The sequence below is a fragment of the Gymnoscopelus microlampas genome, assembly GCF_963454915.1.
Source record: "Gymnoscopelus microlampas genome assembly, chromosome: 14".
Taxonomy (NCBI): Eukaryota; Metazoa; Chordata; class Actinopteri; order Myctophiformes; family Myctophidae; genus Gymnoscopelus; species Gymnoscopelus microlampas.
In genome coordinates, this window is record NC_139951.1 from 51,532,875 (window position 1) to 51,604,963 (window position 72,089).

The following is a 72,089-nucleotide window of genomic DNA, read 5'->3' on the forward strand; positions in this document are numbered from 1 at the left end:
TGCTTGCTGTGGGTATCCAGAAGAGTGTGATTCACAATGAAGTACTTCATTGTGATTGACAAACGTGCAATCCCTTGTAAGTCACCCAGGGGTTAACACTAACGCCTGCCCGACTCACCCCTCCTCTCCCCTCTTCTAACCTCCCCTCCTCTCCTCTCCCCTTCTCTCCTTCTCTCCATATCTACAAGCTCACTGTGAGTTTAATGTTTGAAAAATAGCAGATCTACAAGCTCACTGTAAACTTGTTGCCTTATTTTAAATAGCCGATCGACAAGCTCACTTGTCAGCTTGTAGATAACTTGTGAGCTTGTAGATCTGCTATTGTCGCTATATTTATATAGTGACAAATATATATTTGTGTCTAAAATACAGTATTTTTGCTTGAAATTTTCAGCTGTGGCGTGGCTGTACACTGGATCTGATATCTTGGCCAACACAGCTGTGGACTGAGGGGACCGTCCCAGACTGCACTACTGCAAGGTTTGTTTAACATAACATGACACATGTGCAAATCAAAACCTTTTAGATCTAACTATCTAATGTTAGCATATGGACATTTTCTTGTGGTCAGTCCATTGTCCGTTTTTAAGGAGGCATTGCCAATATATATACTCTGTAGCTTAACTCTTTGACTGCCATATGAACTGTAACGGTTTAGCTTTGTTGTTAATGTTTGGGGTGCCAGTTAGGTCAAACCTAACACGAATTTGGTCCAGCTTGGACAAAAACGCTTTTTTAAAAGCCAACCTTACACAGGATTTAAATGTACACTTAGTAAACCAAATGAACCTTAAACCCTATAACCAGGGATTGTTTCCCCACAAAAGAATACCTCAATAACTCAATAAACAATAGAATGAAACACACAGACACAAAATAACTCAGTTTGACTTTGTATTATAGAGACTCCAGCCCACACCCAAAATCCAGTCCACAGTTTGACCAATACCTCAGTTTAGCGTCAGTTCAGTAGACAGTCAATATTCACATTCCACTGTTCCTCCAAAACAGATTATTCACACATGCATTTTGTACCTTGGTTAACCAAAAGAAAATAAAAAGGCAAAAGAAAATACCCCACGGCCTTTACCGTGGTGGACAAACGAATGGGGCAACCAATGGTATACCGTGTGTGTGTGTGTGTGTGAGGGGGGGGCAGATCCAGGAATCCACTCCGCTTTTTCCCGTCAGCCCGACTGGCTGCTCCGCTGCTGTAAACAAACTGCACGGCACAGAAAACTCCCGAGGTTTGACGACTTGGGGCTTATGTCCTCCACAAAGATCCGGACGGTTTGCACAACGGACAACGCGGACTTTAACACGCGATCGCGGCGGTGGTTTTCAGGGACGTCTGCTCCGCTTCTCTCTCACACAGGACTGACACCGGGCCCCGCCATCTTGGCTAGTCCATTCATAAAAACGTGAGTAACGTGGGTGCGTCGGGGGCGTGACTGAACGTTACCGTCTGTACATGGTCGTGGGCGTGGATTAACGTAGTGGTGTGTGTATGGAGTGTGTGTGCGATAGCCGATCGCTACAGAACAGTGTAATAGTGTGCCACTGCTGCCAGCAAAAACAGTGATTTCTACTGTATCAGTTTGCATAGAAAAATACTGTACTTGTACTTCTATCCACTACAGCTCAGAGGCAAATATTGTACTTTTAATCCACTACAATTGTTAGAAAACTTTAGTTACTTTGTAGATTTTGGTTATTGTTTAAAAAAACATAGGGTACATTAACCACTTCAGCCCCATTTAAACTTTGGCTATTTGAAAATGGCAGATCTACAAGCTCACAATGCAACATGTTGTGAGCTTGTAGGCTTACAAGCTCACTTGTCAGCTTGTTGGACACTTGTCAGCTTGTAGATCTGCTATTGTCTATTGATATGCATGTACTTTCATAGCTTTGTGTCTAAAATATTGTATTTCTTTTTTTTTACAGCTCCTGCTGCGGACCCAGGTGACAGACACACCATCCCAGACCTACTGCAAGGTGTGTAACTATCTAATGTTGGCTTATTGACATTGTCTTGGGGTCAAATACTAGGTTGTGGGGGTCTGTGGTTTAATGCATAGGCTAAAAAATGGAAGCTCTTTGACACTACAATAGTTTGAGAACCACTGGTATTCAGGTGACAAGTATATGTTGCTTACATTTTCTATAGTTGTCAGCTAATAATAATAATAATAATAATACATTTTATTTATAACGCACTTTACATTCTCACGGATGTCAGAGTGCTACAGATTAAAAGCAGAGCATAAAAACAGCATAGGCAACAAAACAATTACAATAGACCCAACCAGGCTAAACTAAAGGGCCAACTTTTAGAAATTAAAACTCAATACGAAAAACAAACAAAGTCCATGAAAAATTAGAAAAATGCTTTTTTTAAAAGGTAGGTTTTTAGTCCATTTTTAAAAGCATCAGTGGACTGTGGCGCTCTCAGGTGGTCTGGGAGGGCATTCCACAGACATGGGGCTGTGTGGCAGAAGGCCCGGTCGCCCATGGTGCGGAGGTTGGTGTCAGGGACAACAAGAAGATTGGTGTTGTTGGAGCGGAGGCTTCGGGTGGCAGGTTTTGGGGTGAGGAGTTCTTTGAGGTAGGGGGGGGGGGGGGTAGCCTGGTAAACCCTCCCTCCGGAAATCTCATTTTCATTCGATGTCAGGAAGGAGTCTGGCATGAACGCCCATTCTGCAATATTGGGGAGTTTCCAGCGAAATCAGGACCTAACCGCGCCTATCAGCGTCGTCGCTCATCGTTCTGTGATTGACAGCTTACGTTGGCCAATCAGGTGGCGAGTTCGACTGAGCCCGAATGAAGCCGAGTGCAGCCTGAGTGACGCCGAAAAAAGACGAACGGCAGCCATTGTTGTTCTGCGAGTGCCTTCACTTCTTACTTTTGTTTTTAAAACGGTCTCAAACTTCTTTTTTGAGGCACGGAATTTACTATTAAGATATCGTTTGGATAGAATTTAGTTGTTTAACTTCATATGTGGTCAATTAATCATGACAGAGCCTATTTAAAAATATAAATTCAGAGAACCGGGAGGGGCAGGCTGTGACACGCATGTATCCGCATAAGGCAACCTTTTTTGGGCTGGGCCGTCTCAAAAGTCCCGCTGCGTCATATTAGTGACGGAGGTCGTAAAAATCCACTGCAATTGGCTGAAGGGGAAAAACGATCATTGGCTGAAGGGGTTGTCAGTCAACGGTATTACTCCCGCCCAACTCCAGCCCGCAGCCAATATTGCAGAATGGGCGATCATGCCAGACTCCTTCCTGACATCGAATGAAAATGAGATTTCCGGAGGGAGGGTTTACCAGGCTAGGGGGGGGGGGGGCGTTGCCGTAAATGCACTGATGGGTGAGAAGGGAAATCTTGTATTGGGTCCTGAAGGAGATGGGGAGCCAGTGAAGTGAGCGGAGGGTGGGTGTGATATGGTCATATTTTCGCACTCTCATCAGGACCCTAGCAGCGCTGTTTTGGATGTATTGGAGCCTTTGGAGGCTCTTGTTAGGGATCCCGATGAGTAGTGCATTGCAATAATCCAGGAGGAGATAAAGGCGTGGACGAGTCAGCTGACTGAAAGGTGATAATAGGGGGGTGATTAGAGGTGTGGTTATCCATATGTGGCCAATATTTCAGCACAATATGACAGTTTTCAAGATGGATCTTGGCACTGTTTCTTTGCTATTGTCCAGTTTATAGAAAGCTATATGCTGATAGCCATCATTGCTTTGTGTTTGTTTAGTAACAGGGAACAGCCTGTCTCTGCAGGTCCTTTTTAAACAGAAAATTAAGGGTGTGTTGGCAATTTCATCCAACCATAATCAACAACTTGATTGTATAGGATGTGTCCTGTATGAGTTCTCTCTCCTGATTGGATGAAATTGGTCTCTCAAAATCACAATTTAGTTTTAAAGGCAGTTACTGTATTCACCCAGAAGCAGTATAATAGCAGTCGCACCCCTACTTAAGTAAGACTGTGTTTGCATACTGGTACAGTGGTGTAGTTAACTGGTATAGTTGCTGTGTTTTCACGTCGTGGATGCAATGTATTATTTAGTATATTCGTTTCCATTTGAAAGTATGCTTTAATAAGTACCTGGCATACAAACATGCTCACTTCTGTGTGCCTACGTGTCTTTGGGTCATTCCAGGGCCAGTGTTTAAAGGAGGAGTTCACCCAAAAAATTACTTATTTTCTATCAATTGCACACCCTATGAAGCCTGATTATTTTTTGTTTTTGTCGCATTCCTAAGCCAATAATTTGATTCCCGTCTCCTACCAGCTAATGTATCCGGTAGGAGACACAAAGTAGATTATTTGTGTCTCCTACCGGAAATACACACGGTCATCAAATTATTGTCTTAGGAATGCCACAAAAACAAAAATAAATCCATGAAATCAAGGCATAAATCACAGTATTATTCATATTGTAGCATTGTTTTGCCTTATTCATATTATAGCATTGTTTTGTCTTATTCATATTGTAGCATTGTTTTGTCTTTTTTCATAACTATTGATTGTGAAGCATTTGTTTGAAAAGAACACTAACACTTGTTTCCCTGTTTTTCAGAAGCCGTCTAGCACTGACATTTTTTTTGCCTTTAACCTTTTTCTACTTTTCAGGAATGTTCTTTGTGAATAATTGTCATATTTCTAAGATAATTGCATTCCATTTATGTTGTGGCTCGTGAACCGGTAGTACCCAATTTCTATAACACAATATTGGCCATCCCTGAATTTAATAACAAACTCACACATGAAATAATCAATTCTAACAAATGCATAACAAACTATTTTGGATTGTATACTGCCTTTTCATAACCCACTACCTTATATTTACATGTGCATGTTGTAAATGTTTAACTCACCATTTGTTTTTAGGGCTGTAAGACTGTAACACTTATTAGGACTAAATTATTTTTTAATTCATTTTGACAAAAAAAAATGTTTTATTCAAACAGCCAATATACACTTATTAAAATAGGACTTAATTTCTTAATTAAACTAATAAATGTAATCCCAAAATAATTATGGAAAATGTTACACATTGATTCATTGATAAATACAAAATTAAATATCTACAAAATACACTTTGAGATAATTAACTTAATCAATATAGTTGCAGCCCTACAATTTGTACCTATTTTTCAGAATGTTACATGTTGTTTAATAATATATTAATATATTTACCAGGAGCTTGCTTGATCCCCTTTTTTAACAAATGGGTCGGTGCAAGATTTTTTTCCCCGTGCACTCCTACATTGGCTGAAATAGGAGGCGGGTTTTTTGCTTCACCCTGGAAAATATTGAATTTACTTAAAAGTTATAATATAATTTTGGATAATAACAGTAATAGTAGTAATAATAATCATTATAGCATCAACAATATATCTGTCAATAATAAACTGTTTACAGGCATTGTAATAGTTACCATAATATATAATTGTATAATTATCACTAATAACTATAATTAACCTATATATAGAATCATAAAATATAACCATACTATTATTACATATATAATCATAATAACAACAACTATAATAACAATAATTGATAGGACATTATACCAAATATATTGATGGTGTTACTTACAGTAAAGGTACCAATAATACAATTGTGTTAATAAATACTTTAAACTATATCTGCTCTGCTTTGTCTCTACTTATTATTCTTTTTACCATGTGGTTGAAAAGTGAATCTATATGTTTGGTAATGTATTTAGTCACATGTATTTAACATTTACAATGAATACAGATGTTTGTGTTTTTTTTGTTGTTGGAATTACTATTCATAATCAGAAGGGTTCTTCACTACTAAAGCTGAACAAAAAGTGAAACTTTGGAATGTAACATCTCTTAATACCTAAGCCCATACACATATGAACATAATACACAAAAGTTGTTTGTTTAACTGACAATAATTTTTGCCTTCTACAATCTGGTGTTTTAATTTATTTGACCAACTTATCCACTTAACGGTTTGATCCATGCAAGAGTCAAAGCTTGTAATTGAAATTGTTGTCAGACTATAATCTCTGCCTGCTGGACAAAATGGACTTCAATCCCTCTACTGTGTGTAAAACTGTGAAGCAATCTACATGGACATTAGAGCTTAACCAAAACTCCTGCCTGGTGATGACAAGCCTGTCACAATGTAGGCTAAACAATAGTTTTTCATTGTGGTATTGACGCCATTCAGTAACATTGATGTGCCTGATATGTTGGGGAGTATCTATTTTACAATATACAAAATGGTATGGCTTCAAACCAGCTACTAGCCAGGTCGACATGTATCGTAATGGTTCCACATGTATTATATGGTGAGACATTCCCAAGTACATTACAAGGTATTTAATATCTATTATCAGGCTGGGGAAAATTGGTGCTGAATCTTATACTCACAAAACATGACATCATAATATAAGGAAAACGTGAAATGTCTTCTGAGTATTTACAACTTGTTTGCAAATAGCAGATATGCAATTTACTCTATATACACAGGGTATTGTCTCCTCAATATCTCAGATCATAACAATAAGGTAAAAAAAAACAGGCAAGTTTGCTTTAACAATAATTTATTTTGAGATCTTCAACACCACTGGAGACTGGACTGTGAACTACTATGTGACGATGGATTCCTTGGACCCCCATGGCCGCAACCCAGAACTCTGCGTCGGCGCAACCACACTTTGCAATTGCCCTGAATTGTGAAAATTCTAGTTCAGTCTTATGCTAGATGTGCTCCTGTTTCTGCTCAACATTGTAACGGGGCCTTTTATTTGTATGGTATATATTTTACCACAAATGTTTAGCAAAATGTCCCAAATCATACCCCATCAACCAAGACAGTTAATAATGGAAAATTATATTATTGAGCATCGGAACACACGTTTAATTTAATGTTTAATATGTCCATAATGATTGATGAAGAGCATAGAGTTAAAAAAAAAGAAGGGTCAATAACTGTCATTATTCGACTGTTCTCTTGGGATAAAAAAAACTAAAACAAAACAATTAAACATCAACGGTATAATTTGAATTACCGGCTTGCTCCTCCGGACGCGAAACGTAACGTCTGGGGGGTGACAGATACATTTTTACACCCACCCTTTGTTATTGTGGTCCAAGTGAAGACGATGATTACTTTTAATTGAAAGCCATGTGTAATAATTAAAAGTAACTTCCCCTACACTGTCTATGAATTGACCTTCCTTCTCTCCGTGTCTTCCGGGTTGCAGTTGGAGGTTCTTCACCTGCTGTCTCCAGAACAGAAGGCTGAGCTGCTACTGAGGCCTGAGGTTGCAGGCCTGGACAACGGGACCCTCAGCCTGGTCTTCCACAGCTTGATGACCGGTGGTCCTGGGCCCACCCCCGGATACACATACACCTCACATAGCCCCTACTCACCACCATCACCACCACAGAATAGCTTCAGAGAGGTTGCATAGCTTTAAATATTATACATTTCTTTCATCCAATTAAACTTTTACCAGATTGTTGATGGTAATCTTCATAACCTTAAACAATATTATTTTGTTCTTTTTGAAACACTTGCAGGTGGTGAATGGGTTAATGGGAGCTTTCAGACCTGTTGGGAGCCTCGTCAGTGAGTTTGTGTCTCTCACACGTGAGGTACATACAGCGTAGATGTGACAGGGTCAAAGCAGGGGGGTGAAACCAAATTGTAACATTTTTTATTGATGATGAAAAACCTGTATTACGCACTTAAAAACATCATTCTCTTAACTATATTTCTGCACTGCATGTTTTATGGTTGACAATGTATTTCCCCCCGGTCCCCGAGCCACTTGACATTGGACTCCCCTATAGGCTGTGTGACATTGGCCTTGTGACAGCGGACGGCCAATGTCCCCAGGTCACGCTGGTGGCAGAGCGAATGAGGGCGGAGTAGGGTGTGGCCCACCTTATTCAAAAGTGAGCGCGAGCCACTTGGACAGCAGAGAGACAGGCATACAGGGCAGTGTGGAAGTGACAGCCAGAAGGGACGGTTGTGCACAGGAGGAGCAGACATACCACGGAGCAGAGGTGGGGAATACAGTGATCGCGGCACGTACCAAGCCACCAGCAGCGGACGGTGAGCAGACGGCGCAGTAGCAGCAGAGACGGGGAGGACAGACAGACGAACCAAGGAACGGAGGAGAGGTCCAGTGGCGATAACGTTGCGCGCTTCACACCCTCAAAGCCAGACGTACAGTCTGGCGGGCGAGTAAGTGTCCTTCTATGCAACGTTACCTTTATAAACCCACGGTCCTAAACCTCATATGTGAAATATACCTGAACAGATGAACTGGTTCTAGTTTCTATGATTGCAGGCAATACGCACGAAGACAAGAAGAGACAGTGATTCCTGGCCTAAACCCCCGCTCCAGTTAAACCCCATATAAGGACATTCCCACCTTTTGCATTGAACCGTGATGAGTATATGACATATAGCAATTGAATTGGCACTTGGCACTTTACTGCTTCAGTAATAGTTGGCACTTTAACGCTAAATTCATTATTTATTTGCTATAGTTTGCACAAGCCCTGTCTGTTTTTAGTGTTTGGTGATTGTCTGTATTCCTGTATTTTAGTTAGTTAGTGGGCGCATTAGGAGGTTGAGGTTTTAGAATTAGTGTTATATTTTGTTTATGCTTTTCAATATTTTATGGCTTATAGACGCCACTGTATTAGCTTAATAAAATAGATTACCTTTTTATACAAACCTGTTTCCGTCCAGCTTTCTCCAAGGGATATGTGTTGAAGTGTTGTTCTCATTTAAAAGTATTGTACTTACCTGGGTAAACTCGAACCTGTGAATAGCCTAAGAAAGAGTGTTACAGAGGACCCTACCTCTTAAATAAAAAGGTGGCGTAGTCTTGCAGTACCTAACAAACAGTATTATTCTCACAGTAATTACGCACCCCGCACTTTACCGTGCAACTGATATTTTATTGTTGTGAGTTTAATGTGTATTGTTATTTATTTATTATTGAGACAAAGTAAAGAGTGTCAGCATTCTAAAAAGAAGTGGCAAGTTACATGTGACAACCTGGCCACCGTCACATACATACATATACTATATGCATATATGAGAAGCCAATTACTTGTTTTTATATGACTAGTTTATTATGATTATGCATATTACATCTGCTAACCTGACCCTGACATTCCTATCTATCTGTTGCTCTCCAGAGAAATGTATCCGAGATCGGAAGCATGACTCTGACCCAGACCCTGCTGAACTGGACCCTAGCTGAGCTGGCTGGCATGTACACGCCACATAATACGTCCATAGACCTAAACTTTTAAGAAAAATCATTATGAATTATAAAGTATGCATATTTAAAAAATGTATTTCTTAAAATCTTCTGAAAATCTTTTGTATTCCTTTTCCTTTTCTTTAATTTCTGAAAATCTGTTGATTTAAAAAAAAAAGATTGTGGGACTTTGTTTATTTTTGAAAAAACAAAAAACAAGCAGGATATTTACTTTACCTTACTTTAATTCATAAAACCTGGTCTGTGACCCAAAAATGGGTCAAGAGTAAGACCCTACGTTTGGAAAACACTTATAGTCGAAATACACAAAATAGTCCCGGAATAATGATACATTTCTTTGCATTGCTGGGTCCAGAGTAAAAGACCTGAGTCATCATATGCGTCTCATGGATCCTGATCACAACCACAGCCCAGTGATGTACGAACACTTCATCCATTCCTTCTTGCTACATCACAACACGTCCGGTAAGTGAACCAAGTAGCCATAGCTAGAGACAAGCTCAGAGGACCATTTGTCTGCAGATGTACAGGAATTTCTGTTGCTTTCAGGGTACATTTTTGAGTAAAACATTACTCTATTCTAATACTATACTATTATAGCCTACACTGACTTGTGTATTTATCTTCAGATCCTCAGTGTGTCTCCTCATCCAGCCATAGTGCAGAATGGCTGGAGGAGAACTTTGGATTCTTCTCCATGTTCGCCCCCATCACAGACTTCTATGACCTCAACCGTGACTTCTCTGGAGTGAGTGTGGACAATCTGAACATTTTTACTTGACACTACAATTTCAGTAACTTAATAACCTTTCAACCTGGCGTATATTTTGGGCATGTCATCACAGGATTGCAAGATTTTCAAAAACGTAATAGCTGATTTGCGAGTGTGACATTATAATTCGATTACGTATAAAATAGGGCTTCAGTGGTTAAATCTCATATCCTGCCCTCTCCCATTATGTCCTGTCTGTCTGTCTCTTGTCTTAAACGTGTCCAGATGGAGGTTCTACACCTCCTGACTCCGAAGCAGACTGCAGAGATGCTGCTGGTGCCTACTCCTCCAGAGAAAGACGTCATCATCCATGCAGTGTTTGACCATCTGACACAGTCTCAAGGAGACTTTCCTGAGTTCCTGCACCACCTGGTTCTGCTCGCTAGAGAGGTAACCTCATCTGTAGAGCGTCTTATGACAGCTTAAAAAACGTACAGCAAAATATAATAGTAATTATAATAATAATTATTATTATTATAATGCATGGACTTTTATCCACCCTGTGATGTCTACCAAGTCATGTGAGTGTGTTGTGATGATGTTAAATGGCTTACATTTTAAAGGGGCTACACCATGAATGTAAAAAAATATATATTATATATAAATATTGCCCCCCAACAACCCTGTGGTCAACAATTGGTATTGGTATCTTGTGCGCCTGGCGTATTTCATCCAATTAGATGATAACTTCATGAAGACATTTGGAAAGTCTGTTTCCAATGTATTTTGCATTGTATTCTTGCGTGTGAGGCTGTTGTCCTTTTACCATAATATGTAATATTGTCTGACCACATTACCACCAAGATAAAAGTCTTGTAAATGTATTGCATGAATGAACAGGTATCGCAAATAAAGTGATTCCAGTTGCATTTCTGATCTGGTGTCCCGTCTAATATGTCTCTATCCACAACGTCAGGCCTATGTCAGTAAGTCGTTCATCCCAGAAGAGAAAGTCCAGGAGCTGGGGCCTGCGTCACGCAACGCCACTACTGATGACATCAGCATGTGGAGCATCACACAGATTGACACACTGTGTTATTTAATGGACTCTTCAGATGGGGAGTGGGATTCAGCTCTGGTAAGTATACAAATGATCTTTGATTGATTGATGGTGTTATTGACAAATATACATGGGGGCGGCAGTGGCTCAGCAGGTAGAGCGTCTGTCTGTTTTTCTGTCTGTCTGTCTGTCTGTCTGTCTGTCTGTCTGTCTGTCTGTCTGTCTGGCTGGCTGGCAGGCTGGCTGGCAGGCTGGCTGGCAGGCAGTGTAATCAGTGTAAAAGTGAGAAAACATAATGCGTTGTGATTATATTTACACGTTTTTGCATGTGTGTTCGTAAATGTGTGCAGTACATGTATATGGCACTAACACATTTTTTGTCGCCATCAAGGCCAAGGCCATCATTTCCAAGTATCTGACTAAGGCGGGCAACAGTCTTGGCAGTGCAGAGCTCAGTTGTGTCAAGGGACCCAACCTGTGTTCCCTGGATACCAGTGTCCTACAGACCATCTCAGAGGACACCCTCAGGTGAGGGGTGTTGGGGAGGGAGCCAGTAGTATCGTAAATCATGTTTACTTTAGTATTTCTTCACTACTTGCACACACTTGAACATCGACATTAATGCAAAAAACTATTATTATAAAAAATGAATTGGGAATATTTTGGGCTTTATTGACAGTGTATAGTAGAGCGAGACAGGAAACAGGGAGAGAGAGATGGGGAATGACATGCAGCAAAGGTTGTCGGGACTGGGATTCAAACTCGCGACACTCTGTCAGACTGTATTAGAGCCTATATATGGTATGCGCCTGGACCGCTAGGCCAACGGGCGCCCCACCCAAAACTATTTTTAACCTAATTAACCCTGGCATCCGTATTTTGGGCTGGCAAAAATAAGAATCAATTATTATTTTATAGAAATAAAAGTCCTAATAATAATAATTCACGCATTTTCACAAATAAAAAAGAAAGTAGTAAAATTAGCATACATTTCTACAAGCAACATCGTACAACAAATTATAAAAGAGTGATGTGTGTGATTCCATGACATATTAGCCAAAAGGTAAATAAGATATGTAAGGGACTGAATTTTAGAGACTGAATAAATTACATTTGTGGTTGAAAATGTGGTAGCACTCTTTTGAGATGTGTGCTGTGTGTCTCCTGGTGTTTCCAGTAATTCCAGTTTGCTGGTAGTGTCCAGCTGTACGCTGGAGAAGAAGAAAGTGCTCTTTAACATCGCAGAAAAAGCCTTCTCTGGACTCAGCCGCACTACAGCTATCAGCACTACCAGCTTCCAGAATACAGAGCCATTTTTGGGTAAGCAAGCATTCATTCACATGTACATGCGTACAAACACATACTGTATATTGCAGTGGTTCTCAAACATTTCCATGTCAAGGACCCCAAGTTCATACACAACTGTCTGTACTGTACTGTATACCAGTGATAATAGCCTAACTCAAACATCCTCACAATGTCTCAAATTTCTCACGCACGCACGCACGCACACACACACACACACACACACACACACACACACACACACACACACACACACACACACACACACACACACACACACACACACACACACACTAAACATGGATAAATTCAGTATTTTCTTTATGACCTGTAGGTGGTGCATCTCTTTCCTTTGTGAGAAGTGCCGCTGCCTCCAATGTCAACATGGACCTGGATACCTTCGTCAATCTGGACCCGAGTGTTGTACAGGTTAGTGGCGTGTGCGTGCGTACGTGCGTGCGTCCTTGTGGTTGTACATCTGGGAAAGGCAAGTGGTTAATGTATGTTTTTATAATATAATAATTTATATCTACAATAACTAGTAACTAAAGTTTTCAAATAATTGTAGTGGAGTAACAGTACAATATTTGCCTCTGAGATGTAAGTAAAAGTATAGACAATTGGAAATACTCCAGTAAAGTAAAAGTACCTTCTAATTGTACTTAAGTACAGTACTTTAGTAAATGTACTTAGTTACTTTACACCACTGGATATTTCATACCAGTGTATTGAAGGATATTTCTTTCTCTTCCACAGGGAAGTCATGTGGCTCTGCTGGGGAAATCTCCAACGGTCAGTTTGTGTACACCGGATCAAAGTTTGGAGGTTCTGCTACAGGTGTCTGTGATGAAGGGTAAGAACATTATAAATATATATAATAAGAACTAGGGTTGGGACTCGATTAAAAACATTTATCAAATGAATTAGAAGCTTTGTAATGAATTAATCACAATTAATCACATTTTAATCGCATATCAATATTTTATTTGAGAACAGGGAAAGGCAATTTTTTCATACGTCTTTTAAGTACATGTAAAAAAATAAAAGGCTTAAAAATACTAAAAAGAAGGAAAAACGTTGCGACGCTGAGGAGGAATAGCCAAAGTATAAAAGGTCATAATTATTGTGATGCTATATTAACACATTTTGCTGGGGACCCCCTGGAACCCCCTCAAGTACCCCTGGGGGTCCCCGGACCCCACTTTGAGAACCAACGGCTTATGGGCTATGATGGGATGCCACCGGCGATCTGCAGAGCCAAGAGCTGGCTGGTGCAGATTTCTCCGTCTTCTCCAGTGCTCTCAGCTACAAACGTACTGCTCTGTTAAAAAATGCCAGGACTTGCCTGGTGAGTTGAGAGTAACCAGTAACCACCGGACCCACACAAATTAAACTATTACTGATAATGACAGTCAAATCCACTGACATTGGGTCTCAGGGAGAACATTGTACAGATGATCTTCAAACCTTCACATTATAACAGTGATACAGGACAATATAGATAGCTTACAATCCAATTTCAATGCTGTGATACTAATAGTTCTGATGCCATTATTTTCATGAATGAACCGAAACCTTTAACCACTTCATTGACCAGAGTCCCCCAGGGGTCTATATTAGGCCGCCTATTTTTTTCCCTGTACACAAAATCGATCTATGAGCTTGTAGATCTGCTATTTTCACAGATTTCATGTGCTTAAGTTTATTCATATTTTTTCCCCCTTTTTTTCTGTCTTACCTTGACAGAGGATAACATCAGTTTTGGGTAACATGTGCTGTAAGATTGGTGCGGCTTATATTACGAATTCTCACTCATCCATCCTGGAGAAACTAAAGAACTGCCCAAATATCAACACAAATCGAGCGGCTGCCATGGAAACCCTCCTGTTGTCAGGGACAACGACATACGGGTAAGCAACGACAAGCACAGTTCAGTTATTAGCAGTGGTGGAAAAAGTATTCAAACTTTTTACTTACAATAAGTAAAAGTATCAATACAGCAATGTAGAAACACTCTGTTACAAGTAAAAGTCCGGTAATCATAATTGACTTGAGTAAAAGTACAAAAGTATTGGCATCAAAATATACTTAAAGTACCAAAAGTAGTTCAAGTACTCATTATGCAGAATGTTTTTCAAGTCTATAAAATGCATAAAAATATTTTGAAAATAGCAGATCTACAAGCTCACAATGCGTTGCATCGCGACGCATTGTGAACTTGTTGATCAGCTATTTTCAAATAGGCGAAATGTATATAGGGCTGAAGTGGTTTTGTAATAATAATCAAAATCTACAAAGTAACTTGTGGCTAAAGTTTTCAAATAATAATGATTTATTATTTATATTTGCCTCTGAGATGTAGTGGAGTAGAAGTAAAAGTACTGAAAATTGGAAATACTCCAGTAAAGTAAAAAATACCTCAGAATTGTACTTATGTACAGTACTTGAGTACATGCACTTAGTTAATTTACACCACTGATAATAAAATGCCCAAAATAGGGTCACCAGTCTGCCTGTGGGATTTAAAAATATTTAATAAGTGAAAAGTATCAACAAGAGCATACGACAAACAACTACATGGGATCCAATGGACAACAGGTTATTTTCCCCATTTGCTGAAAAGTAACCTCCAACAATTTGAACGTTGATGATGTTTTTTGTTTTTCAATGACAACTGAAATACCGTATTAAATGTTTTTGTGCACCCAGAGATCCTGCAACATGGAATAGAGACACTTTGAACAACCTGGGTATTCTGCCACTGTACTTATCATCGACCTTCTACGATAAGTTTGATAAAGTGAGTAAAAGATTGCCTTGGCTCTGTTAGGGATAGTTCACCCAAAAAATACTTTGATTCTATCGATTAGTCACCCCATGGAGACTTGAATTCATGGATTTTTGTTTTTGTCGCATTCCTAAGCCAATCATTTGATGACCAGCGGTTCCGGTAGGAGACACAAAGGAGACTCTTTGTGTCTCCTACCGGAACCGCTGCCGGTCATCAAATGCCACTCCTATGAATTCAAGTCTCCATGGGGTGACTAATCGATAGGAAAAAAATGTCATTTTCGGGGTGAACTATCCCTTTAACATCATTTCCACTTTTCTGTTGCTTTGTGCATTTGGTCATGTCTGTCTGTTTGTCCATCACTTTTATTGAGATTGGCGTTTTCATTTTGCCCGAGCAGAAAACTAAGCGACAGTTCCTGAAGGCATTCCTTAAAGTCCTTAGGCGGGATGGAGTGAAGAGGTGGAAGAAGAGGAGAATGAAGAAAGCCATCAGGCATTCCATTAGGAACAGCAGGACAAAACGATCCACCAGTAAGTCTCAGCTCCTATTTCTGCCTGCTGTCATCTCTCAGTGGAGTCATGGTTCCCAGACGTTTTGGCTCGAGACCAAAAAGATAAATGTGATGTCTCCCTGGGAACATAGCTTATTTACAAACGCACAACGTTGTGCACTTGGAGATACGCTATGTTCACTACTTCTTAAAAGTATTATACATTTATGGAATTTCTTAAATTGTTTTCTTTTATTTATGACATTCCTTTGAAAGATGTTAGATTTTTCTTTTAATGTATGATTTTTCTTTCTTTTCACAATCTTTTGAAATATATATTTTTTTATTCATGTAGGAAATGAAAAATATATATATTTACTCGCGCCCCATGAAAATGCGTCCGCTCCTGACCCACTGTTGGGGAAACCCTTAGGGCGTTTCCGTGGGGTCCCTGGTCCCTGGACCCCACTTTGCGAACCACTGTCTTGGTGCATTTGTTTCCTTTGGTGACCTAACATACTGTAACCACTTTAAACCTGCCGTCCCTGTTTTGGGCTTGTCATCATAGGGGAGACATTTGTAAAAGAATTTCAAGAAACGTTAAATAGCAAAAATAGCAGATCTGCAAGGTCACACGACCTGTATGAGCTTGTAGATCTGCTATTTTCGTAATTTTCTTTTTGTATAAAACTAGGGTTGTCCGATATTGGCTTTTTTACCGATAACCGATATACCGATATTGTCCAACTCTTAATTACCGATACCGATATCAACCGATACCGATATATGCGGGGATTATTGTGATTAGGGTAAGCTCAAATTTCATATCACACACACCATATACAGTAAGAACTCCTGTAACTTATTTATAAAGCAAAAAACCGATACCGATATTTTCCCGATATCAATTTTTATGCTAATATCGGCCGATAATATCGGGAGGCCGATAAAATCGGACATCCCTATATAAAACCACTCATCCCATTAAACGCAGGAATTGCTTGTCTGTGTAACCACTTAAACCATTCTTTTATACTTTGGATATTCAAAAATAGCAGATATACAAGCTATGAGCTATTTTTGAAAAATCGTGAACATTTTAGCAAATCTTTGAATATACATATTTTTAAAGCCAAATACATATAATTTTGGGGGTCCTTGACATGAAAAGGTTTGAGAACCACTGACATAGTAACATACGTTTTTCATAAAACTGTTAGGATTTAGAAGACGTTTTGTAGAATCGGAACCTCAGGCCTTAATGGGTTAAGCCAAAGGCCTTGGGCAGGTGGTTAACAACACCCACAATGTGTGTAACAAGCTGTCCTTCCCTGCCTCTTCTGCTCTGTCACAGCGACTGAATGCACGGTGGGACAAATCACACAGGTGACGATCGACGACGAGACCTTCCCCTTCGACTACGACGACGAGACACAGTTCAACTCTTGCCTCAGCGCGACGACTGTGAAACACAACCTGGCCGCCATCTTGGACAAAGTGGACCAAGAGGAGTACGCCAGCATTGTTCTCACCAAGCTGCAAGAGGTGGGTCACTGAATATGAAGCAACATCCCCCCAAATGGACCAGTAAAGGTCCATGTTTTAGATTGTCTGAGTTCAATTAACCACTTTCAACCTGGCGTGCCTATTTTGGTCATGTCATTACAGGCGAAACTTAAAGGTAGGGTAAGTGATTTACTTTTGTTAAAATAAGTGTGAAATAGCTCTATATTCTGATAGTAATCATTGCTATAGAGTGTTTGTTCAGTAAAATGAGTCTCTATGTCTCTCCAGCTCTTTATTAAACAGAAAATGCATTTTCAGTACTCTCTCCTGATTGGCTTAAATGTTGTCACCTACCTGAAAATGTACATAATTCTGTTTACTAAAGAGCTGGAGAGACCCCTGTGACCGAACAAACGCTCTGTAGCAATTATTACTATCAGAATATAGTATAACGTTTTAACAAAAAAAAAAAAAACATCACTTACCCTACCTTTAAAGATCTGCTAGATATTTTTGAAAATAGCACTTCAAAATATATAATAAGGCTTAAGTGGTCAACAATTGGTATTTTCTTGTGCGCCTGGTTTATTTCATCCAATTAAATGATAACTTCATGAAGACATTTGGAAAGTCTGTTTCCAATGTATTTTGCATTGTATTCTTGCATGTGAGGCTGTTGTCCTTTTACCATAATATTTAATATTGTCTGACCACATTACCACCAAGATAAAAGTCTTGTAAATGTATTGCATGAATGAACAGGTATCGCAAATAAAGTGATTCCAGTTGCATTTCTGATCTGGGGTCCCGTCTAATATGTCTCTATCCACTAATATGTCTCTATCCACAACGTCAGGCCTATGTCAGTGAGTCGTTCATCCCAGAAGAGAAAGTCCAGGAGCTGGGGCCTGCGTCACGCAACGCCACTACTGATGACATCAGCATGTGGAACATCACACAGATTGACACATTGTGTTCTTTAATGGACTCTTCAGATGGGGAGTGGGATTCAGCTCTGGTAAGTATACAAATGATCTTTGATTGATTGATGGTGTTATTGACAAATATACATGGGGGCGGCAGTGGCTCAGCAGGTAGAGCGTCTGTCTGTCTGTCTGGCTGGCTGGCTGGCTGGCAGGCAGGCAGTGTAATCAGTGTAAAAGTGAGAAAACATAATGCGTTGTGATTATATTTACACGTTTTTGCATGTGTGTTCGTAAATGTGTGCAGCGCAGTGGTGGAAAAAGTACTCAAATTGTTTACTTAAGTAAAAGTAACAGTACTGCAATATAAAATACTCCGTTACAAGTAAAAGTCCAGAATTCAAAATGTACTTGAGTAAAAGTACAAAAGTATTGGCATCAAAATGTACTTAAAGTACCAAAAGTAAAAGTACAAAATATTTGAAAATAGCAGATCTACAAGCTCACAACGCGTCGCATCGCGAAGTTCATGTGTAAAGAGTTTTGTGCAAAGTACTCAAAAATCCCAGGAGGAGATAGATTTTAACTATTGCAGTTTTATGAAAATGATTCATCTGCCACTAACACATACATGCAGACTCACAGAACTGTACTTAAGTACAATTTTGAGGTATGTTGGGGCCAACAAGGCCGTGGCCCGGTCTGTAAACCCTGCTTGCCCCTGTGTAGGGGCAAGATCCGCCAGGGGGAAAAAACTAAAAATCAACATAACAACATTAGCAGCCCCTCACCCTATTCTGTTGTAGCCAACCACAGCAAGTCACCTTTGTTTTCAAAGGAGGCTCATTTGCAATCGGGGATTAAAGGGTATGCGCATGCTTAAAGTGAATGGCACATGGAGTGGCAAAGCGAGTGGCAAAGCAACATGCAAAGTGAGTTTAACATTGTTTAATGTTGTTTAATGCAATCAGATATGACTTTTCTGTTTGGATGCATGGGCTGTCAAGGCCAGAAAGTATTTTTTTGACACTCAGTAGGCATTCCTGCATAACTTCCGGGTTTGATAAAAGCTATGATCAGTGTTGCCATGTCTGCTTATTATAAGTGACTTTGGGCTTGTTTGTTTGCAAAGTGGCTTATAACGTTTTCTGGGCTTGTTTTCTGGGCTTGTTTCTAAACTGTAGTTGCTTATTTGGGCTTCCTTTCTAAATGTTATTTAAACCAGTGGTTCTCAAACATTTTCATATCAAAGACCCCCAAATTAATATTAATATGTATTTGACCACGGGCCCCCATCTGATAGCAGTATTTGATATCCCTTTGAGATTTATTTTAAAAATGCAGACTTTTTTTAATGTATAACTTGTCACTTTAGAATTAAAACAATGAGCAGATAGTCTGTCTACAGACTTAACACTATATTGTAAATAAGTCAAGAAGCAAGTCAAGACGCTGGTATGGTACTCATGGGGCCTGTTCCTCAAAAGGGAATTAGAGCTTAAGCCTGGCTTTAACACCTATCCTGGCTTAATTTAGCCAGGATTAGGGCTGAATCGGTTCCTCAAAAGCTGAATTAGCTTGAAGATTAGTTTAGCCAGTTCACCCGGGCTAAGTTTAGCCATGACCCGATTCCTCAAAAGAGAATTGAAGCAAGCCTACCTTAGTTACCATGGCAATTTAGCTGTGAAGTTAGCCTGGTCAGGAGTAGTGTTTAACACCGGGATTCCCGGGAATTCACTTCGGTTCCCGGGCTTCCCGTTTTTTTTTTTTCTTGTTAGAAATGAATACTAATTAGTAGAAAGCCCCATCTACAGCGTGGAGGAATTACTATTATAATTAGGAAAGTTACTTGCCGCGTTGCCGACCAGGGCAGGGTCCCATCGTCCCGTTGTGAACCAATATGGGACGCACTGAATGAATGTAACAGTAATGAACAAAATAAAACACAAGTGGCCGTGATGCCCCATGCCTGCCCTGCACAGTGCGCACGCTGATTTCACTGTTTCCTCTGCTGTCAATATGGTAGACACCAGTTGACTAGTTCAGATTCAACATCATCAAGTGAAACGCTACATAAACAGTAGCCTAGGTAGGTTTGATCGAGCCTATATTCCAGCTTAAAATGCGCACAAGCCAAGCAATGCTTTTGATAGAGAGAGAGGACAGACCGGAGAGCTGAAGAGAGAGAGAGCGAGAGAGCGAGAGAGAGAGGGGGGGGGGAGGGAGGGAGAGGGGGGGGGGGAGGGAGAGAGAGAGGGAGGGAGAGGGGGGGGGGGGAGGGAGAGAGAGAGAGAGAGAGAGTATTAGACCGATGTGGTCCGATTTTTTTTGTCATCATTAATGTAGCCTACCCTACCTACACTTGCATTTTAGAACGTTCAAACTACCATTTTACTAGAACTACCCAGTAGAACAAGTGAACTGCACAACAGCTGTCTGTCTCATTGATTGTCAGTGCTGGCAGCGCATGCATGTGCACATCAAAATCACACTACAAAACCCCACATTTGATCAACAACAAAATATAGATTAATAGACAACATACAGCCAACATCCCAAAATGGAGTCTTATAATATCCAGCAAGTAGCCTAATATAAATTAATAACTGCAAACAAATGACAAGTTTAGGCTATCAAATCAATATCCTACAAAAGTAGAGAAAAGCTGTGACCTCACCGGCGCTCTGATGGACAATAAATACATATTCCTTTTGCAAATTCTCTTGTCAATAATGATACAAATGGAACGTTTATTTCAGCAGCTAGAGTTTGACATTGTTTGAGTGCGATTTGAGCGCAGCTCCTCGTTAAGTTAATTGTCTTCACCCGCTGCGCAACAGGGCAGATCTCCGCAGGCTATTATATTTATATATTATATTTATATGATTTTAAAAAATCAAATTAAGTCATTATTAGTGCAAGTTCATAGGTGGACACAATAGGGACATTTGGGCACCTCGTGTAAAATTGTCTATTTAAGTATCTACATATAAATGCATTTATTGGGCACTTTTTTTTTTTTTACCCTTTAACGGGAATTCCCGGGAAGCCCGGGAAAAGGTCTGAAAATTCCCGGGAATTAAAATTAGCTATTTCCCGGAAAATGTTAAACCCTAGTCAGGAGCAGGCTAACAGCCAAGCTTACTTAATCCAGTGCCTTGTTCTTCAAGTTTTTCCACAGTTAATTCAACACATGTGTTTGAATATGGACTCATTTTAATGACCTTGCATTCAAATAAAATGAAATAAATACAATCAGATATAATCAAATTAATGATATTACTGAAGTAGTGTGTGACCATGAATCATAATTGTTTCACAATGACTCATGTGATGTCATTGTCACTCTGTTAACACTATAGTTCATATTGTTGTTAGATGTTTGATAATATATAACAGATTTTTTTTTATATTATAAAAAATGTCTATATATTTATATATATATATATATATATATATAAATTATTAGTTACAGGTTTAAAAGAGCCTCTTCACTGAATGTAAGTCAATGAGGAGCATATTTTAAATTATCAATTTCTAGTCAATGGAGAAATTATTTTTTATTTCTTGTCCACCTTTGGAGTTTGATATGGCTGAAATTCTTAAGCACTTTTGGAGGCATGATGTGAGAATGTTCAGAAACCAGACAAGCTCGAAAGTGGTCTATCAGAAGTTTATTGATTACGGTCAATAATAGCCGGATGCAGTCTCATGTCAGCACTAGGCTGACATGCGAGAATGACAACATACAGAGTCATGGCAAGTTACAGTATTTATACCCGCTTGGTTACTCCCCTAAATGGGAGTTGACAGATAATTCACACCTACATGACAGATTGTATCATATAACAAATACATGTGGTTGACAATTGCACTGTCACAAATAGCAGAGGGAATAATCCCAACAAAGGTATTGCAGAATGTATTATCAATCATATAATACATTAAGAAGCATAGTCTCTATTAAACTAATCAGGACAAGGATGAAAGAGATCATAGATTTATCTTTCTGTGTGTGTGTGTGTGTGTGTGTGTGTGTGTGTGTGTGTGTGTGTGTGTGTGTGTGTGTGTTTGGGAGCAAATGGCCTGGGGTTGATGACCCTTTATCTATAGATACTACAAAAGGAACAAAGACAGTTGTCAGGAAGTCACACCTGGGAGGTCACACCTGGCCAATGACTTGGTCAATTCTACAGTTAGCTAGAGAGTTCCTTGATCAAGCAGACAGATCATATTAATGCATATAATATGGAAAATTCCTTATCATTCCATCCTCTTGTTAATTAAACAATCTTAATTAAACAAACAACAAGTGTAGAATTTTCGTTTGTCTAAATTGTTTACACATTTGTGTTCTCAAATGGATCATAGTTGGGCTCGGTAGTCTGAATTAGTTTGTATTGGAGTAGCTGGCCATGAATCAGACTGTTCACACACTTGTGAGTCAATGGGATAATGCAACAAACAAAAAATATTAAAATAACTAGAAGCATTCCCACTGGAACTGGAGCTGTGAGTTAACCAAGACCACACGTTCCAGCTTTGGGGAGTGGGTATGTCATTTTCCTTGATGTTAGTCAAGAGAGAATTCATGTGATCTATTACAGTGGACAAATTTCCAGACACCTCAGGAATGAACGAGCAACAGCTTTCTCCTATCACATGGCACAAACCAGATTCAGATGCAAATATTAAGTCAAGGTCCATCATCATTCGGGCTGCTAGTAATTTGCTCCACATAACCATGCAAACATGGGGAGTTCTTGTTATGGAGAGGATGGCCCCCCTGTAAGAACTCTAAAGAGCAAGTAGCATTGAAAATCATTTTACAATTAGTTAGTGATCCCACATTGTGAGAGTGTATATCTCCAGATCGCTGAAAGCAATAAGGAATGTGAGTTGGAATAAGGCGTTCATCTACTTGGCCCACGGGACTGTAAACACGCCAACTTTTAGACTCTCTGTAGAGAGAGGTCGAGTCATACCTGCGGACTCTCAGCGGGGTCAACTTTGAATAACAGGTGAAGATGGCCCAGAGTGCCCTTCCAAACAATAGATCAAAAGGTTTCTAAGGTGGCAAAGAATGAAAGGCCAACAGATCTACCGAAACATATGGGAGAATAGCCTTTGCATGTCTTTGCGAATAGCATTTGCATGTCTTTGCAAAACAAACGTGGTAACTTTATACTAACATCAGTGATCCAAAAAATACTTAATATACTTACAATACTTAATAGGGGAGATATGTTTCAAATATTCCACACATCCCCCCTTGGCAGAATTATAACTTCTGCCACAAAAGAATATTTTAAACACATTAACAAACATGACCTGGAATCCTGTCTGGAGGGAAACAGATTAACTGTAAAATATTTATCATAACCACCCCTCCTCTCGAGAGTCAAAGAACCTGCAATACAAGTAGAACAATAAAGCAAGTAATGGGAATAAAAACAAGTATGTCATTAAGTGAAATCAATAACACTGTAAAGACAATAGCATAAGAAATCAAATAAAACATCATGAAATACAACTTGTCATACAGTTTACACGCGCCACAGAACCTATTTTTCCTATTCTAACAACGCAATACTCTCCAGTCCAGAATCTTCTCCATGCATGTTGAAATACACTGTCTTTGAGGGATAAGCTGGTCACAGCTTGGGGCAAAAGATAGATGAGGAAAAAGAAAGAGCTTTGTGTGTGCATCAGAGGGCACAGATTGGGGAATGTGACATGTACCTCTCAGGTAAATGGACATTGTGAACGCTCTCCTCCTGTTCTGAGTCTATTGTCCAGCTAAAGCCACCCCTGTTTGTGGGAGGCCTGCTATGGCCTCTGATCCCCTCTGTTACATTGCCTCCAAAAGTGTGTATTTTCCCCACAGACATAACATAATAATAATAAATAATAAACTTTATTTGTATAGCACCTTTCATGACATGAAATGCAGCGCAAAGTGCTTTACAGAGCAAGAATACAGTTACAGTTACAACCAATTTAACAATAAAGCAAACAAAAAATAAAATAAAATAAAAGCAAAAGCATAAAACATTAAAATAGGCAATACAGTGAGGACTTAAAAATCAACCAAAGAGTCAGCTAAAAGCAAGAGTGAAGAAATAGGTCTTGAGCTGTGCTTTAAAGCTATCGACAGAGGCTGCCTGTTTTAGGTGTAATGGGAGTTTATTCCACACTGTTGGTCCGTAAAAGCAGAATGCTGCTTCACCGTATTTTTTATATGTCATTTTAGGCACCTCGAGTAGGTCAGCACTTGAAGACCTGAGGGTCCGGTTTGGATCATGTCTCTCTAGGCAGTCATAGAGGTAGGAAGGTGCCAGACCATTTAGAGCTTTATAAACTATTAAAAGAATTTTAAAATCAATCCTAAAAACAACCGGGAGCCAGTGTAGTGAAGCTAGTACTGGAGTGATATGTTCTCTCATTCTAGTTTTAGTTAAAATTCTGGCTGCCGCATTTTGAACAAGTTGTAAACATGGCGCTTTAGGCTTCGGCATACTTGCCTCCTGTATGGCCAGTTTGGCCTTAGTCAGTCTCCTCGACATGTCAGCATCTGTAGTCTTCTGGCTGTCATCTTTCTTGCGCTGTTGTCCAACCACATGTACAATATTGTCGGTGTACATTGGCAAGGTCATTTTCGCAAGGCCCACAACTTGTTATAATTTCTCCCAATACTGTCCGGGTGGACATTTGTCGGATAAATGCTCCTCAACGTATGCCACAGAAGACCTCGGTTTGCAGCAAAAAGTGGTCCATCATATAAGTTCGAGTTGATGTATCTCTGAAGTCCCGCTCTACTCAAAATGTCCTCCAAGGCATACATACACCAGCATGGCTAATTGTGTGCCCGCTGAAAGTTCTAGTTATCCATCCATGGGCAGTTTGGCTACCATATCAGACAAGTCTGTATGAGACCATGGCACATAGTCAAGATGTCTTCCCCTGATAATCACTGGCATTTGCTCAATATAGTCTATATCCTGGCTATTATCAGCCTGTTGTTTCACATCCTTCCGTGGCTCCGGAATGAAGGATCTGCCACTCAAGTCAATGACCAGGTGTGCTTCTTCCACAAATATGGCACTCAAATGCTCCTTTACGATGCGTATAAACTCCCTGTTAGAAGGATCGGCTCTCTTCAATTCACTGACCAAATTGGCCCTTGTGCTGCGGACCCGTTCCATCCTGTCCTTCACCGAGTGCAGGGTGTCCGCAAGACGGCTGGGATGTCCATGTCGTTTAGAAGTAGAGTCACGCCCACGTCCTCGACGTCTCCTGGATGATGTCCTCTTGCCATTGTCGTCATCAGAGCCTGCTGCAGACCTTGTCGAGTCCCCGCTGTAGTCATCTGGGTCCGACTCAGAGTAGATGGTACTGCTTGTCTGCTCCTCCACCCCTCGGCGCCGTTTGTCAGCATCATGGTCCCGGTCAGGCCGTCCCCTCTGGTCGTCCAGTATCCTCATGATGTGCGGCTTGCAGGTGGCCGGAGTGAAAGTTGTGGCACCGGGTGGGGGTGTGGTCATCCCAGAAGTTCCCTGCAGGTCGAGTAACGCTCCAGCCCCCTTCCGCTGCTCCGTCTCACTCCTGCCGTCCAGTTCGTCAAGCATAGCTGTGGACAATGTTGCTGCGATAATCTTCTCCTGTCTCTCATTGAGTAGCCAATTGTCTGCACCTGACCTTCCTTAAAAAACAAGTCTGAAGACTGCTAGTTCTATTTCTCTCTTTTCTTTCCTAACATGTCCTTTTTGTCCTGCTTTGTATGTAGCAACCAGAACCTTCATTGTCCTAATCATTTCTTCATTAAAAGTACCATTCAGAGGCCATGGCTGATCAATATGAGGCCAACGTTTGGACAATTTCTTCGAAATTTCAGAAATATCTTTAAAATTTGGATTGTTTTGCTTCACAAATTCCACTGGTGTCTTATCTAAGGAAGCAGTTTTCTTCGGGCCCATCATGAATACTGAGAGAGTCCAAAAATGAAAAATGTCACGTTAAAAAAGCTACTAAATTGTACTCCTGTAGTCGGGTCTCCAGGAAATTGTATGCTGTTTTTTAAAAGATGTAAAGCTTCACAGCTAAAATCGGAGGCAGAAGGCCTTGTGAAAGCCAGTGACTGAGAAAAGTTAGAGAGAGAGAGAGAGAGAGAGAGAGAGAGAGAGAGAGAGAGAGAGAGAGAGAGAGAGAGAGAGAGAGAGAGAGAGAGAGAGAGAGAGAGAGAGAGAGAGAGAGAGAGAGAGAGAGAGAGAGAGAGAGAGAGAGAGAGAGAGAGATATGCAGAAGCCAAAAGCTACCCCCCCCCCTGACTCCCCTCACTCACACACTAATTAACACAATCACTCACACACACTCACAATCACCAGTGACTGTTTGTTTTGTCATAGGATATGGCTCTAACAAACTATATTTCTAGTCTAAAAGAAAGAAACCTTGAATTTAAACTTCAAGCACACAAATTAAAGTGCTTATAATACAAACAACAAGATAATAACTAAGCTAAAAAAGCAGATGCTCAGTGACGGCTGGCCATTGAAAGAATCCAGCTCTTACAAACGTGAGCCTAACATCAATTAAATAATGATCTTGTTGTTTGGAAGAGTTTTCCAAAATATCGTCGAACAACTTAATTATTAAAAGGATAAATTTAATTTCCCTAATTCCTTAATTTTTTAAACCACTCTTAGTAATTTCCAAAGAGCGAGAACACATTTACTCTCATACCAAATTTAGTTTTGTAGCCCGAAAAGAAGGGAAAAATAGAAATCCTAAATTAAATCACTAATTTATCTCTGACAAAGACACAACCAGAACTGAAAAGTCCAAACAGAGTATATTTGCTGATTTTTAGACTAGACGGCTGACTCTCTGTCAAAGTGTAAATGAGCAAAATAACTGTTTAAACCCACTTGATATATTGTTGCTATAACATATATCCATAGTTTACATTACCATCCCCCCTTCAAAACATGAAACAAACATGTTTTGAAAAAATAAAAGTATAGGAAAGAAGGTACTGTAATCAATGTCCAAAACAAAAATCCCTCCCCCCTTGCAAGTGAAAAATTACACCACTCCTGGCTGTTACTCAGGGAGAGTCTTTTGTCCCTCTGGGCCCTGCACCCCACAGAAAGCAGAGTCCAGAACCAAGAAAAAATGGAACAATAGAAAAAAAAAAAACAGACTATACTAAAACCTCCCCTCCACATACAACTTTGCCAACCATTATCATTATTATACTACCTTATAATCATGCCCGGTCCGTAGTCCAACCTATTGAAGACGTTTTTAACAAATACCGGAAACATAGACAAACGCAGAACACATCACAAGCCGGCACAATCACAAAGACAGACACAAACAAACCACTCAGAGAGACAATGCAATGCTTCCAGACCATATTTTGATGCCTCTTAAGTCACAACTTTGGTGTATGAAAACAACCTTGGTGTGTGGGAAACCACTGAACTTAACTTAAACACTAAAACGTCTTTTAATGTAGTTCATTTATGGTCAGGTTAAAATGAACCAAAGAACCTTGGTAAATGGGGGTGCAATTTAAAAATGAATATTTATTCTAATACTGAAAAGGCGTTCATTTGCCTGAAAATTGTTATAACAATGTTGCACCCCTACTCTTTACCATAATCACATCAAATGTCTCTCTTGTGAATTTTAAGCCCCAATAAAGACCTTTGATGCTACCTCACATTACAGCATGTGAACGCTAACTTAACTTAACTTAACTTAACTTAACTTACAACTTCGGTGTATGAAAACAACCTTGGTGTGTAAAAACCACTGAACTTAACTAAGACAATTTTGGCAAAATATGGTCTGTTATCATATACCTGTCTCTCTTCACATCACAGATAAACAACTGCAGTTTGTCCACCCGCGATGGTTCAGAGACCCTATTCATGTGAAACAACAAATGGGGCCTAACTTTATATGTAGATTTAAAAAAGATTCTATATTTCATTATTCTCCCACCCACACACAACACCGGTATATGCATGCGCCTGGGAGAACACCAAAATACAGGTAGCTAAAAATTCAGACCTAAAAGTTGTGACAAGGATCACCAACGTATTCTTTAGCCCAACTAAAAATCAAAAAATTTAATTTGCAAAAGGCTCTAATCAATAGTTAACTCTAATCAATAGTTAAGGACATAACCATTGTCCCAAAAATATATACACTCATCTTAACCCTCCCCTTTTTTTTTTTTTTTTTACTTCTTAATTGGCAGGAACTATTTATAACTCCCATTGAGGAACGTAGTAAACCACTCTTTAAGGTATGTGAATGCCTCTAACCCACAACTTTGTTGTGTGGAAGACCATTGAACCACAACTTAGACAACTTTCGGGTACGATAACCAGGCTAATTATCTTCTTTTCTGTAAATACTCAGTCAATTTCTTGTACTTAATATCTTGTAAATCTATTGGAATATATTCACTATTAACTGGCTTGCAATTGTACTGAAGATTTCAAGAAAATCAAGATAAATAAGCATAACTTGTTTGAAAGTTTGGAAAACAGAATATTCTCACCGCTCTAGTGCTGTAGCCACAGGTTCTTTTAATTCCAGGCGTTTGTGGACTCGGAGGACAGAAGATCCGCTGGCTGCTCGGGTCATCAAAAGACAGGATGAAGTGTTCCATGCGGTTTCGTCCTCCTGAGCGCACAAACACTGGACGCACTTCTGACACCAAATGATATGGCTGAAATTCTTAAGCACTTTTGGAGGCATGATGTGAGAATGTTCAGAAACCAGACAAGCTCGAAAGTGGTCTATCAGAAGTTTATTGATTACGGTCAATAATAGCCGGATGCAGTCTCATGTCAGCACTAGGCTGACATGCGAGAATGACAACATACAGAGTCATGGCAAGTTACAGTATTTATACCCGCTTGGTTACTCCCCTAAATGGGAGTTGACAGATAATTCACACCTACATGACAGATTGTATCATATAACAAATACATGTGGTTGACAATTGCACTGTCACAAATAGCAGAGGGAATAATCCCAACAAAGGTATTGCAGAATGTATTATCAATCATATAATACATTAAGAAGCATAGTCTCTATTAAACTAATCAGGACAAGGATGAAAGAGATCATAGATTTATCTTTCTCTGTGTGTGTGTGTGTGTGTGTGTGTGTGTGTGTGTGTGTGTGTGTGTGTGTGTGTGTGTGTGTGTGTGTGTGTGTGTGTGTGGAGCAAATGGCCTGGGGTTGATGACCCTTTATCTATAGATACTACAAAAGGAACAAAGACAGTTGTCAGGAAGTCACACCTGGGAGGTCACACCTGGCCAATGACTTGGTCAATTCTACAGTTAGCTAGAGAGTTCCTTGATCAAGCAGACAGATCATATTAATGCATATAATATGGAAAATTCCTTATCAAGTTACATCATGATGGCAAGGTAACTACACAACCCAAACCTCTACCAAAGTGGTCTTGCAAATGTGGGGTTATTGCGTGTCGTGCCCCCGTCCCCCGTTCCCCCGTCCCCCGCTCATCCCGTCGCGGCCCCCAGTCGCGGTCAACCGTCCCGTCCCGTGCGTCCCGTCGCGGCCCCCGTCGCGGTACACCCCCCGTCCCGTGCGTCCCGTTGCCGTCCCGTCGCGCGCACACACACACACACACACACACACACACACACACACACACACACACACACACACACACACACACACACACACACACACACACACACACACACACACACACACACACACACTCTGTGTGTGCTTGCAATACTTTGCAACGCTTTCTCCCTGGATATATTTATTGCGGTCGCTTATAATACATTTCACTTCCTTGTATGATTTCATGAGCTGCTGCAATGCTGCTGTTCAGCCACAGAGAGGAACGCCGCTCTGGTTTTGGACTCCATGATTGGTCAAGTTCAAGGATTCTGCTATCGACTTTCATGGTCTTTTATAGAAATACGTGAAGCCTGGCTTCATTATCCTGGCTGGACATAGCCTGGCTTGACAAGGCCTAGCTCGACAAAGTCGCTCCTTTTCAGCCTGGCTTTGCTTCGAGGAACGGAATAAACAAGGCTTATATGGTCCCGACTTTGTCAAGTCTGGTTTTGGCTTAAGTCCAGGCTTAGTTTATTCACCTTTTGAGGAACAGGCCCCTGGTTTACTAGGATGGGGTTCAATTCCCTGCGGTGTCTGCTGATTGCAGGTTGCTGTAGTCTGTTACGTTCCTTATGAAACTACTGTATCAAACTGCCATAACAAACTACCGTATCAAACTACCATCAGGTACTACCAGGAACGGCGTACCTGACGTTCCTGGAACTACCAGTTCCAGGAATTAGTCATGTCCAGAGTTTCGGTAGTGACCCAATGGTGAAAAAATACATTTGAATGTTAGGGACCAACAAAAAGTGTCACTACAAAGTACTACCAATCAACTATAAATTGCCTGAAACGTACTCCTAACAGGTTTTCGGGGGACGATTTTGGACTCCACACTTAGTGATTTTTTCGGATTAAACTTTCGTTTCGGTAGTGACCCAATGGTGAAAGAATAAATGTACTAAGTCCAGAGCTCGATGAATGTTAGGGACCCAAAAAAATGTCACTACAAAGTACTACCAATCAACTCTAAATTGCCTGAAACGTACTCCTAACAGGTTTTCGGGGGGACTATTTTGGCCTCCACACTTAGTGATTTTTTCGGATTTAACTTTCGTTTCGGTAGGGACCAACTTTCGTTTCGGTAGTGACCCGATGGTGAATTTACTAAGTCCAGAGCTCGATGAATGTTAGGGACAAAAAAAAATGTCACTACAAAGTACTACCAATCAACTCTAAATTGCCTGAAACATACTCCTAACAGGCTTTCGGGGGGACGATTTTGGCCTCCACACTTAGTGATTTTTTCGAATTTAACTTCGTTTCGGTAGTGACACAATGGTGTCACTACCGAAACGAAAAAAAAAATTACTAAGTCCAGAGCTCGATGAACGTTAGGGACCAAAAAAAAAGTCACTACCAATCAACTTTAAATTGCCTGGATTGTACTCCTAACAGGTTTTTGGGGGAACACTTTTTTTTTTGGCCTCCACACTTAGTGATTTTTTCGGATTTGACTTTGTTAGTGACACAATGGTGTCACTACCGTTAGGGACCAAAAACAAAGTCACTACCAATCAACTTTAAATTGCCTGAAACGTACTCCTAACAGGTTTTTGGGGGAACAATCCAGAGCTCGATGAATGTTAGGGACCAAAAAAAAAGTCACTACCAATCAACTTTAAATTGCCTGAAACGTACTCCTAACAGGTTTTTGGGGGAACAATTTTTTTTTCGTTTCGGTAGTGACACCATTGTGTCACTACCGAAACGGAAAAAAAATTACCAAGTCCAGAGCTCGATGAATGTTAGGGACCAAAAAAAAAGTCACTACCAATCAACTTTAAATTGCCTGAAACATGCTCCTAACAGGTTTTTGGGGGAACAATTTTTTTTCTGTTTTCGTCACTCGTCACTTTTCGTCACTACCGAAACGGGAAAAAAAAATCACAAAAAAATCACTACCAATCAGCTTTAAATTGCCTGAAACGTGCTCCTAACAGGTTTTTGGGGGAACATTTTTTTTTCTGTTTTCGTCACTCGTCACTTTTCGTCACTACCGAAACGGAAAAAAAGAATTCACAAAAAAATCACTACCAATCAGCTTTAAATTGCCTGAAACGTGCTCCTAACAGGTTTTTGGGGGAACAATTTTTTTTCTGTTTTCGTCACTCGTCACTTTTCGTCACTACCGAAACGGGAAAAATAATTCACAAAAAAATCACTACCAATCAGCTTTAAATTGCCTGAAACGTGCTCCTAACAGGTTTTTGGGGGAACAATTTCTTTTCTGTTTTCGTCACTCGTCACTTTTCGTCACTACCGAAACGGAAAAAAAAATTCACAAAAAAATCACTACCAATCAGCTTTAAATTGCCTGAAACGTGCTCCTAACAGGTTTTTGGGGGAACATTTTTTTTTCTGTTTTCGTCACTCGTCACTTTTCGTCACTACCGAAACGGAAAAAAGAATTCACAAAAAAATCACTACCAATCAGCTTTAAATTGCCTGAAACGTGCTCCTAACAGGTTTTTGGGGGAACAATTTTTTTTCTGTTTTCGTCACTCGTCACTTTTCGTCACTACCGAAACGGAAAAAAAAAATCACAAAAAAATCACTACCAATCAGCTTTAAATTGCCTGAAACGTGCTCCTAACAGGTTTTTGGGGGAACAATTTTTTTTTCGTTTCGGTAGTGACACCATTGTGTCACTACCGAAACGGAAAAAAAATTACCAAGTCCAGAGCTCGATGAATGTTAGGGACCAAAAAAAAAGTCACTACCAATCAACTTTAAATTGCCTGAAACATGCTCCTAACAGGTTTTTGGGGGAACAATTTTTTTTCTGTTTTCGTCACTCGTCACTTTTCGTCACTACCGAAACGGGAAAAAAAATCACAAAAAAATCACTACCAATCAGCTTTAAATTGCCTGAAACGTGCTCCTAACAGGTTTTTGGGGGAACATTTTTTTTTCTGTTTTCGTCACTCGTCACTTTTCGTCACTACCGAAACGGAAAAAAGAATTCACAAAAAAATCACTACCAATCAGCTTTAAATTGCCTGAAACGTGCTCCTAACAGGTTTTTGGGGGAACAATTTTTTTTCTGTTTTCGTCACTCGTCACTTTTCGTCACTACCGAAACGGGAAAAAAAATTCACAAAAAAATCACTACCAATCAGCTTTAAATTGCCTGAAACGTGCTCCTAACAGGTTTTTGGGGGAACAATTTCTTTTCTGTTTTCGTCACTCGTCACTTTTCGTCACTACCGAAACGGAAAAAAAAATTCACAAAAAAATCACTACCAATCAGCTTTAAATTGCCTGAAACGTGCTCCTAACAGGTTTTTGGGGGAACATTTTTTTTTCTGTTTTCGTCACTCGTCACTTTTCGTCACTACCGAAACGGAAAAAAGAATTCACAAAAAAATCACTGCCAATCAGCTTTAAATTGCCTGAAACGTGCTCCTAACAGGTTTTTGGGGGAACAATTTTTTTTCTGTTTTCGTCACTCGTCACTTTTCGTCACTACCGAAACGGGAAAAAAAATTCACAAAAAAATCACTGCCAATCAGCTTTAAATTGCCTGAAACGTGCTCCTAACAGGTTTTTGGGGGAACAATTTCTTTTCTGTTTTCGTCACTCGTCACTATTATTAGGATTGCGAGGGGAAGAATCCAGGTTGCTCGTCTGTCAAAGAGTGAAAAAATATATAATATTCTAATATTGATTACATAGGAAAATGTCTTTGAATGCAAGCATGACAAAAAATGCACTTGACTTGTCAAACTGAAGAAAGATGGCTTCCTCCACAATTAACCACTTACACACTATAAACTTAGTTGAACAGGGGCCTCCAGAGTCTAGATTTGTAGATCTATTTTCGGTGAATGTTCGCCTACTATGACAAGCCCAGAATAGGGATACTAGAGTTCATGTGGTTAATTTATGCTAGGACCACAAACGGAACAAACCTTTGCTTCGTCAGCTGTGGTCTGTCTGTGTCTGCCTGGGCTGGGAGGGACAGACAGATGCTTCCTGCCCTTCTCCTGCTGGAACAGGTCCTGAAGCCTGGAGATGTGAAGGACAGACAGAATACAGCTAAAAACTGTTAGAACTGGGCCCTGGGTGGCTCACCTGCTCTGAGCACATGCCACAGTATAGAATGAACTGCGTGTTACTCCCAATTCACACCATCAGTTATTTTTGTACATGTACATTTCATACAATAGAAAAAAATTATATAATTAGGCTTTAGACGCCAAATTGCATCTCAGTCCTTGCATCTCAAACGCATAAACATTATTGCTATGGACTTAACCCTATACACTTCGTAGTATGTCAAATATTGAAAAGAGACGATCTACAAGCCCTCAATGCGACACATTGCGAGCTCTTAGATCTGCTATTTTGTCTGACTATAAATAATGGTTAAAGTGGTTACACAGATGCATTCCCGGTTTGAATGGGTTAAAGACACAAATAAATAAATGAACAAGGTTATTAACCTGCTATTCCAGGACTGCAGCATCTCACACAGTCCTTGTTTCTTCATCACTACTGACTCAAGAACAACCTGCAGTTGCTGGGGGGAGTCCAGGCCACAGGCCTGTAGGCGTGCCTGCAGCTTCTCTATCCAGCTTCGTAGTTCCGCTTCCTCCATCTACATGGAAAAATGCAACGTCACCCGCTCCGTTACCATAACTAGGGCTGCAACTATCAATTATTTTCAGTAGCGATTGTTTTATCGATTCATTTTGCGATTAATCAAATAATCAAAGCTTTTTTATAATCTGATTTTTGTTTTGATTTTTTTTTTAAACATATGCCTATAATGACATGCCCAAAAAAGGGATAGATAATTAATGGATTATTGTATAAAATAATTGATTATCGATTTTCTTTATTTCTTATAATCGATTAAATCGATTAGTTCGATTGACGATTGCACCCCTAACCGCAACCGGTACAAACAGCACTTTTACAGAGAATATAGACCCGTGCCGAGAGGCGAACCGTACGTCTTTTTGAGCAAACAGGTCCTCCATTTTCTCCTCTCGTGTCTTGCTGAAGGTGTCCGTCTTCAGTGAGGTGAGACGGTCGTCTATGGACAGGTACACCTGGGTTACCCTGTCGATCAATTAACCATAGGGCAAAATCAATATTCTACTTCCGAGGATATTTTGGAAAGCAATAACAAAGTATTCAGAAATGGCACATACAGTAGTAACGTTAAAATACATTTCATGTTCAAATTTGCTGCATTTTGGTACGAGTTTTGGCGGCAGACAGGTTTTTTTGTTTTTGTGAAGAATATACCAGTGTGAAGAGTATATCAAAAATATTTTTTGTTTAATTGAAAAAGTTACAAAGTATGACTTTAATATAATTAATATAATTATGAGTTCTATATCAATATCCAATATATATGAGTATATGTACACAATGGCCTAAGTATGAAGGAACAGTGAGCTATGGCTCTTACTTCAGAGATTAGTCCTTTAGGTCCTGCTGCATGTTGGCTTTAGATGGTGCCAGGTTCCTGATGAAGATCTTGGGAGGAGGAAGACAGATCTCCAGCAGCCTCACAGAGATATAGCTGAGGAAACGGAGTGAAGAAAAGATAAATGGTTGTGTGTTACTGTATATTTCAAACACACTTTCACCACACCGACAGTGGAGGCAACCACCCTCATAAGGTGCAGTTAGGGGTTCAGTGTCTTGCTCAAGGACACTTGTGTGCCTGCCCCTAACGTGGCCCCTGGACTAGTGTTTGTGCCAAGTTTGGTATAGATCGGAGCAACGATGCGCCTCGTCCGGATGTTATGTTTGTGACCGTGGTTCGTGGTCGATCCCCCCACCCACCCACTATGCAACATAGGATATATGGATGAAGTGTGTAGATGGATAGATGAACAGACAGTTGGCTGACAAAGTAGATGAAATGAGACCTAACCTGAAGGAAGCCACCATCTGGTTGTAAGAGAAGTACTGGTGGTAATCTTTGTGAATGGAATGTCCGCAGGGTTCGGCGTTGGCTCTTCGGGTGTACTGATGACCGTAGAAGCGCAACTCCAGATACTTGGCAAACGACATGGACCACGAGTCATTGGACAATGGAACCACTGGTGTCACCTACAAAGACAGATAGAGGCCAAGTTTTTGGGGGGGATTTCTTTTCTTCTAATTAAATAAGGCGTAAATAGCCGATCTACAAGCTCACAATGCTTCGCGATGCAACACATTGTGAGTTTGTAGATAATCTATTTTTGCTACTTTTGTGTGACACTGTTGTACGATGAAGTATAAAATAGGGCTTAAGTGGTTAATCATACTAATCAATTTAGTCGTTTATAAAAAGTAGTAATCAATAGAATAATTGCCAAGAAAATAATCAATATCTGCAGCCATAAACTTGAGATGCTCCAAGTTAGCTCCAATTTATTGTTCTTAGTATTTACTTGTTTGCATATGCGGCACCAGGAATAGGAGAGTCCAGCTCCTTCAAAACGATCTGCACACAACCACTGCCGTGAACGAACCGTCGGATGTGATGCACCATGGGAGTTTCACAGAATGGACTGGGGCACTGGTAAGACGGCCTAGAAACACACACACACACACACACACACACACACACACACACACACACAAACAAGCTCAAGTACAGGCTGTTGTTTAGTGACTGTACAGCTCATTTAGTTATTTAAAGTGTTTCAGGGGTTGTGTTTATATCATAATTTTATTTCACCTAAAACAGTATCGCTCCAAAAAAACACCAAGAGAGGTGTCATTCTTGCCATAGAACTCCATCGTGACAATCCTGTTAACAAAAATGGACAATAATTGAAAAAGTACTTTCAGCCATTAAAATATGACACTACAGGGATATATTATATCACATGCTGTAAGTGTACAATACTTTACCATGGGCTGACACAGGGGTTGGGGGCGTTGTTGGACTGTGCTGAAGAGCTGCTGAAGAGTACACACAGCCTCTGGTGGTTGACAGGGTTCAGACAGTCCAGCTGGGGACAATAAAACCAACAAACAATGTCAAAAACGACGCGAAGAATCAATCATGACAATCTATGAGAGCACACGCCATGCCACTCACAGTGTCCCTCACAGATCTCAGATCAGGGATGAGGTGGTGGGCTCCGCCTGTCATCAACACTGAGACCAGTGCTGGCTGAATGAGACGATGGGTACAGGTCAGATGACTTTAAGACTTTATGAAGTGGAATTATTCTGATCTATTCCAACCACCTGACATGCAAAGCAGCCTCCGTTTTGCATGCACAGCCAAAAAGCTGAGAAAAGATTAAACATGCAAATGATTAACCACATGAACCCCAGTGTCCCTATTCTGTCGAGAAAAATAGCCGATCTACAAGCTCACAACGCGCTGCATTGCAACGCGTTGTGAGCTTGTAGATGGTCTATTTTCAGCCAAGAGATGTAAAGGAAAAAAGGAGCGGCCTAGCATAGACCCCTGGGGTCAACTAAGTCTCTAGGGTTTAAGTGGTTAACTCATAGTTGGCTCATCTCTAGAGGAGTTTCTTCATCCCTAGATGAGTAAACTACACATGCAGGCTATGATTTGGCAGGTAAGTCACAATAAATCTCAAACCCGGTCCCACCTTGGAGGCCCAGCTCATGTCATTCTGTCCAGCTGGCTTCTCCTCCTCACTGTCAGCTTTCACCGGAGCCCTGACAGGCACCTCCCTGTCCCGCTCCCTGTTTTGGGTTAGGGTGGCGGGCCCCCCGGGGCCAACCGAGTTGAAGGGGTCGGTGACCTCCCGCTGCCGGATGCGGCCTCCCTTGGCCCGGTAGTCGGCTAGCATCTTGGCCAGGTCCTGGCTGCCGCTCAACTGATCCACGATGCGAGTGCTGGTGAGGCGGTGGCTGGGCAGCATGACGGCGGGTCGCGGCGGGGGACCTCCGTTGGCCAGGCCAGTGGCCAGACTTGAGGGGGGTGGGTCTTTGAGGAGCAGCCGTTTCCTGCGCCCGTCCAGCTCCTTGAAGTCCTTGTTGAGGAGAGGGGACAGGTACACCTGCAGGAGAGAGGAGACGCATGATGGCATGATAACACTACACACAGTACTATTAGGACCTGTTCAATATAATGATTTCTCAACACAATATAATCAACAATATGAGAACTTCCCTCGCAAGATACATTAAAAAATAATTGTATCTTTCAGCACTGTATGTGACAACACTTCAATCAATTAATCTCAATTGCTTCCCTTACAGAGTGGTAAATAAGTACATATGAAACAAGAATTGTTGAATTGCCTAACTGAGAAAAACAAGACATATTGAATATTGACGTTTGATCCATAAATCCTGCGACAACAGCTCTACATAGCATCACTGTATGTCCATATTTCATTTTTGTCATAAATTAATACCCTATTTTATACTTCATTGTATGACAAGTGTGTAGTAGCGATAACTTGCTTGTGACTAAATAATAACTACATGATTGAATCCATTGAAACACAGGTTCTTTTTTACTGAGTGGTTTTAGACATACAAGGTTTCCACCTGACAGCAATGATATATATCCTACTATAATTCTAGTAACCTCTGTCCGTTTGTAGTGTAGTGGTAGGTGAAGCTACCCGGTTCTCCTCAGTGGCTGGACCAATTGCTCTGATTTTGCACACAGCCATTGACCATTACCATCTGAACTTAACTGTGGAGCCCGTTTTTCAATTTCATCAAATCTCAGCTTCTTATTAGCATTTATGTGTCAAACAATGTCGCCTCCCGGGTTGCCAGATCATGTGCGCATATCCCCCCACGGATGCGTCGACCGGGTATGGTCTAGTAATAATAAATGGAACAGGTGAGTACCTGCTCTGGGAAGTAGTCCCTGCTGGGGCAGCGGAGGCCAGCGGAGGTGAGGAGGAACGGTTCTCTGAAGGTGATGAACGGGGAGATGCACAAGATGATGTCCTTCAGCTCCTGCTTGAAGACGGCTGAGATGGACTTCAGCCGGTCGTCGGACGAGGCCACCTGCTCTGCCACGAAAAGCCCTGTGTCGTCCTGCAGGGGGTCCCGGAACAACCTGGGAGGGGGCGTCTCAGAGCCATCTGAATCTAGCGACTCCCCTTTCCTTAGGCTCCCCTCTTCCCCAGTATCCCCCTCCGATGCTCTTATAAAGGAGAGCCCTCATCCATAATGAAAGGCGGAGAGACAAGCAGAGGAGGGCTAGAGACTGGGGTGGAGGTGGTGTTCTCCGTGTCCCTGGCCTCGTCTCCTTGGCCAGGGGAAGACAAAGACGACTTGGGCTTCAGTTTCATGTGCGGGCTCTCTTTATCGTCATCCTTGGACGAAGACTCTGAGGCAGGCCTTTCCCCGTCCCGCTGCCCTACCATCGTCCCCCAGTCTATGGTGGAACCCTCCGATCCAACCCCAGAAATTATGGTTTTCTCCTGGCCATCCCCGTCTCGCTCTTCGTCCCCCTTCTCCTCGGCTGTGGTGCCCTCCAGAAGGCAAGGGAAGGAGGTGCTCTGAGCCAGACTGGGTGGCATGGCAGCCATGTGTGTGTGTGTGTGTGTGTGTGTGTGTGTGTGTGTGTGTGTGTGTGTGTGTGTGTGTGTGTGTGTGTGTGTGTGTGTGTGTGTGTGTGTGTGTGTGTGTGTGTGTGTGTGTGTGTGTTTGTATCTGATAGGATGACCTCTGCTCTTCTCTCTCTCCTCAGGGTTTTGTAATAGAACTGCTGTTGACCCTGGAGTCGGGCATCGACACACTGGCAGACACCGTCAAGAACTATGACCTCCTCACTGCCTTAGCACAGTAAGTCTGCTCAAAAGCCAGAGCTATATCCAATTCTCCAGTATGAGAGACATTTTAAACAAATGAAAAATGTTTTAAGCAGATACTAACTGGTAGCTGCAATCCAGAACTTATTTTGAAAAATAAAATGTTAGTTTAACCAATCTGTATGGGGGAGAGTGTGTTAATACATGTAACTAGTACACTGAAGGTGGTCTCCCTTGAGACATACAGACCCTGGTGTCAGTTAGGACACCTAACTAGTTGACAAGTAGCACCGCCTTAGGCACAATTTCTCCCCTGGCCAAGCAGGGATTGCCTCTTGTTTGAGCGTTAGACATTAAGGTCTCTCATGCGGGAGAATCAAGGCTAGATAAAAGTTCAGGTTGCATTTTTCATTAAAAAAACTGCTTAAATGTTTATATTGCAGGACCCCTACCCACGATCACCTATTATTGGGAGCCAAGTTTGCAGCCAACAGGAAAAGCACGGGACAGATAAACCTGAGCAGCGGGGGTCTGTTCAACTATGCCCACTACGGCCACGGCCACAGCAACTCGCTCCGCGCCAGCCTGATGGGCGAGCAGCGGAAGGCCGACCGGAAGAAGATGGAGGAGGATGAGAAACAGACACACATCCATGATGGAGACACCAGCTTCAGGTTGGAACACAATGTTCTCTGAGAGTCTTTTCAGAACCATGAACCTCAGCTCCAGACAAAGCTCCTGGAACACAAACATTAATTTTGTTAAAGAAGTTTGATTTGAAAATTTTATTGGAGGATAAACCCCTTGAGATGCAGCATCTCGTCTTCCAGGGGGTCCTCAGGCACAACACACAAACATTGATACAAAACAATCACGTAACATTCAACAACAACAAAACATACACATATAGGGCTCTCACACCATCCCAGACCAGTCTACATCTGTTACGCTATAATAAAAATAATAGTAATCAAAATAATAATAATACAAATACAAATTAAAAAATAAAATAAAATAATAATAAAACAATCAATTATGAAAAAATAATAATAATAATAAATAAAATAAAATAAATCAAAAGCAAGAACAGTTAGATTTTAGGGAATCAAGCAGAGTTATTTTGAAAACAGAAAAAGAAATAATTGATCTAAGTAAAGTGGATAAATTGTTCCAATCAGAAGGTGCTTTAAACTTAAACGAACGTCTCCCAATTTCTTTGTTTATACCGACAGGTAAAGGGTATCTTGAATTGAACGGACGTAAAAGATCTTTCAGATAAGAAGGATAATTAAAGTAAATACATTTAAAAACAAAAAGCAACCAATGAAAATGTCTCCTATCCTGAGGAGATAACCAGTTTAACGTATCGTACAGAACACAATGATGTGTACTGTAAGGACACCTGAGTACAAATCTACATATATTATTGTAAACTACATTTAACGAATGAAGATGTGTCCCAGAGGTGTTCTGATAAAGGATGTCACAATAGTCAATGATAGGAAGTAGAAGCTGCTGAACAATATGTTTTCTTATTTGAAAAGTAAAACAGTTTATTGATCTATACATTAATCTGAGACCATTATTTACTTTACTCCTAACAGAATCGATATGGGGCTTAAAAGAAAATTCAGAATCTAACCAAAGTCCTAAGTATTTGAATGTTTCCACTGTTTTAAGGGGAGAGCCATCTGTAAAACAAATAGATAATTCAGAGGATGTACGGTTAAGAAAGTACCGAGTACCAAACACCATGCTGCACGACTTCTGCTTGTTTAATATAAGATTATTATTTAAAAGCCATTTTTGAACCAAATTAAATTCCGTTTGCAAGGAGCTTTGAATTTTATGTATATCACAATCAGATGTATAGATAGCTGTGTCATCAGCATATAACTGTATGGAGCAATTTGTACATATTTTGGGAAGATCATTAATAAAAATGGAAAAAAGTAAAGGACCTAAGATTGATCCTTGTGGAACACCCTTTTCTACCACCAAGAAATCCGATCTAACATTGTTAAAAGAAACACACTGACGACGATTATGAAGGTAAGAACTAAACCAAAGTAATGCCTGACGAGAAAGACCAAAATCATAAAGTTTATCCAAAAGAAGATAATGATCAACTAAATCAAAAGCCTTAGTTAAATCAATAAAAATAGAACCTAATAATTTACCCTTATCTAAAGCGGAGTATACGTCATCTGAAAATTTAACAAGAGCAGTAGTAGTGGAAAAATTGGAACGGAAACCTGACTGAAATGGGGATAAAATATTGAGATCATTAATATATTGAGATAATTGATTAAAGATGAGCTTCTCAAATATTTTTTCCGTTGCACAGATAATAGAAATAGGTCTATAATTATTAACCTCTAAAGGATCACCACCTTTAAAGAGTGGAGTGACCTTTGCACATTTCCAGATTGATGGAAGTTGATAAGTAGATAGGGACAAATTAAATAAATCGGCAAGGGGGAAAATGAGAACTTGAGAAGCTAATTTAATAAACTTGGCCTCTAATCCATCTGGACCAGAGGCACATCCAACCTTAAGATCTGAAATAACTTGTGAAATTTCCGTAGGTAAAATTCGTCTAAATGCAAATGAACCATTAATAGGACTACTAACATGATTATTTAAATAAGGAGAATCAAAAGAATAAGAATTACTAACAGAAGAAAAATAACGATTAAACACATCAGAGATCAGAGCAGGGTCATGGACAACTTCATCATTTACACGAATCTGCGGAACAGAGTTTTTCCTTGGATTAAGAATACTATTCAACTTATTCCAAAACTGTTTTGGATTTTTGAAATCTTGTGAAAGTCCATTCCTATGAAAATTAGCCTTGGCATTTCTGGTCTGTGTTTTACAAATATTTCTCAAATGTTTGTAAGAGTCCCAGTCAACTGGGTCCCGAGTAGATCTGTGTTTTTCCCAAGCCGTATCTCTACGTTTAAAGAGACCTATGAGATCTGAATTGATCCATGGTAAATGTCTACCTTTAACTCTTACTGTTTTCCAAGGGGCATGTTTATCAATAACTCTCACAAATTCATCTAAAAGAAAGTTTGAGGCATCCTCAACAAAAGGAATCAACTGAAACCTATTCCAGTCCACTGAAACAACATCATGAATAAAATTATCTGTATTTATGTTTCTGCACTGTCTCATATTTATGTATTTTGGAGGAAGACGGGGAATTCTTATCTTCCAAACACAAAATATCCCAGAGTGGTCACTAAAACAATCTGAGAGGACCCCTGATTTAACGATCCTATCTGGGTGTGAAACAAATATTAAATCTAATAGAGTTGATGTTGTTTCAGTTACTCTGGTCGGCTCAGTGATAAGTTGAGTTAAGTTTATATTGTCGAATAATTTTTTCTCATTTGCAGAGAAACGAGGGAGCCAATTCCAATTAAAATCCCCTAAAAATATTAATTCCAAGGGACAATTAAGAGAGTTGATTGTAGACAATATAGATCTGACGGATTCCACAGGAGCTGATGGGGGCCTATAAAAATTACCTATTATTTACAAAAGTTAAATTGTCTGAGGAGGAAAAGCATCATTTTCATTATTTTTATCAGGTGAAAACAAGTCAGTCAGCTCCATATAATAATCATAATAATAGTAATAATATCTGGAATTTATATAGTGCTTAAAGACACTTTTATGGCCACAAAAGGGGGGTTATATCCTACGTGAAAGCTTCCTGTACCCCCTACTTCCTAAAGGACCCCCAGATGGACACAGGTCCATTAGGCAGCTAAACCTTGAACATGATGTGAACATACATGTTACATCATTATCAGAGCTAAAGTTACCCTTCAGTTTGTTTATCTATCACAGGTTCTGTTATAATGTAGCATTTGAAGAAATATTTGGCCTTAAATGTAATTTAGACCCTCATTTGTAAATAGAGAATTAAATATAAGATAAATAAGTATTTCAGTCAGACAACATTTGGATTGGATTAGAATATATTTAAGCAAGCTTGAGCATAGATATAGAAAGCATGAGGAAGCATAGTTTGGCGTCAGGCATCTGAATCCATTCATTCCCTGTAAGAATAACATTCTAATGAATGTTACATGCCAAATAGCATTTACAGGGAATGAATTAAACCCCCATGGGGATCTAGAAACAGAACCTACAGGTGGATGCCGGGGAGGCGGTGGGATGAGATTTTTCATGGTAGCAGCATACGTAGCAAGCAAAGGCAGCAGATCCGGCAGGATCTCAGTAACAGATCAGCAGCAGGTACGGCACGTCAGCCCAGCAGAAGAGCGCAACTAGAATGAACAGGTAGGCAGAGCAATGCTTATAACCCACCGACCAGGAGAAAAATGCATGTGACTTAGTCACCTGATCGGTTGGCCCAATCCCTGAGTTGCCTGGCCTGAACTAGCTCCGTAAACTGTGCCTCATTTAATAAAATGGTGGTCAGTGTTGTCAGTGAGCCTCTATTCTGGTTAACCTCCCAGACACTGGTCTTGTCCCAACTGTCTCATCACCTGGGGTGTAATGTATATTGGTTATTGATCATGTTTGTATTCATAGACAAAGAGCTATAGGACAGTTTGTTCTCTAAACTCAAGGCTCATCGGGGCTGAAGACATGTATGAGAGAGTCCATCATGAAAGTCCATGAACAACAAACAGGCTTTTCTCACTGAGAAATGAACATGGAGGCTCTTTGGGTTCAAACATAATCTTTTACAAAAGTTTAAAAAGTGTCCAGTGTTGATGATGGTCTGAGGACAAACATCTACTCTCTGTGTCACTTTATTTCACCATGTCACTGGTTGTCACTTTTGTAAGTAAAATACTATTCTTTGCATCCAAAGAGCCTTGATTTTCATTTTTCAGCGCACAAACAAAGCCTTTATGTTGTTTGTGTATTCATAGGCAGCAATGTATTTGTTGATTGATTGATTGATGTACTTTATTTAGTAAGACATGAGAACAACAGTACATGGAAGTACAAATTCACAATACAAGATCTACTAAACTGGAAGACTCATTAAGCACTGAGCTTGTTTAAGATGAGATCCCCATGCACACAAATCATGATGACATATAAGAGACAGACAGATATACACACTACTATACAGAATGTCATACAATGGACCCAACTAATGATTTAGGGGTTTATCTTTAATGTTGTCACTCAACAGTAAACAAACCAACATACAGTATAAGTGTTTACAGGGTATCTGTACCTTTATATTTAGATTACGTAAGAAAGATATTATGAAAATAGCTGATCTACAAGCTCACAACGCCTCACAGGCGTTGTGAGCTTGTAGATCAGCTATTTTCACAATGTTTATCTGTGGAACCGAGTCAAACTAAGTGTAATGCCTATAGTTACAAGTGCTTGTCAGGGTGGGGGGTCTCCAGTTCATATATGATTATTTTATTTTGTGACCAGAGTTTTACACTCCTTTGAAAGGAGAGCCCTCAGTGAAGTGGGTCTGTTTTGACCAGAGCCTTTATCTCTCAAGATGAGTTTAACTTTATGTTCACTAACATGTGTCTGCATGGCATTATCTGTCTTATGTTTTATCATTATTATAAACAATGAACACAACAATATGTAGAATTATGATGTTTATGATCTAAACACATGTTTCTGCTGTTCTATAGACAGCCACCCAGTTGAATAAATCACAGATTGAGGCTTTAAGCTTTGATTCTATGAAATAGCCCTGCTTTATAGAACATTCTTCAGAACATAAACTTTAATCTGATCTAAATCACTGACATCACTTCAGTCACACTGACAACATGGTCCATTATATGTTGTTAGACTGCCATCTAGTGACCAAACACAGTAATGACCAAAGTATTTTATGCACATAGCACTAGACATGTAGAGAATGTAGACATGATATAATATACACTTTAATAGAGAATGTAGACATAATATAATATACACTTTAATAGAGAATGTAGACATAATATAATATACACCTTTAATGATATTAAAGTGTATATTATATAGAAATTAGATATTTACATTGTGTTCATATAGAGGAGAGACATTGTAATAGTGACAGAGCTGTCATTCAGGGTAACCAGACAGTCATTCAGTTTAATGTTAATATTTATATATGTCCTCTCTCTCCTCATCTCATGCAGGACGTTCCAGACCAGAGCCCTCTGTCCTCCACTGTCCTCCAGCACCGTCCTGTCTGCAGTGTGTACGTGTGAACCTATAGGATACCAGGTAAACATTTACATTACAGTCATTTATCAGAAGCTTTTATCCAAAGAGACTTACAATAAGTACATTCAACATACTGTAGGTAGTGAACTAAACTACTAATCACCAGAAGTCTGAAGTGCATTCTCTCTAAAACAACTAAGAGTATACCTAGCACTAAGGTAAAAGTGTAATATATCATCTTCCTACTGTCTTAAACAGATGAGACAAAATAGGAATATTAAATGAGCAAGAGATAAAACACATAAGTATATCAAATAAACTAGATCCAATAAAACAATAAAATCAGTGAAATGAAGATGTATAAACTCTGTAGCCACACAGTGGATTATAAACATGAGTGTGTTACTCTGGTCAGCTATAGACCTGTTTGTAACCTCAGCTTCATAGGCTGCTGGCAGAGTGCTGGACACCAGAGAACGGTGGTCAACCTTACCGTACCCATTTATACCCTTTTCCACAGATTGTGTCTGTAAAAGCCAAGTGGGTGAAACATTTTCGAATGGATTTGTGTGACCATGGGTGGCGCTGTTGTCTATATAGGCGTCAAGTTCACTGTCATGGGCAAGAGGTTTGACCCGGAAGGGCAAAGGTTTTTGACCTTAGGTTACTGCAGGTTACCGCTATTCAAACAGCCTGTGGCACAAATTAATTTATCTGATCAGTGTATGGAACCCCAAAAGATGCTGTTTGCACGGTGAAGTAAATACATAGTTTTTTGCATGAAGAAATGCCTGCATGGTATCATTAGAACACTGAGTCACAGCGAGCGGTTTGGTATCAGATCAAACATAGTGTCGGCGCGTCAGCCAGGTCCAACCACAGGTTCATCTCCTCAGTAGCTCTGTATGAGACAGGAGCTCCTTTAATAGTATCCATAAAGTAACGCTAGTCCTCCCTGTGCTCAGATGTTTGACATTCTAGTGGTCAATAAACTTTAAGTGACGGGTTGAAACAAGCTTCTTTAGTTCTCTGCCATTTTCCCTCTGCGGCCGAAACGGGAGCAGTACTGACACCTGCTGGACGGAGGTTGACTGGACACAGGCTGAATAAAAAAGTGATTTAAACTCTTGTTTCAACACGTCTGCTTACATTCTATTAACCTCTAACATGTCAAACATCTGAGAGCAGGAAGAAAGACCTTTACCATTTTGATAGGATGTGTGTAAAAAGGTACAAATCTGTACTGTTGGTGGAGGGAGAGGTTCTGATAGGAGATAAGACAACCACAGACCACAGCACCAGTATCTACAGCACAGACAAGAGGGTTTATCAGTGTTAGAAACCCTTTTAGGTCTACTCACTGTATAGGGATGGATTGGTAACATAATGAAACACAGTTTGTATAACCGGATGTTGAGCAATGTTAAACAAAAAACAACAATGTTACAATTCATACAGTGCAAAAATACCATATAAATACAAGCAGCGATTAAAACATGCATAGCAGAACATAGTGTGGTACAGACAATAGTTGTGATGTAACTGTTTAACTGTGTTCAAAGGCCAGGGAAAATAAGTAGTAGAAGTCTTTAATAGTGATTTATAAATGTCTATGGACTGAGAGGCTCTTATATTAAAAGAAAGGCTATTCCAGAGCCTCAGGGTGTCCACAGTGAAGGCTCGGTCGCCTCTAGACCTTTTGTTAGTCGTGAGCTCAATTAGTAGCAACTGATCAGCTGACCTTAGGGGTCTGCCTACCTAACTAGTCTAACCAACCAATGTTCAAACATACATAAGTGACAACCCCTCCTTACCTAGTGTGTTAACAAAGGTTCTGCCTACAGTACATGGTGTCTATGTATAGAGGCCTCTGTGTTTCCTGTTCCAAGGCAGCAGCATATACAATACAAGAAGAAGAACAGATATATAATAAATACCTAAAGTTGCATGACATTCTCATGCATGTCTCTACTACTGTAATGTACTTAGTTCTGTCCTTCATAAGTAAAGCACTGACAGAGTCACACTACAACTTGTTCAGAGTTTTAACTAAAACCAAGATGAGAAAACATATCACTACAGGTTTAATATCTTTACACTGACTCCTGGTAACTTTTAGGATTGATTTTAAATGTGTTTTAATAGTTTTAAGGCACAATTGTTTATCACATTCATACCTTTTAGATCTCCTGTCCAAATATGTTACAAATCGTCCCCTCAGGTCATCATACTAACCTTCAAAAATGTATTATTAAAAACATGTTGAAGCATCTTTCTGCTTACATACAGTATAAGACAGGCAACCATCATAGATAGCTTTAAAAACAAGCTCAAAGACCCACTGTTTCACTCTTGTTTTTAGTTGATTCCATTGTATTTGTTGTTTTGTTCTTGCTATTTTCCTGTATTGTTTTAATTAGATCTTTGTCTCCTTTTGATTTGTTCTTCATCATGTTTTTAATCTGAATGTTTGTGTTGTTTAATGTTGTGTTCATGTTCTTTTGCTTAGATTTTCTCTTTTGTTGTTTTTATATATAAAGCCCTTTGTGCTGCATGTGATGTGATGAAAGGTGCTTCCTGTATACTAATAAAGTGTATTGTTATTATTATTATTTCCACAGACTAGTCAGGTGATGAGGATCCACCAGACATCAGTGTAAAGCAGAGACAGCAGTGTTTTTAGAACCAGCAGCCTCTACAGATCTCTGCCACAGCAGATCAAGAAACAACCATCCGTACCCGTAGACGAGACAGCTAGACCACACCACTCCCAGGTCCTACAACACATGTCTCTGAGGTATACAACCTTATCAACTTGTCCAGTGGGGGGTCTGGACCCAACTAATGATTTAGGGGTTTATCTTTAATGTTCTCACTCAACAGTAAACAAACCAACATACAGTAGTGTTTGATTTTAAAATAGTTTTAATAGTTTTTAAGGCACTTCATTGTTCTAAGCCCCTTCATACCTTTTAGATTGCCTGTCCAAATATGTTCCAAACCGTCTCCTCAGGTCATCTAGTGCTGACCTCCTCAAGGTGTCAAACATGAAATATAAAAAATATGTTGAAGCAGCTTTCTGCTGTTATGGGCCAACGGCCTGGAACAAGCTCCCATAGACCAATTATTTGTTTACAAACATTGAGACTGGACGCACATGTAATGAATTCCCAACAGATCCCCAAACCTGCTGTTTTGGGGTTCTGCTGGTTTCAGTTCATTCAACCTCCTCTGTGTGTAGGCTAGTGAGGTGCGCCCTAGCGAGACATATGTACTTCATCGCGCACCGAGAACAGCTGACATACAAGCTCACAACCGCGTCACGGATGCGACTGCTGTGAGCTTGGAGATCTGCTATTCTCGGCCGTTCTCTGCGTGGAAGACCTTCTGGTGTCACGATCACAGAGCGCTCCCTCCGTTCTTATGACCGACACTGGAGGAGGGGTTTGGAGGACAACTGCTTTGAGTTGTTATCATTATTTACACACAACAGAAACCAAGGATTATATATTTCAAGAGGCAGAGATCACAGTAACAATCCTAAGCATGCTTCCTCCATACTGGGAGAAAAACAGCATCTGAAAGTTTGATGGGAAGCATTTTTACACGTGAGGCTGTGACCACTTTAACATTACATCTTATGAGCGGTGGGGTTCTTTTGCTGCTGACCTGTGCGCGCATACTGTTTCATATCAGTGTGACGTCGTCTGATAAGGCGTCTATTACATATAAGACAGACAACGACCACAGATAGCTTTAAAAACAAGTTCAAGACCCACTTTTTTACTCTTGCTTTTAGCTGATTACATTGTATTTGTTGTTTTGTTCCTGGTATTGTGCCACAGGCAAAATTCATTGTAAAAAAAAAAGTGCTTAGGAAGCGAGATACAGCCTTTTTAAGTTATAGGTTAAACAAGGAGTGGATGGAGCAGCACATCTTCAAATCATCATATTTTGGGTTCTGAACATGTTTTTTTTTTCTTTTCTTTTTTTTCCCCATGACGTCTTTGACGTCATGTGGCGCACGGGGCGTCAGCCCACGTGACGTCTTAGACGTCATGTGGCACAAAATGAGTTAATTTGATCTTTGCCTCCTTTTAATTTGTTCCTGATCATGTTTTTGGTCTGTTTTTGCTTGCATTTCTCTTTTGTTGTTCTTTTAAAATATATAAAGCCCTTTGTGCTGCATGTGATGTCATGAAAGGTGCTTCCTGTATACAAATAAAGTTTATTATTATTATTATTTCCACAGACTAGTCAGGTGATGAGGATCCACCAGACATCAGTGTAAAGCAGAGACAGCAGAACGAGAGTTATGCATATAACTAAGGTTCTACGAATTCCGGATGACCGCCAGAGGCAGTGTTTTCAACACCTGGATATTCATCGCGCGCTCGCGCATAGGTCGAATATTAATACCAACAAAGTCACTCGTGACCTGTGTGCGCGCACGCTACCTATATAGGTACGGTGCACACAGCGTTCATCCTCTTGAAATCTTTTCGTCGAGAATGAGATTCCGAGTGACAGTCAACTCTGGCGGTCATCCGGAATTCGTAGAACCTTAGTTATATGCATAACTCTCGTTCTACTTCATTCCTTCTGACCGCCAGAGGCAGTGTTTTCAACACCTGGATGACTAATACCAACATAGTCACGAGGAATCTGCGCTTACCGAGGTCGGTTTGCAGATAGAATGAACAGACAACAACACAGCCGTCGCTGCGAGACGGCCAGGTTGACTATATATATATATATATATACAGGAGCGGGCAAAAAACCCATGAAAGATGAAGCCCATTCGGCTGCATCTCCTGGCCTGCTCCAAGCCTGTATTACTGAGGGAGAGGCTCTGGCAACACCCGCGGTCAAGAAATACCTTGGGGGAAACCTAGAGGTCCACTGAAGACGTACATTTGCCTGAACGCAGCAATGAAAGTCTCCATTAAGCCAAGGCACAGCTGTGCCCTTCATCACAGACAAATACAACCAAACTCCAGCCATCACAGCTATGTCCTGCCACAGAGCCCGGACGGGACACAATAGGCAGGTACTAGAATGCAGTTGCTCCATCCTTGGTTGAGGAGCAAACTAACAAATAAATAGGCTAGCTGACGTGAAAGGCAGAAAGCCTCTGAGGACGCAAGGAGGGGTTGGCCATATGGTAAACCCAGACCCATCTGAATCCCACTTTAACAGTCTCTGGCAATGGCCAGGGCATGAAGCCCACCTACTCACTCTTGCCGATGAAGCAGTGAGGACAAAGAGCACTAACAGATGGTCATCTGAGAGCAGCCTGATGTACCGGCTGGGGACAAAGCTTCCAATACCACAGGCAAGCATCATGAAGGCACCCATGCAACCTGTGGGAGCCACACGCGGAGAGCATCTCAATGGTAGAGAGGCTGAACCCTTCATTTAACATCATCCGCGGAAATCTAGAGCGGCTAAGCACAGAGCAACGCTCCAATCTATACAGTGGTCCCAACTAGAGCCCAGTTTACACTCGCTGGCGTGCAACGCCCTAGTATATCAAAGCGGCAGGGCGAGAAACACCCTCAACGCTAACCCTTATTGTTTTATTTTTATTGTCGTCCAGCGACCAGCAGCAGCGGGGCGAGACACACCCCCAATGCTTGCGGTATATCAAAGCGGCAGGGCGAGAAACACCCTCAACGCTAATCCTTATTCCTTTGGTACGATGTACGAAAATCCAGTAATGTTCGGACAATAGTCTTGAATTTCAGTGGTCAATGACGCAGCTGAAGGTTAGGAGTGAGGATGCCACATGCACCTCTCCCCCCAAACTGTGACAGGAGATCTTGTCTCCGTGGAGAGGCCAAGGCACTTCATTGAGAAGCTGCAGTAGGCCAGAGCATCTTGCCCTAACGGACTGGTCTGTCCCGGCAGGGAGACCTACAGTCAACAACGCGTTATGCCCTCAAGGCTAACGGTACTACCGCTCTGCCATACCTATGCACGTGATCCGAACTGCTATCGGATCCAAGAGGCTCCCAGCGGGAAACACGTCCGCAGCCTGGACTGTACACCCAACAAGCGCATTGCTATGAAATTTGCAAGATGAGGCAAGGCCCACAGAAGGAGCTTCCAAGCCTCCTGCAGAGACTGACTGGGTCAAGCGCCCCAGAAGACAGACTGTTGACATATTGTGTTATTGAACACGTCATAAACATCTTGAGGGCCAGGTGCACTGCATGCAGGTCCAGCACAACGACACTGGCTGAGACCCTCACCATTCTGTTGCAGTCTTGGGGTTCGAGGCCCAAGCCGCAAATATATATATGAGTAAATCAAGTAGGTCAAGCAGAAACCTTCCGATTGAACTGAACTGCCTGTTCACGGTGTACTATGCTGCAAGGCATTCTGGGTAGCAGGCCCAAACGTCTGGCCTGGAATGACAGGCAGAGAGAGTCTGAAGTGTCTCACTGCCCCTCCATGAGAGTGGGGCCTGTTGGAATGGTCCACGCTCCTTTCCCTTTTTATTCACATTTGTACATGCGTGAAATTCATCCGCTGTATTTATTTGCCCATCCTAGAACTACTAGGAGCAGTGAGCAGCCATTCACCGGCGCTCAGGGGGGGGGGGGCAATTAGGGGCTCAGATAGGGACACACATCGACCCATTGCTGGCCTGGCATCAAACCCGGGACATCCAGAGGCTCTGGCTCCCCATGCGGGCCACTAACCACTCAGTTATGGCCACCCCTTAGAAAGCCACACGTGGCACTGACATTATGCAAGTAGACAGTCTGCTGATTCTCTAATCATGCAAGCAAACGCCTAGAGTGATAGGCGCTGCGTAGGCGCTGTACAGGCACTGTGTCTGCGTATCAATACTCGCATGCCGGAGGGCTAGGGCGAGGTAGTTAAGGGAATGTCCAATACATCCCATTCCAGCTGCTGTGGCATGGCTCTAGGTAGCAGACCAGAGACTAACACTGTGGCCATGAGCAACAGTCATCCAGCTCAACAGCTTCATCTAGTGACACCACCAGAGAAGCAATGTTTACAGTTTAGGCATTTAGCAGGCGCTCTTAATCCGGATCGACTTACAGTAAGGTAAGTAAAGTAAGCAATGTTGGCATCAACCACTAGCCCTGGGTCTAGGCCATATTGGGCTCATATAGAATTATTTAAGACTATTGCACTACCAAGCACATAGTATTATCTGGATAGCAGCAGAGCGACATACACTCAAGCTATGATATCAAGTATTCACAGTATACTGCATATGTTGAATAGCAGTAGTGAGTACCAGGTACACACAAGTACAATGTTACTAATATGCAACGTCGTCGTAGCAAGGGGCGAGAACCACTCAAGCCACAGTGTCATGTCATGTGTCAAATACACACAGTATGAAAACCAAGTGATGGCAAAGCGAGACACACTTGAACCATACTAGCATTATAATTCCATTTTACTGCCAAGCACAAACAGTATAATCCGAATAGCAGCAGAGTCACACTCAAGCTACGATTCGTACTCGAACTGTGAGATTAAGCACACACAGTGGCAGTATTGGCCTACCCCTGTATATCACGGGCAAAATATGCTGCTTAAGTCAGTACCGAGCAGCGTTTACCACTTGACATGTGTTTTGGCGCTCGGTGGAGTTGTGACCTGTATGCACACCCCTGTCCGGTAGTGTGTTATTCTCTGAACATAGCACCAAGTACACACGGTAATAGGTACACAGTATATCGTCCAATAACGACAGAGCAAAGCACCCTCTGGGTGTCCTTTATTAGCTGCAGCCATCGCGCTAACAAGCGCCACATGTCTGGTAGATAGAATGCCTGCGTTAGAGTGAGAACCACTCTTAGCCAAAACATTCACAGAAGAGCACTCATACAACGGTGTAACGTAACTGAGTACATGTACTCAGTACTGTACTTAAGCACAATTTCGCTTTAGGTATTTGTACTTAATGGAGTCAGTTCTCCCAGTGCTAGCGGTATATTCCAGTGGGCGCACGCCGCAGTGGCGTGGTCCCTCCAAAAGCGGCAGAGCGAGACACACTCTCAACGCTAATACTTTCCACTCCTTTCGTCCAGCGACAAGCGGTAGTGGAGCGAAACATACTCCCAATGCTCACGTTATATGGACGGTGGGCCGCCCGCCATGGTTTACCAAGCGGCAGAGCGAGATGCACTCTCAACGCTAATCCTTTTCCCTTCTTTCGTCCAGTGACAAGCAGTAGTGGAGCGACCAGCAGCAGCGGAGCGAGACACACTCCCAATGCTTGCGGTATATTAAGCGGCAGAGTGAGACACACTCTCAACGCTGATACTTTATCCTTCTTTCGTCCAGCGACAAGCAGTAGCGGAATGGGAAACACTCCTAATGCTGACGCTACGTTGCGGTGGTCCGCACGTGGTTGTAAAGCGGCAGAATGGGATACACTCTCAACGCTAATACTTTCCCCTTCTTTCGTCCAGCGACAAGCAGTAGCGGAATGGGAAACACTCCTAATGCTGACGCTATGTTGCGGCGGTCCGCACATGGTTCCTCAAAGCGGCAGAATGGGATACACTCTCAGCGCTAATACTTTCCACTTCCTTCGTCCAGCGACAAGCAGTAGCGGAGTGAGAAACACTGTCAGGAGACTCCAGCAGGATCCAAGACACAGCCCCTGGTATAATACGACTTAGTCATCAAGTCCTTCACACTTCCCGCCAATGGGGAGACGGCCCTTTGCAGCACCCCCCCCCCCCCCCTCTCAGCAGAGAGAGAGAAAGCGGAGAGCCTCAGGCAGGGGGGGTTAGCCTAAATGCTAGCGTGCTTCATTAGACCTAGTTTGGCTATTAAGTTATTATTTGGCCATGTTCACACTGACTTCAATCTTAGCTATTGTTGGGAAGACCCGTGTGGTGTCACAAAATGTTGCCACCACTTATATAAAAAACTTTAGCGTTAATTTGCGACGCTAAATGTTGCCAGGTTTGGCGAGAGAAACAAGCAATCCAAAAAAACAAGTAATCAGGTCTATGAAAGGATTGGGGCCAAAAAGCCTGCCGCAAGCGGCTATATTATGACTTTAGTCATTTCTTGTTTCTTCCATTTTTTCTCCTCTTCCGTCCAGCGACCAGCAGTAGCCGAGCGAGATACACCCCCACTGCTAATTGCTAACGGTACATTACGGTGGGCCGCGCACCGCGGTCCCTCACGCTAATTTGATTTACTTATTTCTGTAAACACAGCCCAAACATTCACTCACCGTCGCCAATGTACAGCTATGGCTCCACGTTATCTGTGTCAGGAGTCAGGACAAACCGCAACGGTGCAGCGGGTAGCCATTGCAGCTAACGCTAGCAGGCAAGCTAACTCCATTCACCGTCGTGACTCGTGCAGGGCTGTTTGTACATGCTTTTTTTTTTTTTTCTTTTTGTTTTTCTCCTTCCTTCTGTCGTTCCTTTCCGACAGCCCCTGTGAACGGGGTAACGTAATTCCATGGTAGCAGACTATGCAGTCTCTGGAGGACGGAGAGTCCGTAGCCCCAGCCGTGTTGGCTGCGAGACTCCACGCACAGCTGCGAGTAATCGACCTACGCCCCGGAGGCGAAAAGATGAAAGAGGATGAACGCTGTGTGCACCGTACCTATATAGGTAGCGTGCGCGCACACAGGTCACGAGTGACTTTGTTGGTATTAATATTCGACCTATGCGCGAGCGCGCGATGAATATCCAGGTGTTGAAAACACTGCCTCTGGCGGTCAGAAGGAATGAAGTAGAACTAGCAGCTGCTACAGACCTCTAACACACCACAGATCAACCAGATGAAGAAACAACCCTCTGTACCCAGAGAGGAGAGACAGCTAGACCACACCGTGTCCACATCCTACAACACATGACTCTGAGGTATACAACCTTATCAACTTGTCCAGTGGGGGGTCTGGACCCAACTAATGATTTAGGGGTTTATCTTTAATGTTGTCACTCAACAGTAAACAAACCAACATACAGTATAAGTGTTTACAGGGTATCTGTATGTTTATATTTAGATTACGTAAGAAAGATATTGTGAAAATAGTAGATCTACAAGCTCACACTGCGAGGCGTTGTGAGCTTGTAGATCTGCTATTTACCCAAATCACTACTCCCAAATACCCAAATCACTACTTTACATAACAGGTTTACAAGTGAGTGTGTAAATGTGTCCTCACTCCTCACATCTATAGGCTACACTATATATATATATATATATATATATATATATATATATATATATATATATATATATATATATATATATATATATATATAAATAAAAAAAGACACAGACCTCACCCCACACACCCCAAAGTGAAATGGATCTTTTTTTGGACCAGAGCCTTTATCTCTCAAGATGAGTTTAACTTTATGTTCACTAACATGTATTATCTGTCTTATCCTGGTCAATCACTAGCATTTACAACTTATTACAACTGAACACAGTCTGTGTCTCTAGAATATAATCTAATGAAACATCAGTATAATATTGATCCAGAGTTAATTAATAACAAAGTGATCATTGTGTAAGAGAGTCTCTTTACATCCTGTTCACTGGTAGAGATTAAACTATAATAAATATATTGTTTGTTCATAAAGTCTTTAATCTATGATCAGTGAAACATTATGATCTGTTTACTAAACAATGAACACAATAATATGTAGAATTATTATGTTTATGTTTTATCATTAACTGTTCTATATACAGCCATCTAGTTGGAGAAATCACTTCAGTTAGACTGAGAACCTGGTCCATTATATGTTGTTAGACTGCCATCTAGTGACCAAACACAGTAATGACCTAAGTACTTTATGCACATTGAACTAGACATGTAGAGAATGTAGACATAATATAATGTACACTTTAATGATATTAAAGTGTATATTATATAGAGATGAGACATTTAAATTGTGTTCATATTGAGGAGAGACATTGTAATAGTGACAGAGCTGTCATTCAGGGTAACCAGACAGTCATTCAGTTTAATGTTAATATTTATATATGTCCTCTCTCTCTCCTCATCTCATGCAGGACGTTCCAGACCAGAGCCCTCCAGACCTTCAGGTTCTGTTACGTTGACAACACGTGTGGCTTCACCTTTCTTAAGTGTAAGACCCTTCATTTGTTGAGCATGGCACCTCAGACATGCAATGGCTTTGGCAGCTGCTCTTTCCCAACCAGAGAACTTTCTTAGGTCTAGTAATGTCCCTTCTTCCTTAGTGTTTGTGTTGTACACCTGTTCCTTTTCTTCTTTTGCCTCCGTGTTATACCCCTAGCCTGGCATTGTCCAGACTGATAACGTGTATTCACCCTCTCGTTCCTCCCCGGTATCAGTCTGGACTTCAGCCTATAGGGAGTGAGTATGAGAAATAAGAAAATGATCGGGCCAATCAGTGACTGCGTCTCAACTGCTGTCCGTACAACAGTGAAAAGCATCAAAATAATGTTCTGATTTCTCATACTCTCTCCCTATTGAATAGAACGTTTGTATAGACATGTCCTCAGAGACAGAACGTTTATATAGACATGTCCTCACAGACAGAACGAAGCGTCTCTTGTGCTCCTTGTTGTACGAGTGAAGGGACTGGAGTCTGTTTAGCGGGGCTGTTGTCGTCATAGTGTCAACAGGATATACCAGTCATGTATCTGGGCTTTCCTTTTGTCAGGTTGATGGTAAGCTGCCTCTGGCTGGAGACCGGCCGGGGAGATTCCCCACAAGGACTGACAGGTGAGACACAGGCCTCAGGCAGCCGCTTATTATCCAGAGAGCTTTGTTGATGCAGCATCAACCTTCTTTGATTGATTGATGTACTTTATTTAGTAAGACATGACAACAGTACATGGAAGTACAATTCACTATACAAGGTCTACTAAACTGGAAGACTCATTAAGCACTGAGCTTGTTTAAAATGAGTCCCCACACTACTGATGCGACGGTCAGGTTTTTCATACCCCGCCCTGCCCGCCCCGCCACGGAACCGAACCCGCCCCAACCCGCCCCGCAAAACAATATATAAATCAACGACTCGGCCCGCCCCGTGAGTGAGTGTGAGTGAACTGCGGCGTGACACCGTACATCACACATCAGTATAAACACATTAATATATGTTTTGTTTTTTACATCTCATTCACCCTGACAAGCACTTGCAATGTTGTAGTTGAGGCATTATATTTTGTTTGACTCGGTTCCCCACATAAATGTTGTGAAAATAGCAGATCTACAAGCTCACCATGCCTCACGTTGCAAGGCATTGTGAGCTTGTAGATCTGCTAAGTTCACAAATTTTGCTTCTTATAGTATTTGATGATTTGGCCAATGTTTGATTGTTTTTTATAGTATAGTTTGTTAGATACTTTTGATTCCGTAATGGTCTTTTCCCCCTTTCATTTAGGTATTAAAAAGGTCTTAAAAGTCCTTGAATTGTCACTTCACTGTGATCTGGGGAACTCCCCAAAATCATGTCGGGTCCCGACCCAGAGGTTGAGAACCACGTGCTTTGAAAGCATGGCCATAGACATATATGGGCATGGCTTCCTGCTCTGAAACCCTCTCTGCGCATCTCAACCAATCACAGCCACTTTGTGACGCGTAAACCAAGGAAGCTTTTGAACACTCCGCGGTGGCTTGAAAAACAGGATAACGGATACAGGCTTCTAAATAACCAAATTAAACCGTTAATTAAAAACGGCTAGATTAGATACAGTACATATTGTGTCATTAGCAACACAAAGGAATATAAGGCAACGCTTGGCACAAGTTAAGACATGGCTTTTTTTAACTGTGCACTGCCTTTTATTATGTGGTTAATAGAAGTGGCTTAAACGTATTTGTGGGTGAATTTGGTTAAATGTGTGCTGTTGGCTTTAATAGCCTGTAGATCCTGTGTAGTGGAAATACTGTGACAGTCACAAGTTGACAGGCTGGGAGAGTGTGTTGTTACTGTTGTCCTCAGATTGCTGGTTTTATTGTTGTTTGAGTTAGAGGTAACATCTTCAAAATAGAGGGTGCGAGCACAGCTCCAACTCTTTTCAACAATACTCAACTTTCTCGCCGGGTGCACGGTCAGGAACAATAACTTTGCAATAAGAGAATACCAGCACTCACGGAACAGTCCTTTTAAAGGTACATTTATTTATATATTTTAAGCATTTTAAGCATGGTAATAAGCTGCAGAACAGTAAACAACGGACGCGTTTCGGCGTTAAGCCTTCATCAGCGTTGTGTGCTGTGGGCACCGGAAGTGTCCAATTTATAGGGTCCGGGTAAGACAAGCTCCCCCTGTCCATGTAGAGATCATCAACTTCCAACCAATTTGTACACCAAAAGCACAGTCATAATCCAAATACATAACACCACATCAATAGGTCATTATGGTCATCGCATTAAATTACACATAAAGTCCTTGCAGTCTTCAAATACAAATAATCTGAGTCTGTTCCAATAAAGGGGTCCAAGTAAAGACGAAATAATGCACAAACAGCTGAGTCCTCACAAAAGAGGGTTAAGGTACTCATGTATACATTTAGCAAACAGCAAAAGAGTAAAGAGAAAGAAAGCAGTGCTTAAAGATAATATGGTAGTACTGCATGTGTCTATCCCTTATCCAGTCCTTTTGTTATAAAAAGAAGCAAACATAGTATTTCCACTAAATAGTATTACGACAAAAAATGTATATAGCAACAACCAATGCAAACTGTAAAGAACAAAATAACGTGCAAAAGTAGCTCCATTCAGGCTCACTCTTTGATAGGAAGACAGGTTAAGACACATACCCCAACTAGAAAACATAATATTAGGCCTTTTTAGTGTTTTACTATTAAAAGGGCAAGTCGAGCCTCTCTTCTCAATGAAAACTCAATTTAACTCCACCCCTCTCTTGAAAGGTTGTCATTTAATCTACACAATAAAGACAAAGAGACAAAAATAGCCTATAACGTTTGTTAGTTCGGGTCCTCGTCATAAAGTCTATTTATAGAGAGAATTCATGTTTAACCTACATATTTTTAAACTCATACATCACAAAAAAAAATATTTTAAATCCAAAAATTTCAAAAATTATACATTTCAAAGTCCTTATAAGAGGCTAATAGTGTCCAATCCTCGGAACTTCATTCGTCCTGTCTTTTTGGTAAGGATTAGGCAAAATGCCTGGATATTCGAGAATTCATGTGTTCATATACGTGTAAAAGTGTAAACAATCACCACCAGACGACCAGGGGCGTTTCTTAAAAGTCGACCTTAGTTCCTTCACAATAGTCAAAGTAGTTTCATTTTTCATTTATAAATTGGTTCTATCAAACCAGACCTGTCGCAGTGTGTTTATTTCCTCAGTAGGCTACTGTCGGAGGAACCGAGCGGTCCGTTCATGTCGGCCTCATTCACAAAGTGTTGACGGTGTAGAGTCGACAGCGCGGCGTCCTCTATCGGGTGAGATGCGTCATTTGGAGACGGTAGTCTCCCAGGATCAGGAGTCAAAGTGGTGCAGAACCACGTCGCGTCTGTGACTTTGTAGCTCATCTGGTCTGTCATGAGTTAGAGGTAAAACATGCATTATTAGCCTATCTGCCTTAATAACTGCAATATAACCGTTTTTTTTTTTTATATATTTAAGTTATAGGTAAAACATGCATTATATTAGACGTTTTTAGAGACGTTTTTAACCAGAAAAAAAACTATTAATTTCCCTTAATCAGGGGCGCCGTTGTTTGTGCGCGACCCTGGGGGCTGATGGCTGGGTGGGGGTGTTACATTCCTGCCTATTGTTCTATAGGTGTTAACGGTCGGCTCGTTGAATGCGTCGCGGCCGTCGCGGGCACCATTTAAACCTTCAGAGAGCTGCTTTGCCTATAGTCATGGAAATTAGATTGGGCCCCGATCTGAGGGTCTCATCAGTTGAGCGTGGGGGCTGTGGACCCGGCGCCCCCACGTGATCGGCGCCCTTGCCCTTAATAACTGCAATTTAACCGAAAAATGTCATTGTAACGTGTGTTTCAGGTGGTCAGAAGAAGATGGAGGAGGATGAGAAACAGACACACATCCATGATGGAGACACCAGCTTCAGGTTGGAACACAATGTTCTCTGAGAGTCTTTTCAGAACCATGAACCTCAGCTCCAGACAAAGCTCCTGGAACACAAACATTCATTTTGTTAAAGAAGTTAAATTGTCTGAGGAGGAAAAGCATCATTTTCATTATTTTTATCAGGTGAAAACAAGTCAGTCAGCTCCATATAATAATCATAATAATAGTAATAATATCTGGAATTTATATAGTGCTTTTCTAAGTACTCAAAGACACTTTTATGGCCACAAAAGGGGGGTTATATCCTACGTGAAAGCTTCTTGTACCCCCTACTTCCTAAAGGACCCCCAGATGGACACAGGTCCATTAGGCAGCTAAACCTTGAACATGATGTGAACATACATGTTACATCATTATCAGAGCTAAAGTTACCCTTCAGTTTGTTTATCTATCACAGGTTCTGTTATAATGTAGCATTTGAAGAAATATTTGGCCTTAAATGTAATTTAGACCCTCATTTGTAAATAGAGAATTAAATATAAGATAAATAAGTATTTCAGTCAGACAACATTTGGATTGGATTAGAATATATTTAAGCAAGCTTGAGCATAGATATAGAAAGCATGAGGAAGCATAGTTTGGCGTCAGGCATCTGAATCCATTCATTCCCTGTAAGAATAACATTCTAATGAATGTTACATGCCAAATAGCATTTACAGGGAATGAATTAAACCCCCATGGGGATCTAGAAACAGAACCTACAGGTGGATGCCGGGGAGGCGGTGGGATGAGATTATTCATGGTAGCAGCATACGTAGCAAGCAAAGGCAGCAGATCCGGCAGGATCTCAGTAACAGATCAGCAGCAGGTACGGCACGTCAGCCCAGCAGAAGAGCGCAACTAGAATGAACAGGTAGGCAGAGCAATGCTTATAACCCACCGACCAGGAGAAAAATGCATGTGACTTAGTCACCTGATCGGTTGGCCCAATCCCTGAGTTGCCTGGCCTGAACTAGCTCCGTAAACTGTGCCTCATTTAATAAAATGGTGGTCAGTGTTTTCAGTGAGCCTCTATTCTGGTTAACCTCCCAGACACTGGTCTTGTCCCAACTGTCTCATCACCTGGGGTGTAATGTATATTGGTTATTGATCATGTTTGTATTCATAGACAAAGAGCTATAGGACAGTTTGTTCTCTAAACTCAAGGCTCATCAGGGCTGAAGACATGTATGAGAGAGTCCATCATGAAAGTCCATGAACAACAAACAGGCTTTTCTCACTGAGAAATGAACATGGAGGCTCTTTGGGTTCAAACATAATCTTTTACAAAAGTTTAAAAAGTGACCAGTGTTGATGATGGTCTGAGGACAAACATCTACTCTCTGTGTCACTTTATTTCACCATGTCACTGGTTGTCACTTTTGTAAGTAAAATACTATTCTTTGCATCCAAAGAGCCTTGATTTTCATTTTTCAGCGCACAAACAAAGCCTTTATGTTGTTTGTGTATTCATAGGCAACAATGTTTTTGTTGATTGATTGATTGATGTACTTTATTTAGTAAGACATGAGAACAACAGTACATGGAAGTACAAATTCACAATATAAGATCTACTAAACTGGAAGACTCATTAAGCACTGAGCTTGTTTAAGATGAGATCCCCATGCACACAAATCATGATGGCATATAAGAGACAGACAGATATACACACTACTATACAGAATGTCATACAATCAGTTTACAGGTTACTGGTATAAAGAGTGAGAAATATGTACAAAAGAATAAAGAGAGAGGGGGGGGTAGGTTAGGACTTGGACAGACAAACACTGACACACACTCTTTTTTTGCTGTGTTTTAGTTTGATGAATGAATTATGAATATATCTTCCAGTGTTTGAATTCCAGGCTCTGAGGTGCATTTCTGAAAAGACAACGTTTAATACTTCAGTTGTTACTGTGTGTGTGTGTGTGTGTGTGTGTGTGTGTGTGTGTGTGTGTGTGTGTGTGTGTGTGTGTGTGTGTGTGTGTGTGTGTGTGTGTGTGTGTGTGTGTGTGTGTGTGTGTGTGTGTGTGTCCTCCTACAGAAGAAACAGATGGGTACATCACTACATGACTCTACTCTGACACCATACTGTGTGTGTGTGTGTGTGTGTGTGTGTGTGTGTGTGTGTGTGTGTGTGTGTGTGTGTGTGTGTGTGTGTGTGTGTGTGTGTGTGTGTGTGTGTGTGTGTGTGTGTGTGTGTGTGTGTGTGAGGAACTCTGTATCATCACAGAGACACCATGGACCAGAAGACGCTGAGTTCTACTAAAAGGTGGAGTGAGATTATAAATAATAATGTTTATTTGATTTGATACTTTTAATACAATTCAACGTAGAACCTGAACTTGTTAAAACACCCTCAGAGAGTGGAATAAAAAACTAAATGAATGATAAACTGAATTCCACGAGATATCAGATAAATGTTCAACATTAACACATTCAATCCGGGAACGTGTCCCTTTAGATTTATTGGGCTATTCAAAAATAGCAGATCTACAAGGTCATAGCACAGCACCGAGTGCCACGCTGTGAGCTTGTAGATCTGCTATTTTAAGTGTTTGTGGGGCCCTTGGCACAAAAGGGTTTGAGACCTCAGGTCCTAATCAGGTCCTAAACACTTAAAATAGCAGATCTACAAGCTCACAGCGCGTCACTTTGTGCTGTGCTGTGAGCTTGTATATCTGCTATTTTAAGTGTTTAGTGGGCCTCGCCTCAAGCGCAGTGGTGGAAGAATTACATTCCATTACAGTCATTTAGCAGACGCTTTTATCCATAGTGACTTACAATAAGTGCATTCAACATAGGTAGGAAAACTACTAATCACCAGAAGTATGAAGTGCATTCTCTTCTAAAACAAGCAACTAAGAGTATACCTAGCGCTAAGGTATAAGTGACATATATCAGCTACATACTTACTAACAGATGAGACAAAATAGGAACATCAAATGAGCAAGAGATAAAACAAATAAGTGTATTGAATAAATAACATCCAATAAAACAAGAACATCAGTGAAATGAAGATGTATAAACTCTGTAGCCACACCCTGGATTATAAACACTAGACCATACCCGGTGAAGTGTGCAGGGAAAGTAGTTACAAACGTGGGGTTATCCTGTCCTAATTACTCTAACCAAACAATGTTCAAACATACATAAGTGACAACCCCTCCTTACCTAGTGTGTTCACAAAGGTTCTGCCTATGTGGTGTCTATGTATGTATAGAGGCCTCTGTGTTTCCTGTTCCAAGACAGCAGTATATACAATACAAGAAGAACAGATATATAATAAATACCTAAAGTCTGCTCTGGGAACATAAATGAGGGTTACTGTACACAACAAGGCTACACAACAAGGCTACAAACAGGTGACAGGCATGACATTCTCATACATGTCTCTACTACTGTAATGTACTTAGTTCTGTCCTTCATAAGTAAAGCACTGACAGAGTCACACTACAACTTGTTCAGAGTTTTAACTAAAACCAAGATGAGAAAACGAGAGTTATGCATATAACTAAGGTTCTACGAATTCCGGATGACCGCCAGAGGCAGTGTTTTCAACACCTGGATATTCATCGCGCGCTCGCGCATAGGTCGAATATTAATACCAACAAAGTCACTCGTGACCTGTGTGCGTGCACGCTACCTACATAGGTGCGGTGTACACAGCGATCATCCTCTTTCATCTTTTCGCCTCCAAGAGGCGTAGGTCGATACAACTACAGCTGCGCGTGGAGTCTCGCGACCATGAAGGTTGGGGCTACGGACTAGTTCGTCCTCCAGAGACTGCGTAGTCTGTTTTATACATCGGATAGAACCGAAAAGGAAGAGAAAAGAGGACAAAGGAAAAAAAAGAAAGGAAAACGAAGCATGTAGGAGCCTGCAGCGGTGAATGGAGCTAGCTTGCTAGCACTGAAGCTAACAACAGATAGCAGCGTGAGCTTCGCCCGCTCCACCGTTGTTGCTTGTCCCGACACGGATAACGTGGAGTAGCCGTACATTGGAGCGACGGTGAGTGCAGTTATTGTACTGTTTACAAAAAAAAAAAAAAGCGCTCTGCCGCTTTTAAGGGACCACGCCACCGCGGCGTGTGGCCCACCGCCATAGAGCCTCAGCATTGCGAGTGTTTCCCACTCCCTACTGCTCGTCGCTGGACCAAAGGGAATATAAAGTATTAGCGTTGAGTGTTTCCCATTCTGCCGCTTTACAGCCACTTTACAACATAGCGTCAGCATTGCAAGTGTTTCCCACTCCTTACTGCTCGTCGCTGGACCAACGGAATATAAAGTATTAGCGTTGAGTGTTTCCCATTCTGACGCTAACCGCGTGCGGACCACCGCAACATAGCGTCAGCATTGCGAGTGTTTCCCACTCCTTACTGCTAGTCGCTGGACCAACGGAATATAAAGTATTAGCGTTGAGTGTTTCCCATTCTGACGCTTTACAACCGTGTGCGGACCACCGCAACATAGCGTCAGCATTGTGAGGGTTTAGCCCATCCACTGCTGCTTGTCGCTGGGTAAAAAGAGAAAGGAAAAAGAGAGCAATGTATGACGGCTGTGACACCTGTAACACATGCTCGGCTGTTATGGGATCGGAAGATGGCCATGACCTGTGCCCACACTGTCTTGGCATTGGGCATCTGAGGCAAGGCTGAGGAGGACACCGAAATACCTTCCTCAGGAATGCCAGTCTTGAGCCCTGTAAAGGGTCTTTCTAAGCGCCAGCGCCCAGGTACTGAGCCCTCAGACACCAAGAGGAGGCGTCGGGAGGATCCGTTGTCTCGTAAAGTGGACACATTGACCACTGAGTTTGCTCAAATTAAGGCCCTTCTTCTCAACCTGCAGCCTGGTGCTCCCCGCACCGATGCTGTGGCCCCAGCGCCTCCACTCCAGGTCAGTGATGGGAACTATGGCCATGATACTGTCGATGGTGCTGATCAACATGAGGACGATGCTATGTCTATTGCAGCCTCGGACTCCCAGTTTACGTCCGGAACGGCACAGCATGAGGACGTGGAGGAAGCGGGCGGGTCCCCCACCCGCTCGGGGACAGGCTCTCAGGGATCTGAGGCAGAGCCTCATGGGCCTGGGACTGGGCTCTCTGCAGCTAGGGAGGCTGTTCAGCTGGCCTTATCACGACTTGGACTTGATGTCCCCCCTGGGGAAGCCCCCCCCTCCTAATGCCTTCTTCGGGCACGCTCAGCAGCCCTCTTATAGAGTGCCAGTGTCTGAGGACTTCATCACCGAGCTTCAAATGTGTTGGTCGGATCCCAGGTCCAGGGCCAGTCTCAACCTGTCACGAGACTGCAGGGCCTTTGCGGCCATGGACAAAGTGGGAGAATATGGATTGGACCACGTGCCGGCTATGGACCCGGCCGTGGCGTCCTTAATAGTGTCGCCGGATGAGGCCCTCAGGCCGGATGCTCGTTGCCCACGAGCACAATGCAGGGTAACTGATGACTACCTCACCAGGAGCTACGATATAGCAGCTCGGGCGGCACGTATCGGGAATTCTCTTTCTCACCTTATACTGGCACTAGGCCAGTCCCTCCGCACGGCGGAGGGTGATGCCCCGTCTCAGAGCCTGAGTAAGGCCTCACTCGCTGCCTTCGGCTATATGACTAGAGAACTTGGCAGACTGATGTCCACCCTGACTTTGGCCCGTCGCCAGGTGTGGCTCGCCCAGGCCCCGTTGACAGAGGGGTGCAGAAGGACACTCCGCACACTGCCCGTCATTCCGGGCCAGATGTTTGGGCCTGCAGCTCAAGAGGCCCTGGAGCGTAGTGTTCAGGCGAACAGGTCCAGACGGCAGTTTGCAGCCTTACGCCCAGCCCCGTCACCTCAGCCCAGGCGCACAGGCACTCCTTACCCAGCAACCAGGGGCCAGAGCTCCTCGGGAGCCAGACGTCCCTTTCCGAGGCAGGGCCAACCCCAACAAGGCCCCCAACAGCCTTCCTTCCGGCCGCCCACAGGCAGGGCTCCTAGGCGTGGGGCTCCTGCCAGCCGATCCTCTAAACCATTTCAGGACCGGGGGAGTCGGAGGTGACTCTCCCGACCCGGTCCTCAGCCGGTTCACCCCACAACATCTGAGCCGCTGGGAAGCCTTGACTTCAGACCCTTGGGTGGTATCAACGCTATCCAAGGGTTACAGAATTCAGTTCAGTCGTCGGCCCCCAAGTTTCACTGGGGTACGGATGACGGTGGTCGACGACCCGCTGAGGTCTCAAGCCCTCAGTCGGGAGATTTCAGAGCTCCTAGAGAAGAGAGCAATAGAGAGTGTACCTGGTTCAGCTCAGCTAAGAGGGTTCTACTCCATTTATTTCCTTATTCCGAAAAAGGACGGCGGCCTCCGGCCCATCCTCGACCTCAGGCAGTTGAATCAGTACCTGAAGGTTTTTCGTTTCCGAATGCTACGCACTGTGGATGTTCTCCAGGCCGTATCAAAGGACGATTGGTTCACAAGCATCGACCTGAAAGATGCTTATTTTCATGTGCCAATAGCACCACACCACAGACAGTTTCTCCGCTTTGCTTTCAAGGGGCGGGCTTATCAGTTCCGGGTGCTCCCATTCGGGCTCTCTCTCACCCCCCGGATCTTCACCAGATGCGTAGCGGCAGCGCTTGCTCCGCTGCAAGCCAGAGGCATGCGGATCCTCCCGTATTTAGACGATTGGCTGGTATGTGCTTCGAACCAAGAGCAGGCACTCAGCGACACGTCCACCCTTCTGACCCATGCCGCTCAGCTAGGGCTCACGGTGAATCTCGCCAAGAGCTCTCTGGCTCCCAGTCAAACCACTGTGTTCATCGGCATCGCCCTCAACTCAGTTTCAATGCGGGCCTGCCCCTCCCCGCGGAGAGTGGAGGATATTGTGGGCCTTGTTGCTCGTGTACGGGGGAGTACAAGGCTGCAACTGTCCGCAACTGTGCCCCTGGGACTCCTTTCGTTGCGCCCCCTGCAGCTGTTGGTCAACGGCTTAGGCCTCGACCCCAAGAGGCACCAGAAGAGGCTGGTGAGGAACTCCAGCCAGTGCCGTGGGCTGCTAGAACCCTGGAGAAGGAGGGCGAGTCTGTGCCGGGGCGTCGCCATGGGCTCACTACCCTCTCGCCGGGAGATAGTGGTGACGGATGCATCTCTCTCAGGCTGGGGGGCTGTGTGGAAGCACAGGACAGTCAGAGGAACCTGGGCCGCTCAGCAGGGACTACATATAAATGCACTGGAGCTCCGCGCAGTGTACTTAGCCCTCAAACATTTCCTTCCAGCCTTGGAAGGGAAACATGTCCTTGTCCGATCAGACAATACGTCAACGGTCTACCATGTGAACCATCAGGGAGGTGTCAGGTCCAGGCAGTCTCTGCAGGAGGCTCAGAGACTTCTTCAGTGGGCTTTTCCTCGCCTTGCCAGTCTCAGGGCAGTACATCTGCCAGGTGTTCACAACCAGGCTGCAGATATGCTTTCTCGCCAGAGTCCACCTCCAGGCGAGTGGAGGTTGGACCCCTCAGTGGTCCAGGAGATCTGGGAGAGGTACGGGAGAGCAGAAGTGGATCTGTTTGCTTCGAGCACATCAACACACTGTCGACTGTGGTTCTCCCTGTCGGATCCAACCAGTCCATTGGGGCAGGACGCATTAGCCTACCCATGGCCCCTAGACTGCCTCTTGTACGCATTCCCTCCAATCCCACTGCTCGGGCTGACACTTCACAGAATCGCCACATGCGGTCACACGGTGCTGCTGGTGGCTCCATACTGGCCGGGGAGGATATGGTTTCCCATGATCCGACGGCTTCTCAACGGAGCACCTTGGCCTCTCCCATCGAGGCCGGATCTCCTGTCGCAAGTAGGGGGCCGCATTTGGCATCACCAGCCAGATTGGCTCCAGCTTCATGTTTGGCCCCTGAGAGGCCGGGTTCACTGCTGAACTCCTGCGATCAGGCGGTTGTCCATACATTGCTCAACGCTCGTGCACCCTCCACTAGAGCGCTGTACTCTAACAGGTGGAAATTGTTCCGTAGTTGGTGTGAGGGCCAACATGTGGATCCAGTCATGTGCTCTGTACCAATGCTGCTCCGCTATCTACAGACATTGTTGGATAAGGGGCTCTCAGCCTCTACAATGAGGGTGTATGTTGCCGCCATTTCGGCTCAGCATGGGCTGGTGGACGGTCGTACTGTGGGATCTCATCCCTTGGTGAGTCGCTATCTGAAGGGAGCTCTTAGATTGCACCCCCCGCATGTCACTCGGGTGCCCTCGTGGGACTTGCCTACGGTCCTGGAAGCCCTGTGTTCTCCGCCGTTCGAGCCGCTGGAGCGGGCCGATCTCAGGTGGCTGTCGGTTAAAACCGCCTTCCTCCTCGCCATTACATCTGCCAAGCGAGTGGGGGAACTCCAGGCCCTGTCTGTCGCCAGGGACGGTTTGAGGTGGACTTCGGATGGGTCTGAGGTTACTATGTGGCCCAACCCCTCCTTCCTTCCAAAGAGGCTTTCAGCTTTCCATGTCAACCAGCCTGTCAGATTGACGGCTTATGCCCCACAGCCAGGGGCAGAGGGATTGCATCCTGATGGTGGGTTGCTGTGCCCCATCAGGGCCCTGAGGCAGTATGTGGACGTGATTTCTGGGTTTCGGAAGTCGGACGCACTATTTCTCTGTTATGGAGGGCACAGGAAAGGGTGTGCTCTGTCCAAACAACGACTCTCTCACTGGATTGTTGATGCCATTCTACAGGCCTACGAACGCAAGGGTTTGCCTGTTCCTCCTGTGAGATGTCATTCGACCAGGAGCGTGTCCACCTCCTGGGCTGCATTGAAGGGTGTCCCACTGGCTGACATATGTGCTGCAGCAGCGTGGGCTTCTTCCTGCACGTTTGCCCGCTTCTATAGGGTGAATGTGGCCGCCCCTCATCCCATGGCGATGGCGGTGCTGTCGGCCTCTTCAACCTGCAACTGATGGTCAGGTAAGGGCAGGTTCCTCGTGACTATGTTGGTATTAGTCATCCAGGTGTTGAAAACACTGCCTCTGGTGGTCAGAAGGAATGAAGTAGAACGAGAGTTATGCATATAACTAAGGTTCTACGAATTCCGGATGACCGCCAGAGTTGACTGTCACTCGGGATCCCATTCTCGACGAAAAGATTTCAAGAGGATGATCGCTGTGTACACCGCACCTATGTAGGTAGCGTGCGCGCACACAGGTCACGAGTGACTTTGTTGGTATTAATATTCGACCTATGCGCGAGCGCGCGATGAATATCCAGGTGTTGAAAACACTGCCTCTGGCGGTCATCCGGAATTCGTAGAACCTTAGTTATATGCATAACTCTCGTTTTCCTGTGTGCAGTTACACCCACCTGGACATCTACAGTGGTCTGAACAGCAACCTGAACCGACAGCACCACCGTCTGGAGTCCAGATATAGCAGCAGCTCTGGAGGCTCCTACGAAGAGGAGAAGAGTACGAACACACACTTTAACCACTTAAACCCTTTATGCTGCAAGCTTATAGAATTGTCATTTTTGCTTTATATTGATATATCCTAGATCTCATTGCATCCTCTTAGATGTAAACAGAATCAAACCATTCTAGATGGGGAATCTACTTTATATACAAGGAGACATCACTTTGTATGATAATCACAATGAAATATCTGGTTTGTCTGGACAGCCCATTTTAACAAGGGTGATTTTGGACATCTCATCTGTTTTTTTAAGTCTGGATCAGACTAACAGATCTGAACCCATTTGATTTGGCATTAGGGGCCTGTTATATATGTCTACACTAATATATATATATATATATATACAAATATATTATCTAGGAGCACCACATTTTCTCTCATCAAATTAAAGCTCCATTACAAATTTCCATGAAATATTGGTACATCTAGAGTTGATCTAGTGTACCATCATCATAATGACCTGTGTGTGTTTGTGTGTGTGTTTTCAAGGTGACTCCATGCCTCTGTACGCCAACTGGCGTCTGAAGGTGATGGACCACAACCGGCCCGAGCCTCTGCCCTTCCCTCCTACTGGAGGCTGCTGGGCTCCTCTGGTAGACTACCTGCCTGAAACCAACACCCCTGCTGTTCCCCTGCACAGGTAACACACACACACACACACACACACACACACACACACACACACACACACACACACACACACACACACACACACACACACACACACACACACACTGTTCCCCTGCACAGGTACCACAAACGCACACGCTCTATTCCCCTGCACAGGTAACACACACACACACACACACACACACACACACACACACACACACACACACACACACACACACACACACACACACACACACACACACACACAACATCTTATCTACAATCCATAACAAAATAACTTATAAAAAACAAACAAATAAATAATATATATTAAGAGATATCTTGCCAAGTATGTAACTGTTCATTTGTGTATTTGTTTAATTTGACTGGACTTTGGGATTAGAATGTTAATTCTAAGTCTTTTTGTACTAATTTATTCATTTTTATTTATTTTATAATTTAATTTGTATTTTTAGTTGTATGTATTGTATGTATTGTATGTATGTCTGTATTGTCTTTGCTATGCTCAGGACCCCAGGAAGACTAAAGGCTCATTCATGTGTCTATGGGGATCCTTTAATAAACATAAACACTGTTCCCCTCCTTAAGTACAACACACGACACCCGTCCTTAACCTCTCTCACTGTCACATACTGTAACTGCAGCGTCCCGCTGTCAATTCGGCATTTTTTCTCTGTTTTCCAGGTGTAACATCGCTGTCATCCTTTTAACGGACCTCATTGTGGATCGAGGGGTCAAAGTAGAGTGGAGCGCCTACCTGCACCTCCTGTTGCACGCCATTTTTATAGGTAAACACACCTGTTGTTGCACGCCATTTTTATAGGTAAACACACCTGTTGTTGCACGCCATTTTTATAGGTAAACACACCTCCTGTTGCACACCATTATCTGCCTTGTTAATTTTACAAATCAAGGCAGATACTGAAAAGGCGTACACTCAGTACCTTCCATGCATTTACACAGGAGCTTCCTTGTTTGTGGAGGCAGTCGCAGCGATTGCTTTCTTGTAGAAATCATTCTTGTTTTGAAAACGTTTTAATTGAGATGTGTTACCAGTTTGGTAACCGTTTTTGAGAAACAATAAGTGAGGCCGTTATTTGCTGTGATTTTGGAACAGGTAATGTTTATTTTTTAGGCCCTCTGCTTCGCATAACCACATGCCTTCGCTGTCCTAAAATCCATGGTAAACCACGGCCTCTTGTGGTTTATTATTGCTTAGTATGTAAGCAACGAGAACGAGTTGTACTCAAC

At 42.2% G+C, this 72,089-nt stretch overlaps 1 protein-coding gene and 2 long non-coding RNA genes across 3 annotated transcripts; 1 reads left to right on the forward strand and 2 right to left on the reverse strand.

Annotated features, from left to right (window-relative positions):
• Window positions 1-35,254: 35,254 nt before the first annotated feature.
• LOC311059866 lies at window positions 35,255-36,207 on the reverse strand. Its single transcript, XR_014602218.1, has 3 exons — window positions 36,182-36,207; window positions 35,677-35,855; window positions 35,255-35,319 (listed from the first exon to the last, which is right to left on the reverse strand). It is a non-coding gene; the product is annotated as an uncharacterized lncRNA (long non-coding RNA).
• A 260-nt stretch (window positions 36,208-36,467) lies between these two features.
• Window positions 36,468-39,147, reverse strand: LOC311060299 (1-phosphatidylinositol 3-phosphate 5-kinase-like; the record flags this gene model as incomplete). The annotated part of the gene is made up of 5 exons (XM_084078433.1): window positions 38,586-39,147; window positions 37,364-37,777; window positions 36,838-36,912; window positions 36,648-36,748; window positions 36,468-36,543 (listed from the first exon to the last, which is right to left on the reverse strand). The coding sequence occupies exons 2-5, from the start codon at window positions 37,637-37,639 to the stop codon at window positions 36,468-36,470; spliced, it is 528 nt and encodes a 175-aa protein (XP_083934559.1). The 5' UTR covers window positions 37,640-37,777; window positions 38,586-39,147.
• Window positions 39,148-70,085: 30,938 nt separating this feature from the next.
• On the forward strand, window positions 70,086-71,565 carry LOC311059963. The gene is made up of 3 exons (XR_014602239.1): window positions 70,086-70,201; window positions 70,695-70,845; window positions 71,523-71,565. It is a non-coding gene; the product is annotated as an uncharacterized lncRNA (long non-coding RNA).
• Window positions 71,566-72,089: the final 524 nt, after the last annotated feature.